Here is a 72,089-nt window from a genome sequence, read left to right as displayed (position 1 = left end):
TATTCACCCGTGGGGTTGTTCAATGAATGGAGGGGCGGGGAGCACAAGTGAACAATAATGTAGTACTACTAGTAGTAAGTAGGAGTCGTACAGTAGTCACCTTAAATAGAGAGTTTCTTTTCTTTAATGCCACGTACACAAATTGAAACACTTGTTGTGGAGAGAAAAAAGATAATCACTCCACTATATATGGACGCAGGGGCCTGAGCGCTTGCTTTACTAGGGTTGCTCTCTTCATTCTCTCATCCTCTCTAGATATAAACAAGACAACGGTAGCGACATTTTCTCTCTGCTCACTGCTGGTCACAGATCCGGCCGGATCCCTTCGGCCGGTGTGTGTAGAGGACTGTCGGTGTCAAAACTGGCGGATCTCGGGTAGGGGGTCCCGAACTATGCGTCTAAGGCGGATGGTAATAGGAGGCAGGGGACACGATGTTTTACCCAGGTTCAGGCCCTCTTGATGGAGGTAAAACCCTACGTCCTGCTTGATTATTCTTGATAATATGAGTAGTACAAGAGTTGATCTACCATGAGATCAGAGAGGCTAAACCCTAGAAGCTAGCCTATGGTATGATTGTATGTTGTCCTACGGACTAAAACCCTCCAGTTTATATAGACACCGGAGGGGGCTAGGGTTACACAAGGTCGGTTACAAAGGAGGAGATATACGTATCCGTATTGCCTAGCTTGCCTTCCATGCCAAGTAGAGTCCCATCCGGACACGGGACGAAGTCTTCAATCTTATATCTTCATAGTCCTATAGTCCGGCTGTCCGGAGACCCCCTAATCCAGGACTCCCTCAGTAGCCCCTGAACCAGGCTTCAACGACGATGAGTCCGGCGCGTAGTGTTGTCTGCGGCATTGCAAGGCGGGTTCCTCCTCCGAATACACCATAGAAGAGTTTGAATACAAGGATAGTGTCCGACCCTGCAAAATAAGTTCCACATACCACCGTAGAGAGAATAATATTTCCACAAATCTAATCTGCTGACACGTTTTGGTAGCATGACATCACGCCATGGCCCAGTAATTATTCGAATCGTTTTTCTTTAACCAGCCCCGCACATAACACGAGGCGGTTTCTTGACACGTCTTGTCAAAGCAAAAATCGTGTTCCCCTTATTATGGGATTCTCATCAATACAAACGTGGGTAACCCAACCATGCCTGTTGGTATGACTCCTAGATCTTAGGTGAGTCTCGAACGGCCACGAGGAGGATGCCCGATATTCATCCCCTTTATAAAGGGACAAGGCTTTTACTTTTTTCCCTCCCGTGCTCAATCGAATCCTTCCCCCGCTTCAAGTTCTAACACCCAAAGCCCAGGTCAGGTGCTTTGGACCTTCAATCATGTCCGGATCCAGCCTTCAAGGCCGGTGGATGCCTTCCTCCGTCACGGAGGAGGACATCAAGAAGTTGAGGGAGGCCAGATATCTGACCGCTGAAATTTCGCATAGGCTGCCTGCCGGAGGGCAGGTCGTCCCTACTCCCGAATCCAGCGAGAGCGTTGTGCTCGTCTCCCACTTCCTCCGAGGACTAGGCCTCGCTCTGGATCCCTTTGTTAGGGGTCTTATGTTCTATTACGGGCTAGATTTTCACGATCTGGCCCCGGATTCCCTTCTTCACATCTCGTCATTTATTGTCGTTTGTGAGGCCTTCCTCCGCATTACCCCTCACTTCGGCATGTGGCTCAAGACCTTCGATGTGAAGCCGAAGATGGTCGAGGGGCAGCATGCAGCGTGCAAAGGTGCTTTAATAAGCAAAATTGTTGACGCTCCATGGCCAAAGGGTTCCTTTCCAGAGGTGTCCGTATTGTGGCAACGGGAGTGGTTTTACGTCACAACTCCCTGAAGTGCCAAGTGGGTAGCCGCCCCCACCTTTCGCTCGGGCCCTCCACCACAACTGATGTCATGGATCAGCAGAGGGCTGAGCCGGGTCCGGCCAAGGACGTGCCAATACTGCAGAGCCGTATCCGAGATCTCTTCGAGGGAGATTTCAGTCTGGTTATGGTAATGCAAGTTATGCTGGTTCGTCCAGTCCAGCCTTGCAAACGCCGGCCCCTCCGCATGTGGGAATTCAACCCGGAAGGACCGCGCACTATTCAGAATTTCCTCGGGATGACGCACAAGGAGATGTACAAATCGTTCTTCGGACCCCAAATAGAGTGTCCGGACACTACCGAGGACGCGGGCTTGAGCTGCAACCGCCCTGCTGCCCAAGTAAGTAATCCCATGGCCGAACACACTATCCCTTTATTAATCATGACATCATTCTGAAGAGTCATTCTTTGACCAGGACTGGATAACAAAGGTGAAGATGATCCGGTGTTCGGCCCCCTTCCTGAAGGCTTGGATAATCCGGTGCTGGAAAAGATGCTCGAGCCAGCACCTTGTCTAGTGCCCTCGAAGGAAGATGAAGGGGGAATAAATAGGGCGAAAGTGGGCCTCCATCACTACCTATTCCAATCGAGGGAATGAGCGCCTCCGCGAGGGAGGATAACCAAGGGGAAGAATCTGACATTCTCTCTCCCCGGGGAAGGAAGAGGACTACCTCTGAAGATTCGGAAACTAAGGTTTCCAAACGGGAGAAGAAGTCTCCGCCAGAGGGTCCTGCCTCTGAGGGTATTCTTGCCGCACAATGTTCATGCGCGGATCAGCCCTCTACCGAGCAGTAAGTAATCAAAAAGTACTTAATAGTGAAGATATCCTACCTTACTTCCGAGGAAAATAACCGAAGCATTTATCTTGCAGTTCGGATCTTATCCCTTCTCAGCAGAGCTCGTCTACAGGGGATCTTCTTCCAGAGATGATGGAGAGCGAAACGCCTCCCCCTGCCACACCGCCTCATGAGGCGGGCGACCCCAAGGTGTCGTCGCAGAGGGTTTCTCCTGATCCGGCAAGGCCAGAAGGTAATCCTATGGCCACCCGAAGTCCTCAGTATCCGGCTCTTGAAGAGAGCAATCAAAAGAGTTCAACACCGTCTGGTATGCGGTCGGACATACCGAGGAATCTGCTAGGGCGAGGGACTATCTCGGAAGAGCACCGTACATTGATGGGTACGGTGATTGAAAGGATTTCGTCCGCCGAAAGTGGGTTGCATGAAGCCTTTATAAGTCTATTGACAGGTTTTGAGGTACGTGAAATGATGTACATTTTTGATAGTACCGCACATTTTTAGATGTGCCCTGTGTAGATAGTAACCCCTGAGACTCTGGTTGTCCTCGAAAACGGTTGAAAACAGAGGATCATAGTCCCAGGTAATAACCAGACCTCTTTTATGTGCAGGTGGTTGAAGCTCCGGTGGCTAGCCGGACTGATGGGTTTGCCGAACTGAAGCGGCAACTGGATGCAGCAGATGCCAACATTGTGCTTGTTAACAAGCGGCTTGACGAGGCACAGGGTAGATGATTTTTCTGGTGAATTTCACATAGTAAGAGCAGCATGATGCCAGTATCTTTAATATGTTGTGACTACAGATGGAGCTGCCACCATGGAGACCCTTCGGGCGGAGCTTGCCCGAGCCAAGGAGCAAGCAAGGAGTAGTAATGCAGCCGCTTTAAAGGCAGCCAAAGAGTTAAGGGCCGAACAGGCCGCACATCGCGGGAGCAAAGAAAAAATTGCCAAGATGGTCGTGGAGTTAAAAGATGCTGCTGACCGTTACCGGCTTCTTGAAGAAGAAAACTGGGTGAAGGCGATGGACCTGGAGAAGGCCTGGGTGGCTGCCAAGGAAGCCCGCTCCAAAATTAGAGCGACGAAGGAGGAGCTGAATCAAGCTGCGGATATCATTTCTGGGAAGCCCTTCTTGTTGCGGACTAAGTTCGGAGATCCAAAATATGCTCCTCTGGACCGACTATGGAGTTCTGCGGATGAGTACATGGACTTGGTTGCAAGTGTTGCGGATGCGACCGAGTACTTCAAGGATCAGAAAGGTCCTGAAGTGGAGAAGCTGTTCTGGTCAGTTTCACGCTCCAGTCCGTCCGCTGTTGCTGAATGAGCGATTAACCGGTTGGGCCGAGCTCCATAGATTATCCGGACTGGCCATGAGGTCCGTTGTGGATTTTTTTGTGGCCAGGAAGGCCAAGGCCGAATAGCTACTTTAGCTTAGTGCAACAATTCCTTGGCGCTGTGCCACGCATTGATGCTGTAAAGAGGTCGGCGTGCATAGAAGGCTCGCGGATGGCCCTTGCCCGTGTCAAAACATACTAGGCGGAGATGGATGCCGCCGCTGTTGCGGCACAGGGTTCGACCATAGGCCAAGTGGCTGTCGAGCACTACTTTGAAGAAGGCCTTGAAGGCGCTCGTTCGATAGAGGCTCAGTGCTCGAAGAATATTATGTTTGAGTGACATGTATTCCCATTGTAAAAACAATGTTTTATTGAGTTTATCAAGGCTGTATTTATACATTTTCCCGAAAGTACTATGATTCCTCCTGTGCGGCTGTTTATGTATATATGTATATAACCTGAAAGATGGCAGTCGTCGGCTTCATCCCCCACGCATATAATGCGGGGTTGTTCGCAGAAGACGCATGTTCACACTTGATCCAACGTCTTGGTCCATTAAGGAGGTGATAGCACAGCGAACTAGGCAATCGGACTATAATGCTTTAACACTTTCACTTAGTGAGAGGAGTTTGACAGTGGGGATACTATATAGCCCCTGGTGGCTCCGCACTCATCCGAATTTGGGGTGCGTACATGCCTGGCTGGGAAATGGCCCATCGTTAAGGTGGAGGAATCCCGAAGATTCCGCTAGGTGATCGAGTGGTTGACCAGTCTCACGCTATATCATGGCAGTCAGTTTTCGGCTTTCTCTACTGAGGTGCTCGTCCGGATGAACCAGGGCACAATCGCAGTAGTTCTCCTGGTGCCGCCTTTGCCGATAGAGCGGAACGTAAGGCAGCAAAACACAGGAGCCGGGCAAACCCAACATTTGACCAAAGACATGATTCGGAGCTGATGCATATAAGGCCAAACTCGCGAAGCCAAACACTCCCTAAGGTGTTCGGTCTTTATGGTGGAAACCGGGCTTAAGCAGTGCCCTTTGTAATAAGCCCCTGGTGTCCAGGTACGTGCAATATTCTGACGTGACCACATGCCAATACGTCAGCATCCTTCTCAATTGTACTGAGAATCCGGGGGATGTGTATCAACAAGAGGCAGTAAAAAAGGTTTACACAGGGTCTTAATCTAAAAAGAATCCTTGGAATGGGTCCCTGCTACACGTCTGCGCTTGTGTCTCCGTTGTGCCGTATCCTGGATGGGTGTAGCACGGTGGTCATCTGTAAAAGAGAGGAACTTAGTTGAAAGGTTGTCGTGCAAAAAGGTAGGTTATTCTAAAGAAACCATGTACAGTTCAAGATGAGTAAGGTTGAGCCTGATTGCCACTTTGTTTGCGCGCGTTGAGCCCCTTGTATTGTAATAGGGGTATAGCCATCAAACCTATATCAATTACATATAGCTGTACCGGACTCATCTAACCGCATCCGTGGTCTTAACAACCTGTCAGATGCTTTAGTTGGTGAGGCCGTTTAGTGTGCGGCTGCCAAGGCAGCCGTACGGTCTTCCGCGCCCAAGGAGCGCTCAATATTTCCATTTACTGTAATGATGCCGCGTGGAACGGGCATCTTAAGCATGAGAGAAGCGTAATGTGGTATTGCGTTAAAGTGAGCGAAAGCTTCGCGTCCGAGTAGTGCTTGAAAGCCACTTTGGAACGGAGCGATGTGGAAGTTTAACTTTTCGCTGCGGAAGTTATCGGGAAAGCCGAATATAACCTCTAGTAGCAGGGAGCCCATGCAATGGGCTTCTGGGCCTGGCATTACTCCTTTAAAGGTAGTATTGATGTGGCTAATTTTTGTTGGGTCTATCCCCATTGTGTGGACTGTGTCCCGATATATCAGGTTTAGACTGCTGCCGTCGTCCATCAGGACTCGTGTGAAGTGGTATCCGTCAATTATTGGGTCTAATACCAAGGCAGCCCATCCTGCATGCCGGATACTTGCCGGGTAATCCCGATGGTCGAAGGTGATCGGTTGGGACGACCAGTGGCAGAACTCTGCGGTGATAGGCCCTGGGGCATGTGTCTCTAGGAGTGCCGCTTTGTTTCTCCCCTTTGTCACATGTAATACGTTTACTGTTTTGACTTCTGGTGGGAATTTCTTCTGTTCCCCAAGTGCTTTGCTTGCGAGGCTCGTCCTCGTCTTCGCTTGGTGTATCCTGCCCCTTATGTTCGGCGTTGAGCTTGCCGGACTGCTTGAAGACCCAACATTCTCGGGTATGATTTGCAGGTGTGGGAGTCCTGGATTAGGGGGTCTCCGGACAGCCGGACTATCTCCATTAGCCGGACTGTTAGACTATGAAGATACAGGATTGAAGAGTTCGTCTTGTGTCCGGATGGGACTCTACTTGGCGTGGAAGGCAAGCTAGGCAATACGGATATGTGTATCTCCTCCTTTGTAACCGACCTTGTGTAACCCTAACCCTCTCCGGTGTCTATATAAACCGGAGGGTTTTAGTCCGTAGGACACAACAACTACAACATACAATCATACCATAGGCTAGCTTCTAGGGTTTAGCCTCTCCAATCTCATGGTAGATCTACTCTTGTACTACCCATATCATCAATATTAATCCAGCAGGACGTAGGGTTTTACCTCCATCAAGAGGGCCCAAACCTGGGTAAAACATTGTGTCCCCTGCCTCCTGTTACCATTCTCCTTAGACGCACAGTTCGGGACCCCCTACCCAAGATCCGATGGTTTTGACACCGACATTGGTGCTTTCATTGAGAGTTCCTCTGTGTCGTTGCCGCTAGGCTTGATGGCTCCTACTATCATCGATAGCGATGTAGTCCAGGGTGAGACTTTTCTCCCCGGACAGATCTTCGTGTTCGGCGGCTTTGCACTACGGGCCAATTCGCTTGGCCATCTGGAGCAGATTGAAAGTTACGCCCCTGGCCACCAGGTCAGGTTTGGAAGCTTAAACTACACGGCCGATATCCGTGGAGACTTGATCTTCGACGGATTCGAGCCTCTACCTTGTGTGTCACCCGGTCACGATGAGTATGATTTAGCTCTACCATCGGACAGTGTTCAGGAGATCGCACAGGTAGTCGCTCCGACCCTTAATTCGGAGCCAGTTGCGCCGTCCATGGATGGGTGGATGGACCCCGCCACGGAGGCCTTACCCTCAGCGGCGATCGAGCCAAACATCGACCTTACCTTGCACCAGAGCTGTGTTGTTAAACTGCCGGATCCTTCTCTAGCCACGGACTCCGAGCCGCCTGCGCCCGTTCCTATCGAATCCGATTGGGCGCAGATCATGGAGTTTACCTCCGCGGATATTTTTCAGCACTCGCCCTTTGGTGACATACTGAACTCATTAAGGTCTCTCTCCTTGTCAGGAGGATCCTGGCCGAACTATGTCCGGCGGGATTGGGATGCGAACGACGAAGAAATTCGCGGCCCACCCACCACCCACTTAGTAGCCACTCTCGATGACTTAACCGACATGCTCGACTTCGACTCCGAAGACATCGACGGTATGGACGACGATGCGGGAGACGAAGAGGAACCACTGCCCACAGGGCACTGGACAGCCACCTCATCATACGATATATATACATGGTGGATACACCCAAAGAAGGCAATGGCGATGAGATAGCGGAGGATGACCCCTCCAAGAAGCAACCTAAGCACCGACGTCAGCGGCGCCGCTCTAAGTCCCGCCAAAGCAAAAGTGGTGATACCGGCACAGGAGATAATAACACTCCGGATAGTGCTGAAGACAACAACAATCCCCTCCAGCAAGATTTGGAGCAGGAGGATGGAGGAGCCAGCCTTCCTGAGAAAGCGGCAAATGGAGAGATGGAGGATGATAATTACATGCCCCCCTCTGAAGACGAGGCAAGCCTCGGCGACGACGAACTCGCCGTACCAGAGGATCCCGTCAAACAAGAGCGCTTCAAACGCCGACTCATAGCCACGGCAAATAGCCTTAAGAAAAAGCAGCAACAGCTTCAAGCTGATCAAGATTTGCTAGCTGACAGATGGACTGAAGTCCTCGCGGCCGAGGAATATAAACTCGAGCGCCCCTCCAAGAGTTACCCAAAATGTAGGTTGCTACCCCGACTGGAGGAAGAAGCATATGATGCGGCTGATCGGCCAGCTCGTGGCCGCGATAGAGAGGCATTCCAGCCAAAAACTCAGCCTGCACCCTGACGCCATTCAAATAAAAAGGCATGGGGAGATACGCCAAACCTGTGAGACATATTGGAGGACAAAGCAAAGCATGCAAGATCGATCTACGGATCACGGGGGGGCGCCACTATGCGAGACGATAAATGTCACGCTGGATACAGTAAAAGTAAATCCGGCTGGGCCAAAGACAGCGGGCAAGACCCATTCGAGCTGCGTCGCGATATAGCCCAATACAGAGGCGCCGCACACCCCTTATGCTTCACAGACGAAGTAATGGATCATCAAATCCCAGAAGGTTTCAAACCTGTACATATTGAATCATACGACGGCACAACATATCCCGCGGTATGGATCGAGGATTTCCTCCTCCACATCCACATGGCCCGTGGTGATGACTTACAGGCCATCAAATACCTCCCACTAAAGCTCAAGGGACCAGCGCAGCATTGGCTTAATAGCTTGCCAGCAGAGTCCATTAGCTGTTGGGAAGATCTAGAAGCCGCATTCCTCGATAACTTTCAGGGCACTTATGTGCGGCCACTAGATGGAGATGACTTGAGCCACATAATTCAGCAGCCAGAAGAATCGGCCAGGCAATTCTGGACTCGGTTCCTAACAAAGAAAAATCAAATCATCGACTGTCCGGATGCAGAGGCCCTAGCGGCTTTTAAACACAACATCCGCGACGAATGGCTAGCCCGGCACCTTGGTCAGGAAAAGCCGAAATCTATGGCAGCCCTCACGACACTCATGACCCGCTTTTGTGCGGGAGAAGACAGCTGGCTGGCTCGCAGTAATAACATATCAAAGAACCATGGTACTTCGGATACCAAGGACGGCAATAGCAGGTCACGTCGCAACAAACATAAGCGCCGCATTAACAGCGATAATACCGAGGATACAACAGTCAATGCCGGATTCAAAGGCTCTAAACCCGGTCAGCGGAAAAAGCCATTCAAACAAAGTACGCCGGGTCCGTCCAGCTTGGACCGTATACTCGATCGCTCGTGTCAAATACACGGCACCCCAGAAAAGCCAACCAATCACACCAACAGGGATTGTTGGGTGTTCAAGCAGGCCGGCAAGTTAATTGCTGAAAACAAGGACAAGGGGCCACATAGAGACGACGAGGAGGAGCCCCGACAGCCACACACCGGAGGACAGAAAAGGTTTCCCCCACAAGTGCAGACGGTGAACATGATATACGCAACCCACATCCCTAAGAGGGAGCGGAAGCATGCGCTCAGGGACGTATATGCATTGGAGCCAGTCGCCCCAAAGTTCAACCCATGGTCCTCCTATCCGATCACTTTCGATCGCAGGGACCATCCCACTAGTATCTGTCATGGCGGATTCGCCGCACTGGTCCTGGACCCAATCATTGACAGATTTCACCTCACTCGAGTCCTTATGGATGGCGGCAGCAGCCTGAACCTGCTTTATCAGGACACAGTGCAAAAAATGGGTATAGACCCCTCAAGGATCAAACCCACAAAAACGACCTTTAAGGGCATCATTCCAGGCGTAAAGGCCCATTGCACAGGCTCAATTACACTGGAAGTGGTCTTCGGATCCCTGTTTAACTTCCAAAGCAAAGAGTTAATCTTCGATATAGTCCCGTTCCACAGTGGTTATCATGCATTGCTCGGGCGAACTGCATTTGCGAGATTCAATGCGGTACCGCATTATGCATACCTCAAGCTCAAGATGCCAGGACCTCGCAGGGTTATTACAGTCAATGGAAACACAGAGCGCTCCCTCCGAATGGAGGAGCACACCGCAGCCCTCGCAGCAGAAGCGCAAAGCAGCCTCTCAAGGCAATCCACCAGTTCGGCGTTTCAAGACCCGGACACCTTCAAGCGCGCTCAGAGCAATCAACAACTAGACCGCCTGGCGCGATCTGAGCTCGCGTAGCAATGCGGCCCCCACCCCAGTCCCAGCCAAACGGCGAAACTCGTGCCACGCGTACATAATTACGCATTAAAAATACCATGGGCACAGGTGGGGAGGGGGGCACACTGCGGCACGTCCCAAGACGCGGCTTAAACCGCACTAGGGGCTTCCCGTTTGGTTATTTTTCTCTTTTTCAGGACCTTAATCTCTGGAAACCCTGTCCGGCAGCACTATCGCCGAACATATGATGCAGCAACCAAGGAGGTAGAAAGCTACGTCACGCCACGAAATTCCCAGGTGGATTACAATAACGATCGAAATATTTGATTTAATACTATTCCTCAGCTTGCCCTTGGAAGGGACATAGTCCTACTCTTTGCTTATCGCACCATCTGTATCATTCTGCTTTAAACGCACCTTTTTGAATAAACAATGCATAACATTACGACTATTATTGCATTCTTGTTATACATATATGTGTTCATTAATGACGCCTTGCAACCGTACACTTTGGTACGGCCAATACACTAGGGGCTTACGTACCCCACAATATGGTGTGAAAAGTCCGAACACTTTCACAAGTGCGGCACCCCGAACTTATAGCATTATATGCATCAGCTCCGAATCATGTCTTTGCTCAAATGTTGGGTTTGCCCGTCTCCTATGTTTTGGTACCTTAAGTTCCTCTCTATCGGCTAAGGTAGCGCTAGGAGAACTACTGTGATTGTGCCCCGGTTCTGCTGGGCTGAGCACCTCAGTAGAGAAAGCTAAAAATGACTGTCATGATAAGGCGAGAGACTGGTCGCTGTTCGGTGAGGTTTTCGAGTCCCTAAAGACTTATGCCACTTAGAGCGAGGGGCCGGCCATGTCCGGCTTAAAGGCGTGTATCACGCCCCGAATTCGGCCTTCCGAATACTAGGGGCTTCGCCAAAATTTAAAATTATAGAATTCTATGGCTAAATGAGAGTGATAAAGCATTATTAGTCCGGTTGCCTTGTTCGTTGTGCTGAGCACCTCCCTCGAAGGACCCAAACATGGGAACACGAGTGCTCAGGTTTATCCCGAACACCCCAGAACTCATGGCATGGGGGCAGAAGCCAAGGACTAGCCATCTCTCAGATTGGATAAATAGCCAAACAGAAGGTAATATTTTAAATTCACACAAGCGTTGCATAGCGCATATGAAACAAGTTTTCATCATACAGGATCACACGAGCAAGTTTACTCAAATATTACATCCTTTGAACATTCGTCTCCTACAAGACGGGCACCCTTCAGGACACCCTCATAATAAATTTCGGGGGTGCGATGCTCCTTGCCCTGCGGCGGTCCTTCCTTGATCAGCTTCACAGCGTCTAGCTTGGCCCACTACACCTTCACACGGGCGAAAGCCCGGCGTGCACCTTCGATGCAGACGGACCGCTTGACGACCTCCAGCCGTGGGCAGGCATCCACAAGCCGCCTCACCAGGCCAAAGTAGCTGTTCGGAAGGGCGTCGCCAGGCGACAGCCGGACTATAAGGCCCTTCATGGCCTGTTCGGCCACCTTGTGCAGCTCGACCAGCTGCTTTAGCTGGTCGCTCAGAGGCATCAGGTGATCGGTCTCAGTATACTGAGACTAGAACAGCTTCTCCGTTGAGCTTCCCTCCTCGGCCTGGTAAAACTGTGCGGAATCCGACACGCTGCGGGGCAAATCTGCGAATGCTCCTGGAGAGCTCCGAATTCAGGTAAGTAATCGGTAATTTACTTTTACATGCTTGCTTTGCATATAGAATGCCTTACCCGCCGCTATTTTCTTCATCGCATCAATCTCCTGGAGGGCCTTTTGGGCTTCGGCCTTGGGACTTTTTGCGCTCTCGAGGGCCGCGGCAAGCTTAGACTCTCGTGTCTTCGAGTCAAGCTCCAACGCCTCGTGCTTCGTCACGAGAGCCTGGAGCTCTTGCTGTACCTCACCCACACGAGCCTCTTGCTTTTACCGCTCGATGTGCTCCTTGGCCGCTTTGTCTTCGGCCTTGGTTAGCGCTTGCTTCAGGGTTGCCACCTCGGTTGTGGCCCCTGGCAAATATACGACGATCCTGTCATTTTGCAACCGCGTCTTCTTATATATATACATATCTATAGACAGGATATTACTTACCCTTGTTCTCCTTGAGCTGCCTCTTGGCAAGGCCGAGCTCCTTCTTGGACCCCTTGAGGTCCTACTTCAGTACGGCGACCTCCGCAGTCAGTGCGGCGGACGCCAGCAGCGAAGCCTGCATACGCATATTGACATACTCATATTAGACTCCTGCAATATTGTTTGATCCTCTGTTCGGCTTTTCTTTGTGAACACCGAACAGAGCATCAGGGGCTACTGTCTATGCGGTAATATTTTCCTATATTTCAAACACTTACCTCAAAGCCTATTAGAAGGCTGGCACAGGCTTCAGTCATTCCGCTCTTGGTGGACTAAACCTTCCAGACCACCGCACTCATAATAGTACGGTGCTCCTCGTCGATGGAAGCGCTGTGAAGCGCTTCCAGCAGATTGTCTGGCGCCTTTGGATGGGCAGAGGTCACCGGCACAGGCGTCTTGCCCCTCTTAGAAGGAGGCCGCCTGCCCGAGTCCGGAACCGTTGGAGGTTCCGGCGCGGTGTTTGGCTGAGGGCCAAACTTGGGGCCCTCATGGGCCTTGTCCCCTCGGCTCCCGGAGTCCGGGAGGCCGCCTTGAGGCGCCTCCGGGACCATCTCCCCTCGACCCGGTGCCTCGTGAGACAGCACCTCTGCGTCGTCCGCAGGGCAAGGGGAGGTGGCGGTCGGAAGTGGATCACTATCCATATCCGACGAGCCCAGGGAGCCGTCCGATGATACATCGATACTGGCTCGTGGCGGCCTGCATAATCATGTTCGACATTAGGGAAGCAGTGCGACAAAGGAATGCTATGAGTTACTCTGGTATCCGAATACTTACGATCTCCCCAGGGGCTTGGCCCTGGGCAACCACTCGTCTTCGCCTTCGTCGGCGGCGGTGGAACTGTCCGGAAGGAGAGTCCTTCCCTTCTTGGACCCTTCACCCCCCCAGTTGGGGCGGCCTTCCTTTTCTTATCTCCCCAAACTGGAGGGGGAGCATCTTCTTCTTCTTCCTCGTCTTCAGGGGAGGAGTGCGCCGCAGAGTCATCGAACGGTGAGTCTGACGCCGCCTGGTGTCGGGAACTCTTTCGGGTTCCCTTGGCCTTCTTGGTCTTCTCCGGCACCTTGTAAGGAGCCTCAGTCAGCATCTCCGTCAGGAGAGCGCCCGCAGTGTCTTCGGGCAAAGGGGCCGGACAGTTAATCTGCCCCGACGTCTCCACCTAGTCCTGTCAAAGGCATGGAGATTAGACCCCGCACATGATTAAGCTAGGGGAAATAAATGTCCTACGGGACGTATTGAACTCACCGAACGCGCTAGGCGCTTTGCGCTTAGTCCGCGGTCCTCGGCGAGAGAAGGAGGGACCTCAGCGCCCTTGAACAGCACCTTCCAGACGTCCTTGTGCGTCGTATCGAAGAGCTCGCTCAGAGTCTGGTGCTGGGCCGGGTCGAACTCCCACAAGTTAAAATCCCGTTGTTGACATGGGAGGATTCGGCGGATGAGCATAACCTGGACTATGTTGACAAGCTTGAGCTTCTTGCTTTCCATACTCCGGATACATTTCTGGAGTCTATCCAGCTCCACCAATGAACCCCACGACAAGCCCTTCTCTTTGCAAGAAGTGAGCCGTGTTGGGAATCCGGATCGAAACTCGGGGGCCGCCGCCCATTTGGCATCGCGTGGCTCGGTGATGTAGAACCACGCCGATTGCCATCCCTTTATTGTCTCCACAAACGAGCCTTCAAGCCATATAACGTTGGGCATCTTGCCCACCATGGCTCCGCCGCATTCTGCTTGTTGGCCTCCTACCACCTTCGGCTTGATATTGAAGGTCTTTAACCACAGGCCAAAATGGGGCCGGATGCGGAGGAAAGCCTCACACACGACGATGAACGCCAAAATGTTGAGGACGAAGTTCGGGGCCAGATCATGAAAGTCCAGCCCGTAGTAGAACATGAGACCACGAACGAATGGATAGAGGGGAAACCCCAGTCCGCGGAGGAACTGGTGGAGGAAAACTACCCTCTCGTGAGGTTCCAGGGTAGGGACGATCTGTCCCATAGCGGGCAGCCGATGAGCAATATTCGCGGCTAAGTATCCGGCTCCGCGCAGCTTCTTGATATGTCCCTCCGTAATGGAGGAAGCCATCCATTTGCCTCCCGCTCCGGGCATGTTTGGAGAAGGTTGAGGGAAGGGATGTGGACTTGGGTGTTGGAGCTCGAGTGTGCGAAAGCAGATGAGCAAAGGAGGAAGAAGGCATGGATGAAAAGGTGAATCCTTATCCATTTATATGGGCGGACAACACTAAGCGTCCCCACTAGCCTGGTAAAACTCGCTTATCCCCCAAACGCCGTAATCGATGGCGCGGTTGGGTTGCCCACGCCCGTATTGATGAGAATCCCGTGATAAGGGGACATGTTTTCTGCTTTGACAAGACGTGTCAAAAAACTGCCTCGCGCTATGTGCGGGGCTAGTTAAAGGAAACGGTTCGAATAATCACCGGGCCATGACGTAATGTCGTGTTGCCAAAACAAGTCAGAAAATTTGATTTGTGGAAATATTATTCTCTCTACGGTGGTATGTGGAACTTATTTTGCAGGGTCGGACACTATCCTTATATTCAAATTCTTCTGTGGTATATTCGGAGGAGGAACCCGCCTTGCAATGCCGAAGACAATACTGCGCGCCGGACTCATCGTCATTGAAAGCCTGGTTCAGGGGCTACTGTGGGAGTCCTGGATTAGGGGGTCTCCGGACAGCCGGACTTTCTCCACTGGCCGGACTGTTAGACTATGAAGATACAGGATTGAAGACTTCGTCTCGTGTCCGAATGGGACTCTACTTGGCGTGGAAGGCAAGCTAGGCAATACAGATATGTGTATCTCCTCCTTTGTAACCGACCTTGTGTAACCCTAACCCTCTCCGATGTCTATATAAACCGGAGGGTTTTAGTCCGTAGGACACAACAACTACAACATACAATCATACCATAGGCTAGCTTCTAGGGTTTAGCCTCTCCGATCTCGTGGTAGATCTACTCTTGTACTACCCATATCATCAATATTAATCAAGCAGGACATAGGGTTTTACCTCCATCAAGAGGGCCCGAACCTGGGTAAAACATTGTGTCCACTGCCTCCTGTCACCATCCGCCTTAGACGCACAGTTCGGGACCACCTACCCGAGATCCGCCGGTTTTGACACCGACAGCAGGTTTATCGGGGGTGCTATGGATCTGACATATTTGGTCCATAATCTTTGTTTAGGCTGGACAGTTCGTCTCTGTTGCCTTTGGAGGGCAACTTTTGCTGACGTGGCCGAGAGCTTCTGAATCCGGCATTTACCGCCGTGCTCTTCGGGTTGTCTTCTTTATTCCGGCGCTTGTTTTTACTGCGTCGTGATTTCCCATTTCTGTCCCTGACTTCTGATGTACTTGGGTCGCTGGTGCTGCATCGGGCTAACCAGCTGTCCTCGCCCGCGCAAAAGCGGGTCATTAGGCTTGTTAATGTTGCCATTGTTCTCGGCTTTTCTTGGCTGAGGTGTCTTGCGAGCCATTCGTCTCGAACGCTATGCTTAAAAGCTGCTAAGGCTTCGGCATCCGGACAGTCGACTATTTGGTTCTTTTTAGTGAGGAGCCTGTTCCAAAGCTTTCGGGCTGACTCTCCGGGCTGTTGAGTTATATGACTTAAATCGTCTGCATCCGGTGGTCGGACATAGGTCCCTTGAAAATTTGCCCGAAAGGCGTCTTCGAGCTCTTCCCAGCTTCCAATGGAGTTTTCGGGGAGGCTTTTAAGCCAGTGCCGAGCTGGCCCTTTGAGCTTGAGGGGTAAGTACTTGATGGCGTGGAGATCGTCTCCTCAAGCCATATGGATATGGAGGACGTAGTCCTCAATCCAGACCCCAGGGTCTGTCGTTCCGTCGTACGCCTCTATGTTTACGGGTTTGAATCCCTCTGGAAATTAATGGTCCAGCACCTCATCGGTGAAACATAGGGGGTGTGCGGCACCCCTGTATTTGGGTGTACCGTGGTATTGGGATGTTTGTTGTGTTGCATTGCATGCTAGAACGCGCTTGCGTGGCCCGTAGATGGATCTGGTTGCGCCGTCCTTTTGATGTGAGCCCTCACGTGGATCGCGTACTGGCTTATGTGCGGCGTCGTTTGCCGCTCTATGTTGGCCACAAGGTCGTCTATCCGACCAGATGGCCGTTTTTTTTTGGTTGCGGGGGATCTAGGGCCTCCTCATCGAATTCAGGTAGCAACTTTCGCTTCGGGTAGCTCTTGGTGTGGCGATTACCGCCGTACTTCGCTGCAGTGTTGAGTACTTCACTCCATCTGATTCTGAGTGTGTCTTGTGGAGCCCTGAGCCTTTGCTTCTGCTTTTTTAGACTCCTCGCAGTGGCAACAAGCCTTTGATGGGCATTCTGTTGCTCCGGGTGCCTGTCCGATGTGATGTCGTCCGGACTGTTATCTTCGACGGAGTCGGGTTGTTCGGTTTGATTCTCCATGTTGTCGTGGTCGGGCGATGGTTCACCCTGCTCTATCGCTGGGTCTATATGATCGATGTTTCTGTCGAGGCAGGATTTGGAGCGGCGCTTACGCCGCCGTTTTGACTGCTTCTCAAGGGAACAACCTTTCGATGTGTCCTTCCATTCCTTGTCGTCGTTTTCTTTGGGTGTGTCCACCATGCATACATCATATGATGAAGTGGGCGTCCAGTGCCATGTGGGCAGTGGTTCCTGTTCGTCTCCTGCATCGTCGTCCATACCGTCGATGTCTTCGGAGTCAAAGTCGAGCATGTCGGTCAAATCGTCGACAGTGGCTACTAAGTGGGTGGTGGGTGGGCGGTGAATTTCTTCATCATCCGCATCCCAATCCTGCCGAACATAGTTCGGCCAGGACTCTCCTGACAAGGAGAGAGACCTTAATGAGCTCAGTATGTCGCCGAAGGGCGAGTGCTGAAAGATATCCGCGGAGGTGAACTCCATGATCGGCGCCTAGTTGGATCCGATAGGCACGTGCGCAGGCGGTTCGGAGTCCGTGGCCGGGGAAGAATCCGGTAGTTCGATGTCACGGCTCTCATGAAGGGTAAGGTCGATATTCAGCTCGATTGCTGATGAAAATGCGGCCTCCGTGGAGGGGTCTATCCACCCGTCCCTGGATGGTGCGATTGGCTCCGAATTGAGGGTCAGAGCGGTCGCTGGTGCGATCTCCCGAACACTGTCCGATGGTAGAGCTAAATCATGCTCATCATGACCGTGCGGCGCACTCGGCAAGGGCTCGAATCCATCGAAGATCAAGTCTGCATGGATGTCGGCTGTGTAGTTTAAGTTTCCAAATCTGACCTGATAGCCAGGGGCGTAGCTCTCGATCTGCTCTAGATGGCCAAGCGAGTTGGCCCGCAGTGCAGAGCCGCTGAATACATAGATCTGTCCGGGGAGAAAAGTCTCACCCTGGACTGCATCGTTATCGATGATTTAAGGAGCCATCAAGCCTAATGATGATGACACAGAGGAACTCTCAATGAAAGCACCAATGTTGGTGTCAAAACCGGCGGATCTCGGGTAGGGGGTCCCGAACTATGCGTCTAAGTCGGATGGTAACAGGAGGCAGGGGACACGATGTTTTACCCAGGTTCGGGCCCTCTTGATGGAGGTAAAACCCTATGTCCTGCTTGATTATTCTTGATAATATGAGTAGTACAAGAGTTGATCTACCACGAGATAAGAGAGGCTAAACCCTACAAGCTAGCCTATGGTATGATTGTATGTTGTCCTACGGACTAAAACCCTCCGGTTTATATAGACACCGGAGGGGGCTAGGGTTACACAAGGTCGGTTACAAAGCAGGAGATATACGTATCCGTATTGCCTAGCTTGCCTTCCACGCCAAGTAGAGTCCCATCCGGACACGGGACGAAGTCTTCAATCTTATATCTTCATAGTCCTATAGTTCGGCCAAAGGATATAGTTCGGCTGTCCAGAGACCCCTAATCCAGGACTCCCTCAAGGACTAAAAGGTGCATCGTTCACGCGGTCATCGCCGCTGAGGGAGGAAACCCACAGCTGCCGGAGGGGCCCGATCCTCTGCCCGCGCCGTTCTCTCCGACACATGGCCGGCTCGGGAGGTCCTCCGACCCTTCTTCCTCCCTACCGTATTGTCTGCAGATCCGACCTGCCTCCGCCGACATCCCGGCGACCCTCAGGTATAAGTTCTTCGAAAGCGGACTTACTCTACTGCCCCAGCTCCCCACGTGTCTGCATGTGCATCTTTTTCTACTCCCATCAGCTCTTCCAAAGCCACCTAAATTTTTAGTATTATTAGAGGTAAAGCTACTTCATGCATTCGAATCTAGGGCTTTGTTCAAACAATGAAGAAAGGGGGGAAAGTTGTAGCATGAATCTAGGACTTGATTCAAAGAGGAAATAATATGGTGAAAGTAGTAGAGACCGGATACCCAACCGGTCTCTTGGTTGAAAAGGGAAATAATGGGAAAACGCCGTACAAACTGGATAAGGAACATATCTATTATTGGTTGAAAAAAGGATAGAAAGTGGCGGCTGGTGGACAAGTCGACAGAGTATGTCTAGGATTAGATTTGCTGCCATCACATAGTAAAAGGTCTCCAGGATTAGATTTGCTGCCCTCACATAGTAAAAGGTCTCAGGATTAGATTTGCTGCCCTCACATAGTAAAAGGTCTCCAAGATTAGATTTGCTGCCCTCACATAGTAAAAGGTCTCCAGGATTAGATTTGCTGCCCTCACATAGTACAAGGTCTCCAGGATTAGATTTGGTGCCCTCACATAGTACAATGGCACTCCTGCTGTTTTCCCTAGTATGAAAGTAAGTTGCTCCTTTACGTTGCTGAGTGTCCTGGTGTCCCCACAGTCCCATGCCCTTAAACCAACTCTTTAGCTGCTGTTGATTTACTATGTCTGGTAAACAAGCAATGCCACCATTAAAGTAATCCCATATTTGAGGAATCTCATTGTTGATCGTAATGCTTCTGGTAACATGAAGCATTGCTGACGTTTTAAAATTTCTACTATCCTTGCATGATTGCCATGAACATAATTAAGATGCTTCTTTTCATTTTGTATATGTTTCGTATATTCTTATTGACCAGCAACTGTTTACTTTCTATATTTTTGTGCAGATAGGGATATCCATTTCACCTTGTTGCTATTGTGACCTTTTGGTGAACTGCACAAAACACTTTTTTTTGGAATGAGTGTCTTGTGCAGTTCAACTAAAATGTCACATGGGAAACATCTCTCAATTTTGGTGGAACTGCACAAAATGGTGATTGGGGTTTCCAAAATCTCCGTCAAGTTCTGCTGGTAATCTCGTGCAACATTTTATTAGCCTTTGCAAGATGGAGCCATCACTGTCACCACAATGGCACTTTATTTTAGTGGAACTGCACAAAAGGATAAGAAAATTATAGTTGCACCTTACATGAGCCGGACAACCAACCTTAATGTTCCTCAATTTTAGTGCAACTACTAAAGAAGAACCTACCAGCTCACAAGAGCAAGTACTTCTTGCTAGTTGAATGATGCAATCTTTGCTTCATTTCAGATGAACTGCAGAAAAAGGCGCATGAATTGAATCATGGAACTCTAGGCAGACCTCATCCAAGTAGAGCTAGAGGTTGAGTTCAAGGAGGCCGCTATTAAAGCGAAATCATGCTCTCATGTCTCCTTGTTTGTGCTGTGCAAACAGGAATACTCAACTACAGATGTTGTGACAGTCAAGAGCATTCACCAAGTTCTTTGATTGTATGACATGGCTAGCCAAGATGGATTTAATCCCGATATTCACTTTATCAAAAGGCTCTAATGGGTTGGTTCTGAATCTTGCAAGCTGGGAATCAGTGAGATGTGTAGGCATCTTTGTTGTACTTATTATTTGGATCTTATTTGTTGGTTCTGAATCTTGCAAGCTGGGAATCAATGAGATGTGTAGGCATCTTTGTTGTACTTATTATTTGGATCTTATTTGTTGGTTCTGAATCTTGCAAGCTGGGAATCAATGAGATGTGTAGGCATCTTTGTTGTACTTATTATTTGGATCTTATTTGTTGGTTCTGAATCTTGCAAGCTGGGAAACACGGCATGATGATGCAGAGGACAACAACCATAACAAACAATTCAAACTCGGTAGTATTATCTTTTGTGAAAGTGCGACAAATGTGATGATCGTGTGTGTCCTGAGAATAATAATTCTAATTGTTGTGCATGTTGATCCTGTGGCACTGATAGAACGAGCAAATGCATTGCTTGTTTTAAGTACAAATTTCTATTAAAGCTAATTAAATTTAAGTAAAGTGACCACTATCTCCTGTTATTACAGTACCAATACAGACCCGCTCGTGAACCGATGTGTGGCCGAGGGTGCATCTTCTGCCGGGCGTGTAGCGGACGAGGGAGGGGTAGTAACTGTTGTCGCCTGTACACACTCAGCTTACTATTGTCGCCTGCTGGATATGGACTTCAGCAAGGAGTTCCCCTTTGAGTTCACCGTTCAGTCCTATGGCTGCACCAAGTTGAATGTGATGTACACCAACGATACAGACTCGGTGAAGCTCTGCCTCGCCTCAGTCATATGGCCGCACCAGGTTCTGGAGCATTCGCCCGTTTCATCGGCAGCGCCGACTGCACCTTCGCTACGGTGGAGAGACGGAAGAACGTGACGATTCGGCCATCTGGTGCAACTAGTTTGTCGACATCCAGAAGCAATACAAGATCATCAGCAACGGGCAGGAGAAGGACTCCGTGGTTGACCTCGCTGAGACCATCATCGACCCCTGATACGCCAACATGAAAGAAGACGACCTGAACACGTGGGAGGTACCTCTAAATCTAGCCTACATAACCTACGCGGCCAAGGACGCATACGCATGCTACGACATGTACATGCAGATCTTGGACATGAGGGCGTGTCTGCTTCCCGTAACCGACGAGTACACGGACAGCCGCAGCGTCATGATCAAGCGTGCCAGGCAGGTCTAGATGTTGTACTTTATCTGTTTATAAGCACCTTTATCATGTGAGTGTTTCATGCATTAGCCTATGTGTCGTAATTATCTGTTTTGTCCGAAATATTTCTTTTAAGAACCCATTAACCTGATTGCTTTTTTTAGTGGCAATTTGCTTATGTATGTAAACTAGTTCACTTGTCCTTAAAAACACTAGTTCACTCGGCTGCCGTGCTTTGAATCTCCTTCCTCCCAACATATTCCCCTCCTCAGGTGGACCCAGCAGGTCTCTGAATTTTCTCCCACTTTCTTTTTCGATGTAAACTGAGTTTTCTCCCAGTACTTTCCCCTAGAACCAACTCAACTGTCCCACGTCTAGCCTAAAAAATAATAATACCCCACGTACTATTAGCTCATCAAATTAAAATGATATTTTATTTCGTAAGTTGAAAGTTCTTACAAAATAATAATAATAATAATTGTTTATATATAACTTGGTAAGTTAACTCCTAGTGATTGCGTACATAAGCTTGCAAAGATTTTACTGACGTGCAATCATGTGTTTATGTTTTTATAACATTTCTCTGTCTAGCCCAACATGATATTTTCACCCAGCCCAGCAAGTCCGCAGCTTTCGAGAAAAATGCAAATGGGATTTAAATGGGCTGCATAGATGCTACATCATTGTTTCACCCAGCCCACCAAATGGACTAAAAAACAAATGGACTGACAGCTGGGTCCATGGCCACAACCCATTTTTTTGTGATTTGCCAAGTAAGTCGCTTTGTCAGGCCTGTTGGGCTGCAAATCTTTCAAGATGAGGAGAGCTTCATTCAACTGGCCGAGAAAATGGCCTATCAGTAATGAGAAATGGGTTGTACATTTTTAAAACACATCAAACCGGCAATTAGTTTCAAATATCTTTTTTTCATTTCGAGATTTTAAATTACATTAATTTTTATGCATGGAGAATTTGTTGGATTTTATATTGATATACATTTATTTTTAAAATCAGTTTGAATGTGAGTCGAAATTTTGGGATTAAAAACATTTCGGACCGCACCGAAATATGCAAAATTCCGTATAATTTTTTAACCGTGGCCACAATATGGGCTGTAATGCTAACAAAAAGAATATGGGCTCCAAAAAACCTTAAGAATTAGCAAATGGGCTATAAATTATTAGAAATAATGGCAGATGGGCTGTATGCTGTTTTCCACAGATTCGAGGCTTTCCTAAATAAAAAGGTTGACGCACAAGCAGTGACTGTTGGATGGCCATCCAACGGCCGTCGTGCTTCTTCAATCTCTGCTCTTCCTGCTCCAGCCACTAAAACAAGCGCCGGCGGGACTGCCTGCTTCCTCCTCCCCGCGGCCGGCTCTGCTGCCGCGCAGGCCTCACCACCCCACCGTACTCCCATCGCTGGCCTAGCCATCCCTCTACTCACCCACACCTGCTGTTATTCTCCGGCGACGGAAGACGAACTAGTAAACTCTCGTACAATCGTACTCCCCTCCACGTGGGAAACAACTGCCGAGTCTTCCCTGCCTCCGTGTCGTTCCCTTCCTAGGCCTCGCCGCCGTCCACCGCCCTGGTGCTCTCGGTGCGGTCTGGTCAACGTGGTCAACGACCGACATGCATCTGAAGTGGACTGTACATGGAGAGGTCGACAGCTGGGTCCATGGCCGCACACAAGGAAATGCCTCCTTATTACGCGCAAAATAATGATTCCTCCACCTGACATCAGGGACCCACCGAAAGGGCCTCTGTATTTCGTGAAAAAAACGTTACCGCCGCTGACAGCTCAGACCCACCAGCTATATCTTCGCATGCAAGGAAGTGCCTCCTTTTTACGCACAAAAACATGAATACTCCCCCTGTTAGCTGGGACCCAGTATAGTGGCAGGCTGACTTGTGGGCCTACTAAGTTGACGGGGACGGAGGGCTTTGTCAACTTAGTCAATATGCATGATTCTAGCTCCAGCGACCGTACGATGTCCATCCAACGGCCGTAGTGCTTCTTCAACCTCTGGTCTTCTTGCTCCAGCCGCCCAAACCAGCGCCGGTCGTGCCTCGTGCTCCTGCCTCCCGTGGCTGGCTATGATGCGGCGGAGGCCTCACTGCCCCCTACTACTCCCACCGCTGGCCAGGCCATCCCTCTACTCACCCACACCCCTGTTATTCTGCGGCAACGGCAGCCTCACACTGCAGCGAACCAGTGAACCCTCGTACTCCTCTACGCGTGGGCATCCACTGCCGCGTCTTCCCCGGCTCCGCGTCGTCCCCTTCCTAGGCCTCGCCATCGTCCACCGCCCTGGTGCTCTCGGCGCGGCATGGTCAACGTGGTCAAGGAATGGCTTCCATCGGACGTGGACTGTACGTGGAGAGGCTGACAGCTGGGTCTACGGCCGCAGCAAGGAAGTGCCTCCTTATTACGTGCAAAATAATTTTTCCTCCACCTGACAGCGGGGACCCATCGGACGGGCCACCGTATTTCACGAAAAAATGTTTGCCCCTGACTGCTGGGACCCACCAGCTACATCTTCGCACGCAAGGAAGTGCGTCCGGGCAAAAAAATAGATTCGCCCCCTGACTACTGGGACCCACCAGCTACATCTTCGCAGGCAAGGAAGTGCCTGACAGTCGGGACCGACCTAGTCGAAGCGTACGTAGCGTTGTCATTCTGGTCGCGAACGTGTACGTACATATATACTGGTCGATGTAGAGGCGCGCGCGTGTCGTAGTAGAGGCACGTACGTGTCGTAGTAGAGGCGCGCACGTGTCGTAGTAGAGGCACGCACGTAGCATGTACACGTACGTACAGCGGCCAGGGTGCAAGAAAGAAAATATGGCCACGTATGTGTACACACGGGCGGGGTCTCGAACGCCTACTCGGGCATACGTACGGCCAGGGCTCGTGTACATGGCTGGTCGGAACAGAGAAACAACGTCGTCGTCGTGTTCATGGGGAGGCAACAGAATGCGTCGTGTTCATGGGGAGGCAACGGAATGTGTCGTGTTCATCGGGAGGCAACGGAACGCGTGGGAGCCAACCGGCTGGGTCTGAACAGAATGCGTGGTCGTGTTCATCGAGAGGGCTTGGACGGAACAGGCGATGGAAACGAGGCCTGGCGTACCGCACAACGGATAAAACAGACCTCCTACATTCGAAACGGGGTCCTGTTGATCGGGAGGGGTCTGGCGTACCACAAAACGGAGGAAACAGACCTCCTACGGTCGAAACGGGGGTCCTGTTGATCGGGAGGGGTGTGGCGTACCGCAAAACGGAGGAAACGGACCTCCTACGGTCGAAACTGGGGTCCTGTTAATCGGGAGGGGTGTGGCGTACCGCAAAACGGAGGAAACGGACCTCCTACGGTCGAAACGGGGGTCCTGTTCATCGGGAGGGGTGTGGCGTACCGCAAAACGGGACTCCACGTGATACTGTTCATCTCCACCGTCGACCTCCTCCAGCCTCCACGGGCTACCGTCGACCTCCTCCTGCCTCCACGGGCTCCTGTGCATCCAGCCTCCACCGCGCGCTACTCCACCGACTACTGTTCAACCACCCCTCCACCTTCTACTGTTCATGCAGCCCTCCACACCACGGGGGCCTGTTCAAGCACCCCTCCACGGGCACCCCTCCATCGTCTACTGTTCATCCAGCCCTCCACCACACCACGGGGTCCTGTTCATCCAGAGGTAATGCCACCGCTCACTGTTCATCCACCCCCCCCCCCACACAACGCTCACTGTTCATCCCAGAGGCAGCATCGATCGGCTTCAGTTAGCAGCAGCAGCGAAGGAATTGCTCGATCGGGTTCAATTAACAGCCATCGATCGATCGCTCGGGTTTAGTAACGCGTAGCCTGCAGTGCAATCGCTCGGGTTCAGTTAGAGCCCAACGCCTCGCTCGGGTTTAGTTAGAGCCAACGCCTCGCACACACGCACGTACGTGTACGAGAGAAACGCACATCGCTCGGCCCCCGACCTCCCACCATAACCGGGAACTCCCCGAAATTTTCCTCCCCCTCGCTTCTACCATGATTTTTTCCGTCATGGACGGCCCAAAGAATTTCATGCAGCTGCGTCTCCAGCCCGCCCAGGACGAAAAGTCCATTTTCTGTCATGATTTTTTGTCATAGAAGTAGGAGCCCACAACATCTATGATGATACCGGGTTTTGTCACAATTATCATCATAGAAGTGTCATATGTATGACAAAAAATTTCGTTCGGCCCAAAATGTCACGGATGTGTCTTTTTTTGTAGTGGTAGTTCTTAGTCTTATGAACATAGCGGTTTGATGATCCACGTTCATATTCATAAGTTTGAGTATGATTTTCCTGCAAAACATTGGTGTTAGGGTGACTCGGGTGAGTCCTATGTCTGTATGAAGCCTTTGGACCATATGAAGCCTTTGGTCTAGGGTTTGTCTTCTTCCCTTGTGGTGTCATGATGACATTCACATGAAGATTCTCCAGACACCTTTTGGGCACCCAGATTTTCTTCATAGGTGGCCCATTCCTGCAGTTAGTACCAATATACCTGGCAAACACTTCACCATTCTGATTCTTAAACATTTTATAGTTTGCATCAAAGGATTCATCAATGATAATAGGGTTAGCACAAGTGAAGCCAGATAGGGTGGATGGATCCACTGAAGGTTCCTTTGCAACAACCCATGTGGTTTTGGGGTACTGCTCAGGCTTCCAGTAAGAACCATCAACATTCATTTTCCTCTCGAACCCAACACCCTCTTTCCTAGGGTTTCGGTTCAGAATCTGCTTTTTGAGGACATCACATAGTGTCTGATGCCCTTTGAGACTTTTGTACATCCCTGTCTCAAGCAATGTCTTCAACCTAGCATTTTCATCAGCAATAGCAGAGGAGTTAGTTACCACATCAAAAGTTGAAGATATTTCAACAGTAGCAGCAGTAGAACATTCAGCAACAGAAGTAGCGTTATCACGCTCAAGGCATTTTAGACATGGTGGTTCAAATCCTTCCTGAGCGGGACTGATGTGTTGAGCGCAAAGTGACTCATTTTCTTTTTGAAGATCTTCATGAACTGCTCTCAATTTGTCAAGTTCTTGCTTCCTTTGAAGATAATCATAGGAAAGCTTTTCATGAGTTGTTGAGAGCGTTTCATGACGACTTTCAAGTTCCTCATACTTAACATGAAGATTTTTTATGTCTTCAATTAAGGACTGAGATCGAGTCATTTCCACGTCCAACAAGTCATCGCTTTTGTCTAACAGTTTTTGAATATGTTCCATGGCTTTCTGTTGTTCATTTGCAATTTCAGCATGTGTTTTGTAGCTGGGTTTGGATTCATGATCAGAGTCATCTTCACTTGATGTTTGAAAGTAAGCATCGCGTGAGTTTACCTTGCCACCACGTGCCATGAAGCAGTAGGTGGGAGCAGAGTCATCCTTGTCATTAGCATCAGCGTAGGTGACAGAGCCATTGTCTTCAGTGTTGAAGATGGACTTGGCAACGTAGGCTATAGCTAGGGCCAGACTTGCAACGCCAGAGTCTGACTCCTCCTCAGACTCCACCTCCGCCTCCTCGGAAGCAGACTCCTCCTCTGAATCCATCTCCTTGCCAACAAAAGCACGAGCCTTGCTAGATGAGCTCTTCTTGTGTGATGAAGACTTTGATGAAGACTTGGAAGAATACTTTGAGGATTTCTTCTTCTTCTTGTCATCACAATCATATTCCTTGCTCTTCTTCTTCTTCTTCTTCTTCTTCTTCTTCTTCTTCTTCTTCTTCTTCTTTTCATTGTCCCACCGCGGACACTCAGAGATGTAGTGACCAGGTTTCTTGCACTTGTGGCATGTTCTCTTCCTGTGGTCATGAGTAGAGGCTTCATCATTTCTTGAGTTGGATTGTGAAGACTTTATGAAGCCTTTCTTCCTGGTGAATTTCTGGAACTTCTTCACAAGCATAGCGAGCTCCTTTCCAATGTCTTCAGGATCACCAGAACTGCAGTCAGATTCTTCTTCAGATGAGGAAGCAGCTTTTGCCTTCAAAGCGTGAGTTCGGCCATAGTTGGGACCATAGATACCTCTTTTATCAGATAGCTGAAACTCATGTGTGTTGAGCCTCTCAAGTATGTCAGACGGATCGAGTGTCTTGAAGTCAGGGCGTTCTTGAATCATTAGGGCTAGGGTGTCAAACGAGCTGTCAAGTGATCTCAGGAGTGTCTTGACGATTTCATGCTTGGTGATCTTAGTGGCGCCGAGAGCATGAAGCTCATTTGTGATGTCAGTGAGGTGATCAAATGTGAGCTAAACATTCTCATTGTCGTTTCTCTTCAAGTGGTTGAAGAGGTTGCGAAGGACACTAATCCTTTGATCTCTCTGGGTTGAGACGCCTTCGTTGACCTTGGAGAGCCAGTCCCAGACTAGCTTCGACGTTTCCAGAGCACTCACACGGCCATACTGTCCTTTGGTCAGATGACCACAGATGATGTTCTTGGCAGTAGAATCCAGTTGAACAAACTTCTTGACATCAGCAGGGGTGACACCTTCACCAGTCTTGGGAACGCCGTTCTTGACGACATACCATAGATCGACATCAATGGCTTCAAGATGCATGTGCATCTTATTCTTCCAATAGGGGTAATCAGTGCCATCGAAGACAGGGCACGCAGCGGTGACTTTGATTATCCCTGCAGTTGACATAGCTAAAACTCCAGGTGGTTAAACCGAATCACACAGAACAAGGGAGTACCTTGCTCTGATACCAATTGAAAGTGCTAGTTATTGACTAGAGGGGGGTGAATAGGCGATTTTTATGAAAGTCTTCAAACCATCGAAGTTTCGAAGACAAACGATAGAAATGAACCTATTAACATGCATCGAAAGGTAGACTACACTAGGCAAGCCATAGTCAAGTATTCAATGAAGTGAAAGCACGAAGACTATTAGCAGGTAGGCAGTATGGATCAGGATGGAGGATAGTATGAAGCCAATCAGAACAAGTAGTCACACAGTGAAGTCAAACAGATAATGCAAGCAGGCTATGACTTCACGAAGACAAAATGTAAGTAAAGAGAAGGTAAGGATAGAACCAGTTGCTTGGTGAGGACAAGTATTTGTTGGACCAGTTCCAGTTGCTATGACAACTGTATGTCTGGTTAGGGAGGCTGAGATTCAACTCAGAAGACCGCGTCTTCACCTTATTCCCCTTGAGCTAAGGACACACAGTCCTCGCCCAATCACTCTAGTAAGTCTTCAAGGTAGACTTCCAAACCTTCACAGACTTTGTTCACCGGCGATCCACAATGACTCTTGGATGCTTAGAACGCGACGCCTAACCGGCTGGAGGATTCACAGTCCTCAAGTGTAACAAGTCTTGAGATCACGCAGACAGAAAGACTTCAGTGATGCCTAACACTCTTTGGCTCTGGGTGTTTAGGGCTTTGTCCTCGCAAGGATTTCTCTCTCAAAGGCTTCGAGGTGGGTTGCTCTCAAACGACAAAAGCCGTGCACTAACTCTGAGCAGCCACCAATTTATGGTGTAGGGGGTGGGCTATTTATAGCCACTAGGCAACCTGACCTGATTTGTCCGAAATGACCCTGAGTCACTAAGGAACTGACACGTGTTCCAATGGTCAGATTTCAAACACACGCGGTAGCTTGACTTGGGCTACAAGTAAAGCTGACTCATCCAGCTCTGGATAAGATTTGCTCTCATTGTCTTCGCTCGAAGACTTAGGATTTGGTTGAGCATCACTTCAGTCACTCTGACTTTGTTCACTTGGACCCCACTTAACAGTACGGTGGTTCCTATGACTCAACAAAGAAGAAAAGGAAATTACGAAACAACTATGTCTTCGCAATCCATAGTCTTCATACGATGTCTTCTCATGTCATAGTCTTCAATGTGAAACTCTTCACAGACCACCATTGTCTTCAATGTCTTCACACATTTTTAGGGGTCATCTCCTGTAGGTAAACCGAATCAATGAGGGACTACTACCTGTTTTATCCTGCAATTCTCACAAACACATTAGTCCCTCAACTAGGTTTATCATCAATACTCCAAAACCAACTAGGGGTGGCACTAGATGCACTTACAGCACCCGTTGATACGGTTAGCCATGGAAAGTGAAAGTTATGGTGGAAAAAGGAATAAACTTTATTTTTTGTTTGGGAACTACCTATGATATATCTATGCATGCAAAGTATTGGGAACTCTAAGTCGTTTTCGTTGGTGGGATGGATACACCTCCCAAATTGTTTTATCTCAAATTTTTCGCTTTGAGCTCTGGCACCTCTACAAATCCCTACTTCCCTCTGCGAAGGGTCTATGTTTTACTATATGCAATTTTTATTTTGAAATTTGAGTCTCCATCTTCTCTCATAAAAAACACCAACTAGGAGGCAATATGATCGTGCTCAAGTATTGGGTGTAGTTAATATTCGAGTCTGTCTCATGAATGGATCAATGTTTGAGCATGATGGGCTAGGGATAACTTATTTTAGCATTGATATTTTGAAAGACATGGTTGCTTGTTGATATGCTTGAGTATCTAAATTATTATGTCAAAACTAGACTATTGCTTTGAATCACATAAAAGTCCAAATGTCCATGCTATAAAGAAAAGAATATGAGATGACTTGATGAACAACACTCCACATCAAAAATTCTGTTTTTATCACTTCCCTACTCGAGGACGAATAGGAGTTAAGCTTGGGGATGCTGATACGTCTCCAATGTATCTATAATTTTTGATTGTTCCATGCTGTTTTATTATCAATCTTGGATGTTTATAATCATTTTATAGTCATTTTATATCATTTTTTGGTACTAACCTATTGACATAGTGCCCAATGTCAGTTCCTGTTTTTTCCATGTTTTTTACATCATAGGAAATCAATATCAAACGGAGTCCAAATAGCACGAAACTTTATGATGATTTTTTATGGGCCAAAAGGAAGCAGATGGGCTCTGGTTGCACCTGGGGGGTGCCCCGAGGGGGGCACAACCCATCGGGGCGCGCCAGGAGGCCCTGGCGCGCCCTGGTGGGTTATGGCCACCTTGGGTGCCCCCAGACCGCCTCTTTACTCTACAAATACCCAAATATTCCCAAAATCCTAGGGGAGTCGATGAAATATTCATCCAGCCGCCGTAGAGTCCAGAAACACCAGATCCAATCTAAACACCATCACGGAGGGGTTCACCACTTACATTGGTGCCTCTCTGATGATGCGTGAGTAGTTCTTTGTAGACCTTCGGGTCCGTAGTTAGTAGCTAGATGGCTTCATCTCTCTCTCTTGATCCTCAATACAATGGTCTCTTGGAGATCCATATGATGTAACTCTTTTCGGTGTGTTTGTTGGGATCGATGAACTTCGAGTTTATGATCAGATCTATGTTTTTATATCCATGAAAGTATTTGAGTTTCTTTGATCTCTTTTATGTGTGATCTCTTATAGCCTCGTATTTCTTCTCCGATATTTGGGTTTTGTCTGGCCAACTCGATCTATTTATCTTGCAATGGGAAGAGGTGCCCCGTAGTGGGTTCGATCTTACGGTGCTTGATCCCAGTGACAGAAAGGGAACCGACACGTATGTATCGTTGGTACTAAGGATAAAAAGACGAGATCTATATCTACCGCCATATAGATAAACGGATCTTGTCTACATCATGTCATCGTTCTTATTGCATTACTCCATTTTTCCATGAACTTAATACACTAGATGCATGCTGGATAGCGGTCGATGTGTGGAGTAATAGTAGTAGATGCAGGCAGGAGTCGGTCTACTAATCTTGGACGTGATGCCTATGTAATGGTCATTGCCTGGATATCGTCATAATTATTTGAAGTTCTATCAATTGCCCAACAGTAATTTGTTTACCCACCATTTGCTATTTTTCTCGAGAGAAGCCACTAGTGAAACCTACAGCCCATGGGTCTTATTTTTCATATATTTGCCTTTGCGATCTACTTTTTCCTTGCTTTTATTTTCAGATCTATTAAACCAAAAAATCCAAAAATACTTTGCTTCACTTTATTTTATTTGTGATCTATTTATCCAATCTATTACAACCTTTTTACTGTCACACGCAATTTCTGGCGCCGTACCCCGAAAGGGATTGACAACCCCTTTAACACGTTGGGTTGCGAAGTGTTGTTATTTGTGTGCAGGGGCTATTTACATTGTGTTGCTTGGTTCTCCTACTGGTCCGATAACCTTGGTTTAATAATTGAGGGAAATACCTACCGCCGCTGTGCTGCATCATCCCTCCCTCTCCGGGGAAATACCAACGTAGTTCCAGCTGCCATCAGTAATCATCATAGATAGCAACTTCGTTCTCATAATCAATTGGAATATCTTTCAAAATAGTGGATTCGTCAGTAAATAAAGTGTTGGGGATGTAACAACTGGGTATGACCCGCCAGGAGGGGCCGGGTCATGCCACTGGCGGCTTAAAGATGAAGAGGCCAGATAAGGTCCAAGAAAATATGAAGATGACGGTTCATAGAGCAAGCCAATTGAAGGCCCAAGACCCAGAGACGACTTGAGGCCCACAGGTGTGAGCTGCCATATGTTTAGCTTGTTCTGTAAGCTTAGTTAGAAACTGAGTCGGCGATGTCTGTGTGAGCCAGTCGGGACTCTGTAAGCCGCCAGGCATCCACCTGTATATAAAGGGGTGACCCGGCAGCGGGTTAACTCAAGTAACAATAAGCCGAGAACTAGGTCAAGCATATTCACTCCCTGGTAATCGAAACCCAAGCAATACAACCTAAAGCAGGAGTAGGCTTTACCTCATTGAGAGGGGCCGAACCTGGGTAAACTCTCTGTGCCCCTTGTCCCATTTAACCCCTTCAATCTAACCTAGTCGCGATGGCTCCACACCTAAGTCCTTTTTCTAGGGCATCCGCCGTGTTAAGTCAATGACAGTTGGCGCCCACCGTGGGGCCAGCACACAGTGGTTTTGAGTTCTTGAAGGGCAACTTCGCAGGGATCAAGGGATACGTTGTAGGCCGGATGACCAAGAGCCGCCGCGGCAAACTCTACATCGACGACGTTGGCTGGGGCCCCGAGGCTGACTTAATTGAGTACGGGTACTAGGTCCCCTTTGACGGAATCCACATCGTCATCGGCAAGATCAGCGAGTCGGAGCCTGAGCCAGACACTTGCACCAACATCGTTGAGACGGATCAGCGTGCACGACCCGCCAAGGTTCAAGCCGCCGTGAAACACGCCTTTGTTGGTTTTATCCACAAGGCGGATCTTGAGGAAGGATCTGTATCCGGTGAAGAGACGACCATACTCTGATCATGATTCTTCAACTGGTGAGACCAATTCGATGTATCAATTGCAAGACGGCGGGCTTGGGGCTATTCCGATGGCAACAGTATTCCGGACCCCTATGAGCCGCTGAACAGGTTCGCGATCTTCATGGCCAGCACACAACCAGTGTTCAATTCGTCAACAGCTCCGGCTATGACTTCTAGCTCAACAACTGCGGTGACAGTCGGGGCGAGCGGCTCTGTGCGCCCGCTGGCTCAAGTCTTATCCGAGCTTTTGGATGCTTTGGCAACCTGGTTAGCTACAAAGGTAACCCCGGTGACTTAGGCACAACATAAGGTGGACGTCGCGAAACTGCGAGATGAGATAGCTCAGGCCAAGGAGGAGCTTAATGCTGAGAACATTAGGATGGCAACAAAATGAGCCACCCTGGGCGCCGCGTCACAACGGATTCAAGCAGAAAATTTCCGATTAAGCTTGGATCAGAATGCATCAAACGCCATTTTGCGAAGGAGGCACCAGACTCGTTTACCTTTGAAGCACGATGCGAGGAATCTTTTCAACACTCCTGGGGCTGGGCCAAGTAATCTGCTCGAGATTAACCAGGCTGTCGAGGCACCCGTGATCGGGGCGATGGCTCAACCACATCTTGCAGACCCGCCATGTTTGAATTTAACCCCACCTCAGCAAGTGCCGACGCCACCGGGTCATTATTCTAGCCCTTTGGACAACATGATCATTGCGGCATCGCGGCTGCGGCTCTTCCTCTTGAAGGTGAGTCTCCTACGGTGATGGAGATACGAAGGGTAGGGAAGCTTCTTCAAACAACAGTAGCTCAGAAGGCAGCTTACTCATATAGCCATGATCGAACTCATTCAACTCCATGACCCAGTCATAGTTACAGCCGGCATATTGAGTCGCCGGCGGTTTCAAGCAGTGAGCAGCGTCGTAACCAGCCTCGTGGGCTGACCCGCCACATGCGGATAACCATTCTTAAATTTTGGTAGACCAAGCCAGGGCCCGTCAGGAGGCTGAGTTGGCAGCTCAATTGGCGGTTCATCAGCAATTGCAGCTTAACCCGTTGGTGTCTATGGAAGATGGGATGACATCTAGAACCCTTGGTGTATAGTGCCTGGTGTCAGCTTTGCGTAATGAGCGCCTGCCCAAGGATTTTAAGGGCCCCCGCAAAGTGCCTAATTACACAACGGATCAACCCCCAGAGGCTTGGATTGAGAGCTATGAGCTAGCCATGGAGATGTTGGACGTAAACGATGTTGTGTGCGCTAAGTATTTCACCATGATGTTGGATGGTCCGGCTCGCACCTGGTTAAAGGGGCTGCCCCCTAACTCCATCAGATCATGGACTAAATTGAAGACGCACTTTATTCAGAATTTCAAGGACACATGCAAGCAGCCTATGTCGATTCTTTATTTAGACACTTGTATCCACGATGAGGGCGAGTCAACCGCCCATTGGGTGCGCTAGATTTCGGCTATTATCCACTCATCGGATAGCATCAACGCCGGCTCAGCCGTCCTGATTTTGGAGAAATTTTTTCGATTCCTTCCCGTCAAACAGAAGCTGGGGCGGTTTAAGCGCCACTTCAATGATATGGGAGAGCTCATGGTGGCTCTTATCAAATACACTAACTCTGATAACACCAAGGACCCTGAGTCTGATGAGGAGAAGACTGGCAAGGGGAAGAAGAACGGAAATACAAAGGGACAACATCATAATACGGCGGGTCAAGGTAATAATGGTAAGCGTAAGCAGACTGACGATGGTTCAGACTTTGTAGACAATACCAATACGCAGAGTAACAATCAATGTCGTAAGGGGAAATCATCAACGCCCCGGTTTGGCGGGCCAAAGTTCAACCTTGAGGCGATAATGAATCAGCCTTGCCCAAAACACGGCTCTCAAGAGAAGCCGCCCAATCATCTATGGAAAGGTTGCTTCATCGTGAGGGAGTATAGAAATTCCTTTTTTCTAGGACAATCATGGCCCGCATGGTGGGTCAGGATCCTGCTCTCACGGGCCTGGTTTTGGAGGTGGCGGCTCGAACTCTGGTTTTCAGGGTCAAGGCAATCAAGGCAGTTTTAATCAGCAATCTAATCAAGGGAATCAACATCAACAGTCCGGCTATCAGAGTAAACCAAAGTAGCTGAATAGTGGTCAATATCATGTGTCTACCATGAGCTTATGCAAGCGAGACCATAAGATTCATAAACGAGCGGTGAGCACGGTTGAGCCGGCAATCCCTTGATACTTGCGTTGGTCGGAGCAGCCCATTTTATGGAGCCATGAGGATCACCCGCCTCGGGTTGATAACCCGGGTCAGCTGGCCTTGGTGGTTGCGCTGCAGGTTGGAGGATACAAGTTCACGAAGGTGCTTATGGATGGAGGCAGTAGTATTAATATCCTTTATTATGATACTTGTCGTCGTATGAATTTAACTAACAAAGATCTTAAGCCGTCTTCGACTGTATTCCATGGGGTGGTGCCTAGTAAGTCGGCTTATCTAGTGGGTAAGATAGCCTTTGAGGTGGCTTTTGGCAATGAGCATGAATACTGGGCCGAAACATGGACTTTTGAAGTGGTCAAGATCAAGAGCCCTTATCACGCCTTGTTTGGACGGCCGGCTTATGCTAAGTTTATGGCACGACCTTGTTATGTTTATCTGTAGCTTAAAATGCTGGGTCTTCAGGGGACCATCACAGTGCATGGTGACAGGAAGATAGCTTTGGAGTGTGAAAAGGGCGATGCTACTTACGTTGAGTCTGTTTGTGCAACAGAGGAGTTGAAGTTCTACAAGGATAATGTTGACCCGGCAGATATGACCCCCTTGAAGAAGCCAACCACAGAGCATGACCCTTTGTTGAATTTTAAGTCGGCAGATGATACCAAGCAGGTTGATTTTGTTCCTGGCGACTCATCCAAATAGTTCAGTATCAGTGCCAATATGGATCCAAAAGAGGAGAGCGCGCTCATCGAGTTCATCCATGAGAACCGGGATATCCTTGCATGGAAGCCTTCAGACATGCCAGGTGTACCGAGGGAACTCGCTGAGCACACTCTCAATGTTGATCCAAAGTTTAAGCCGGTCAAGCAATTCCTTTGTCATTTTAATGAAGAATGGCGCAAGGCCATTGGTGAAGAAGTGGCACGGCTCTTGGCGACCGGGTTTATTATAGAAGTTCATCATCCTGAATGGTTGGCTAACGCAGTGCTAGTACTTCAGAATAATGGCACCTGGTGCATGTGCGTGGATTACACATACCTTAATAAGGCATGTCCGGATGACCCTTTTGCTCTCCCTCGTATTGATCAGATCATTGATGCTACGGCGGGTTGTGAGCGTTTGAGTTTTTTGAATGCTTATTCCGGTTATCATCAGATCAAAATGGCAGTTAAGGACCAGGAGAAGACGGCCTTTATCACTCCTTTTGGGGCCTTCTGCTACATATCTATGCCTTTTGGGCCCAAGAGTGCCCAGGCGACTTATCAGCATTGTGTTCAGAATTGCCTCCACAGTCAGATTGGACGCAACGTTCATGCTTATGTGGATGATATCATTGCAAAATCCAGGTAGAAGGAGACCTTGTTAGACGATTTGAAGGAGACCTTTGGCAATCCCTGGGTCTACAAAATGATGCTTAACCCAGCCAAGTGTGTCTTTGGTGTACCAGCTGCCAAGCTGTTGGGTTTTTTGGTTTCTGAGAGAGGCATTGAAGCTAACCTGGAGAAAATCAAGGCTATCACTTCTTTGGCTAAGCCGACATGTATCAATGACGTCCAGTGTTTGGCGGGTCATATTGCGGCTTTGAGCCAGTTTATAAGCCACCTGGGAGAAAATGCTATCCCTCTGTACCAGATGATGAAGAAAACAGATCACTTTGTCTGGAGTGATGCTGCCAATCAGGCGTTTGAGGTGCTTAAAAAGAAGTTGGCTGAGCCGCCGGTTCTTGCAGCCCCTATTGATAAAGAGCCCTTGCTGTTATATGTAGCTGCTAACAACAGAGCAATTGTAATGGAAAGAAAGGAATCAGGCAAGGAGTTTCTGGTTCAAAGGCCAATCTACTATGTCGGTGATGTATTAATTGAATCTAAGCAAAGATACCCACATTGGCAGAAGTTGGTTTTATGGAGTGTTCATGGCTAATCAAAAGTTGAAGTAGTATTTTCTTGGTCATCCCATAACTCTGGTCAATTCTGCTCCTTTAGGGGATATTATTCAAAACAGAGAAGCTACAGGCCGGGTGGCCAAGTGGGCCATTGAACTTGGACCCCATGGTTTGAAGTATATGCCTTGGACAACTATTAAGTCTCAAGCACTTGTGGATTTTATCAATGATTGGACGGAATTGCATATGCCTGAGGAAAAGTCTGATAACACATATTGGATTATTCATTTTGATGGGTCCAGGCAGTTGGAAGGCTCGGGCCTAGAGTTATCTTAACTTCCCCATGAGGTGATAAGTTTTGTTATGTCTTAAGGCTGATGTTTCCTTGTACTAACAATGCAGCTGAATATGAGGCATTACTCCATGGTCTTCGGATGGCCAAAGAGATGAACCTGAGCTGGGTCAGGTGTTTCGGCGTTTCAGATTTGGTGGCTCAACAAGTCTTGGGAACTTGGGATTCCAAGGACCCTCTCATGGCGGCTTATCGCCGGGCGGTTGATGCTATTGCTGGTCATTTCAAAGGTTATCAAGTGGAGCGTGTTGATCGCAGGAAAAATGAGGCGGTTGATGCTTTAAGTCAGCTGGGGTCCCAACGTAAGTCGGTACCACCTAATGTTTTCCTTGATATTTTGAATAACCCTTCAGTTAAATTGCCTATGGAGCAGGATCTTGCTATCCCTGACCCGGAGGCACAGTTGGTGGCGGCTCTTCATGCTATTCCTGATTAGACAGTTCCATACTTGGATTATATGACCCGGGGTGAGTTACCTGAAGATGAAACTTTGGTCAGGCAAATAAGCCGGCGGTCTAAGTTAATGACCATTGTCAATGGCGAGTTGCACTGATGCAGTGTCACAGGGGTGTTTCAGCATTGTATTTCTCCTGAGGAGGGTCGTGAGATTCTATGAGAGATTCATGAAGGAGATTGTGGCCATCATGCCGACTCTAAATCTCTCGTGGCTAAGGATTTTCGTCATGGTTTTTATTGGGTGACGGATCATGCTGATGCAGAGGATTTGGTTAGCAAGTGTGACGGTTGTCAGAAATTTTCCAGACGAGCTCACGTGCCGGCTCAAGAATTGAGGATGATTCGAATTACTTGGCTATTTGTAGTCTGGGGGATGGATATGGTTGGAACTTTTAAAAGATCCAAGGACAAAAAGACTCACCTCTTGGTGGCAGTTGACAAGTTTACAAAGTGGGTTGAGGCAGAGCCGGTCAGCAAGTGTGACGCGGCAATGGTGGTTCAATTCATTAAAAAGGTGATTTTCCGTTTTGGTTACCCTCATAGTATCATCACTGATAATGGCACTAACCTGTCCAAAGGTGCTATGAAAGAATTCTGTCAATGAGAACATATTCATCTTGATGTCTCATCGGTGTCTCTCCCTAGTCCAATGGTCAAGCTGAAAGAGCCAACCAAGAAATCTTGAGAGGTATTAAGCCCCGGCTTATTTTCCCTTTGCAAAGGACACGGGTTGTTGGGTTGAGGAGTTTCCCTTAGTGCTTTGGAGTATAAATACCACCCCCAACAAGTCCACGGGTTATACGCCTTTCTTTATGGTTTACGGAGCAGAGGCAGTTCTTCCCAGTGACATCCTCATGACTCGCCCCGAGTGGCGGCTTATGTTGAAGCTGATAATGAAAAGGCGTGTTAGGATGACCTTGACCTCCTAGATGAGGAGCGTGACCTTGCGACGGCTCGGTCAGCAATCTACCAACAAGATCTGTGTCGTTATCATAGTCGCCGGGTTAAAAGTCGGACCTTTCAAGAAGGTGACTTGGTGCTCCGGATTATCCAGGATCAAACAGATATGCACAAATTATCCCCACCCTTGGAAGGGACTTTTGTGGTCAGCAAAAATCTGAACAATGGGTCATACTACCCCACTGGTGTTCGAGACCACAAGGACTCATGCACGTCGGAGGAGGAGACCTGTTGTCTGTGGAACATTGCTCATCTTCGGCCTTACTACACTTGAGCCACCGGCTCTTGTGTTGTACATATTTTCATCAATGTCTATATTATGATTAGTATAATAAAGCTAGCATCCCTGATAATTCAGGGCCTCCGTCGTTTCATTTATGAGTATCTGAGTCTTTATTGTCAATTCATAAGATCACTCGGGGGCTTCCTGCTCATTGAGCACAGCTGTGATTACCCTCTTGATCTGGTTTGCACACCTTGTTACAAATTGCATGGGGGCTTCCTACTCATTGAGAATAGCTATGACTACCCTTTTTGATGCAGCTTATATGCCTTGTTGCAAATTACTTGGGATTTCCTGCCCAAAGTTAAAAGATTACCAAAGAGAACTTGCTGCAATGTGCAGCTCAAACATAGGTATCCTGCCTTGATGGCTTGTTATAGGTTACTTGGGGGCTTCTTGTTCAAAGAACAAAGCTTTATTTACCCTCATGATCAGCTTGGATGCCAGGTGTATTCACCAAAATTCCGGGTTATCCTGCCTTGTGTGTCTGCCACTCCGCCCAGGTAATCCTAGAATGACCCGCCGTACTCTTGACAGTCAATCTTATAAAGACCCTGAACTTGTCAAAGTTAAAACGGCGGTTTGTCATGTGAGGCCCGGCTTACAGGTTTAAATGAAGGATTAACTCAGTGGTTGTGCGGCCAAAGAATAGCACTTGATATTGAGGCTTGGCAGCCTATGAAAGCCTTATTTTGCCTGATTTGTTATTTTCTAAACATTGTTTGGGTTCATATCCTTGTACCATGTTGACATATGGTTTAAAACGATTCAGGCCATGTAGCCTTAATCTCTATGACTCATATTTTAGCATATTTTTGGGTTTTGATAACCCATTCTGGCTTTGGACATTAAGTCACCAGGATACTTTGATTGCGCACTTGAAGTTTTGCGCTCTACTTTATTGGGCTGTCATCCTTGTTGGATACGGTGATGTAAGCCGACAGTGTGAACCAATTTCACATGTATGTTTTGACTTGTTATATGAGTATGTGAGGTTTGATAGCCCGCCCTAGTTATGGACTATATAGTCACCAGAAACTTTTATATGGGACATCATGACCCGCCCTGGTGTAAACCATCAGGGCACATGTTATTTGCTTGTGTGCAGGAAATATAATAAGATGACCTACATGCTTGGTAATGTTATGAGCATAAACAGCAGATCTTCCAACATCAGATTGGCAGTTTAAAGTATTATGCAGATAAACATGCACGATGGCATGGCCGATCATTGTTTCCAACTAGCCTATTACAAGGCATCTCATATGGCCCAAAAGAATAAGTGTTTTTCTGCGCACAAATTCTATGTGGCAGTCTCTGAGCCGCCTTGTGGTTCAGTGGCCTTGGTCTTGATGGGTTGAAGCTCCCGGTTAATCCAGCGCCAGTTCTTCCTCTTCCTCCACTGGCTGGAAATCAGGTGATGTCCAATTGACGACATTTATGGCTTTGAATACAGCCTCATCATCTATGAGCGTGGATGGATCTATATCGGGAGCAAAAGTGTGCTTACATGTTGGTGGAATAAGATCCATGACCGGATAAACCAGCGCTTTCACTTTTGCGTTTTCAACAGTATAAGCCGCCTGATACTTGGCGAGGTCGGTCTCCTCCGCCAGCTTGCTTGCCAAAGGACGCATTTCCCTTACAATTTTGGTGAAGTCATCTGAACTAAAGGGAGACCCATCTTCTTTTAAGCTGTGACAGCCAGTGGCCAACTCCTCCGGGTCAAGCTCTGCCTGCCATGCCTTGGCTCGGCTCAGAGCGGTGATGGCACCAACTCTGGCGGCTGACCGCTTTATCTCCTCCACCCTTTGGGGTACGATTGACAGTTTGTCTAGTGTTTCTATGATAAGGGAAGGTGGCTGTTTGGTATGAGAGATGGCAGCTATAGCTTGTTGAGCGTGGGTGTATAACTGCTCCACAAGGGTGTATGCAACTTTAAGCTTCACGCGCATGTCTGGTCCAAGGTTGCAGATTCTGGAGCCTGCATTAGCAAAGATATTATAAAACCGGCTAATGATGATTATACATTGGTGGTGAAAGATTGAAATATAACATTACTTACCAAAGATAGCGGCGGTCATGCTATTGATTTGATGCTTCAAGCCGGATAACTCATCAGTCACCGGCTTAAGAGCAGCCTCAGCATCTTCCGCTCTTTTTAACAGAGCCGCCTTTTCAGTGCCCCAGCTGGTTCTCTCGGCACTAAAATCCTTCTTCAGCTTCTCAATGTCTTCCAAAGTGGTTTTCAGTTCTGATTTGGCATTGGAAGTTTCAGATTGCTGTGTTTGGATGTTCTGCCGCAGATCCACTACTTGGGATTCTTTCATATTTAATTCAGCCTGCAAAATGAGGAGATTAAGCAACAGTATGTGGTTATCATCTTATTTAAAGTCCCAAGAATAATAGAAGTATTTTACTTGGCACTTGGGGGCTAATGGACATTGCTCTTTTTGAAGACAAATTTTTAATGACGTGGCTAAGTTTCTTTACCTACAGCCGGCTCATGGGGGCTACATATTTGGATTTGTTCATAAATATGGTGGTAAGTCCCAGCTTAGCTATGTAGCTTAAGCCATCCCTTGGGGGCTATATATGTGGATTTTAGTACTACAACTTGAAGTCCCAGCTTAACTTTCCAGTTTAAGCCGGCCCTTGGGGACTACTCGTTTTGATTCAGCAGTTACAAAATTCTAGGGCATAGCTACAAGATCAAAGAGGCTATCTAAGTCTACATCATATTCAATTCATTCATATTCAGTAGACTTGGCGGCTGATATATATATATATATATATATATATATATATATATATATTTATGAGAAGGTTTTATTAGTGCTTACCTCAAAGCGCTCCTTCATGAGGTTAACCAGGCCGACTTCAAAATCACGGCTGGTATGAAGGCGGTTTAGATAACCCGCAGGAATCTCATGAGCATTGAACTAGGCATAACTCTCCAAATCCAATTTCCACTTGCCCTTGTCACCAGCTGAGAATTCTTCTTTGGCGATGTGTTTGGATAAGACGGTGGGGTTGCCTGGTGCTGTATAAGCTGTCCCAGTAACTATTACGTCTTCAGCTTCTTGAGTCGGCTGGGCGGGACTGGACGGCTTAGCATGAGCCGGGTTAACATCCATGGAGTCCATGGTGATATGGTGCTCTTCTGGCAGTGGATCATCTCAATGGCTGCTTCAGAGGTTTGATGCAAAGATTTGGATATTGTTTGCTTCTTCGGGTCAGCAGCTTTGGGATCTTCAACCGGTTTATTCACTTTCAGCTTCTTACTGGGCTTGGATATAGCACTGAAAATAAGACACATGATGGGATTAATATATCAATTGAGTAAGTGTTAAAGCAAACAAGCTTAATGTTCTCACCCGGGTACAGTTTTGAAAAGAGGAATGTGAGTTCCAATTGAGTCGCTAGAAGAAGAGTGAGAAGTTCCCTGATAGTTTGAATCAAAAGGGTTAAGGGGTTGTCGAATAAGGCCCGCCTTTGGAAAAGCTAAGTCAGAAATCTGTGAAACCTCTGCTTGGTGATTGCGAGGAGTCGGTGTGTTGGGTAAACCGAAGGATAGAATCACACGCCACTGTTACGGGTTGTGCGGCAAACTTCATGCTGTTGTTTCTTCACAATAAAGTTGGGATCCAAGTAAGCTAAAGGGTGAGAAAACCTTACTTTCCGGCTCGCTTGATGAACTTTCTGTCTTAGCAGAGGTTCTGAGTCAGAGGAAAGGATAGTTACCTCTTCACCATCTGCATGGCTGGCTTCTGCGTCATCCTGATAGTAATCAATGTCAATAAGATGAACAAAGAAAGAGATAAGGGAGTCAAGTTCTACCTCCGACTCATCATTCAGAGTAAATGGATCAATTGCATCTGCCTTCTTCTTGGCAGGTTTCTTGGTCACCTTGGTCTTGTTCCTGGTCTTCTTGGCCAGTTTATCCTGAAGCTTCTTGCTCCAGAAGGGGGAATCAACCTGCAGAAAGTTCAAGTAATAATGAGAAGTCAGATTGACAAATAATGAGTTAGTGAAAGTTGCTTGAAAATACTTACAGCTGGCGGCTTATTGAGGGTGCATAAGGGGTTTAGCCCCACTTTACTGCAAGTTTCTAAGCTCTCGTTGAGTAGAGTCTTGGTCATATCGTTGACCTGTTTATCTTCTAGACGGATTGGAGAGTAACGCAGTGGATCTTTGACATCGCCAATATACTCACACATTAAGTCGGATCGGCGTCTTAAGGGCAAGATCCTCCATGCAACCCATCAACGAACCATATCGACTCCAGTCAGACCGTTGGCCATCAAGGCTCGGATCTTTGAAAATATGGGCATATATGTGGCCCGTTCTTCTGTGCTGATATGCTCTGGGAGAGGATGTCTGTTGCTAAGCCGGCTTTCACGGTAACCCGGCAGAGGATTTTCGCCTTCTGGAGAGGTGTCTTTGCAATAGAACCAAGTATGGTTCCAGTCCTTAGGATGGCTGGGAGGTGCAGCAGCAGGAAATGTGGCTTCTTTCCGCCTCTGAATTGAAATGCCCCCTAGTTCTAAGCTGGGCCCATCCGTGAACTCGGTCTGGCCGTTCAGGTAGCAGAATTCCCTAAACAATTTGACAGTGGGCTCCTATTGAAGATACACTTGGCAAAAGACTTGGAAGTTGCAGATGTTTGAAACAGAGTTGGGCCCGATATCTTGCAGATGGAGTTGGAAGAAGTGCAACACATCACAAAAGAATTTTGAGCCGGGTGGAGTGAACCCTTGGAGCATGTGATCAGTAAAGACTACAACTTCGCCTTCTTTTGGGTCGGGGGTGGTCTCAGTTCCTGGGACTCTCCAGTGAATAACGTTCTTTGCGGCTAAGATGCCCACCTGAACATGCTCGTTCAGCGTCTGCTCGGTAACTCGGGAGGCGACCCAGTCGGATGAGGTAACATTTTTGGTTATTTTGTTGATGAAAGCCTAAAAAGGAAAAAATGTTGGATTAAGATTATGCTATTAAGCCGGCCAGTGATCACAAAGTAAGTGCATTATGCAAGGCCAATTTATATGCTGAAGAATGAGTGCTATAAAGGTCAGCATGGTTAAACCGGAAGACGATGCCGGGTTATAAAGATTTTGAACATATACTGGCAGCTTAAAAAGGGGACTAATGTTATATGGCAGGTTACGGCCTATTGTATAAACCACCCACACGGCTGCAGTGCTACAGATCTATAAGTGAAGTTTTGCTAAGTGATGGACAAACAGGTTCCACATATCAGTTCTATGATTTTGGATTTACAACAGTTCAGAAAAGAAAATAAATTTTAAACCTAAGGTCATGGCAGTGGAAGAACTCGTGTGCTTGGATGGAATCTTATACAGAAAAAGTATCTTCTATGATTGGAAAGGGATGCTAAACTACTACCGTGAGGCTTCAGTAGCATGTTCAGATCAAACTACGCGATATAGAGAGGAAAAATGAGGAACGATGAAGAACACCGACAAACGGTGAAAACCCTAAAGCAGATCTGCTACGGGAAAAATGCATACTTACTGGCGCTGATGAACACCGGAGATGCGCCACGGTTCTCTAGTCTATTCAGGTCGATGCAGCGGCCGGAGTTGAGGATGCTGGAGGAAGATGGCGGCGACGGAGCTCGGGTTTGCTAAGGAGTCGCGAGGAGGAAGACGAAGACAAGGGGGTAGGGTAAAAGTGAAAAGAAGGACCCCCTGTCCATATTTATAAGTAAGTGGATAGATGGCATGCGCAGGAGTCGAGGAGGCCGAAAAAATGATTACGTGGCTATGTGGGCGCCTTGATTTTCGGGAGATCCATTAAGATAAAGATCAGTTGAGATGTTCTGGGCTTTGTGTGAAGTTAATGTGCAATGATGTCATGGCGGGTTAACACAATTCTGAGATATGACGTCATGACGGGTTACAATGAATTGGTAAAAAAATGATAAAGGAGGATTCTGCTAAATCAAGTGGTGAAGATTGGTGTGAACTAGTTCAAATCAACCTGGGGCCTAATGTTGGGGATGTAACTACTGGGTATGGCCCACCCAGGAGGGGTCAGGTCATGCCACTGGCGGCTTAAAGATGAAGATGCTAGATAAGGTCCAAGAAAATATGAAGATGGCGGTTCATAGAGCAAGCCAATTGAAGGCCCAAGACCTGGAGACGACTTGAGGCCCACGGGTGTGAGTTGCCATATGTTTATCATGTTTTGTAAGGCAAGCTTAGTTAGAAACCCAGCCGGTCACGTTTGTGTGAGCCGAACGGGACTCTATAAGCCGCCAGGCATCCAACTGTAAAAAACTCAAGAATTTATTGCGTTCCAGCAGACCAGATCAATTTTGTTACTGGGTGCAAAAGTTTCCGTTTTCTCACAGAATCAAATCAACTATCATCCACACTATCCCAAAGGCTTTACTTGGCACTTTATTGAAACAAAAGCTATAAAACATGATTACTACATTAGGTTAATCATGTGAACACACAAAAACAGTAGGGGTAAATGTTGGGTTGTCTCCCAACAAGCGCTTTTCTTTAATGCCTTTTTAGCTAGGCATGATGATTTCAATGTTGCTCACATAGAAGATAAGAATTGAAACATAATGGGAGCATCATGAAGATAATGACTAGCACAATTAAGTCTAACCCATTTCCTATGCATAGGGATTTTGTGAGCAAACAACTTATGGGAACAAGAATCAACTTGCATAGGAAGGCAAAGCAAGCAAAACTTCAAGATTTTCAACATGTAGAGATGAAACTTGATATTATTGAGATACGTAGAAGCATATGTTCCTCTCTCATAATATTTTTCAGTAGCATCATGAATGAATTCAATAATATAACCATCACATAAAAGCATTCTCTTCATGATTCATAAGCATAGAAATTTTATTACTCTTCACATAATCAAAATTCTTCCCATTCATAGTAGTGGGAGCAAACTCAATAAAATAACTATCATGTGAGGCATAATCCAATTAAAAATTAAAATCATGATGACAAGTTTCATGGCAATCATTATTCTTTATAGCATACATGTCATCACAATAATCATCATAGATAGCAACTTCGTTCTCATAATCAATTGGAACCTCTTTCGAAATAGTGGATTCATCAATAAATAAAGTGTTGGGGATGTAACTACTGGGTATGACCTGCCTAGGAGGGGCCGGGTCATGCCACTAGCATCTTAAATATGAATAGACCAGATAACGTCCAAGAAAATATGAAGATGGCAGTTTATAGAGCAAGCCAATTGAAGGCCCAGGACCCGGAGACGACTTGAGGCCCACATGTGTGAGCCGCCATATGTTTAGATTGTTTTGTGAGGCCAGCTTAGTTAGAAACCAAGCCAGTCATGTTTGTGTGAGCCGGCCGGGACTCTGTAAGCCACTGGGCGTCCACCTGTATATAAAGGGGTGACCCGGCGGCGGGTTAACTCAAGTAACAATCAACCGAGAACAAGGTCAAGCATATTCGCTCCCTGGTAATCAAAACCGAAGCAATACAACCTAAAGAAGGAGTAGGCTTTTACCTCGTTGAGAGGGGCCGAACCTGGGTAAACTCTCTGTGCCCCTTGTCCCGTTTAACCCCTTCAAGCTAACCTAGTCGTGATGGCTCCACATCTAAGTCCTTTTGCTAGGGCATCTGCCGTGTTAAGTCAACGACATAAAGTCATGACCTCTCCAAATCCACTTTCATAATTATCACAATAAGATTCAACACCCTCCAAATAGTGGGATCATTACTTCCTAAAGTTGACATTCTTCCAAATGCACTTTCATCAATAAAATCATCATAAATAGGAGGCATGCTATCATCATAATAAATTTTCTCATCAAAACTTGGTGGACAAAAAACCTCATCTTCATCAAACGTAGCATCCCCAAGCTTGAAGCTTTGCATATCATTAGCATCATGTATATTCAAAGAATTCATACTAACAACATTGCAATCATGACCATCCTTGAAAAATTTAGTGCCAAACATTTTATAGACTTCTTCTTCTAACACTTGAGCACAATTTTCATTTCCATCATTTTCATGAAAGACATTAAAAAGATGAAGCATATGAGGCAACCTCAATTCCATTTTTTGTAGTTTTCTTTTATAAACTACACTAGTGATAAAACAAGAAACTAAAATATTCAATTGCAAGATCTAGAGATATACCTTCAAGCACTCACCTCCCTGGAAACGACGCCAGAAAAGCGCTTGATGTCTACTACGCAACCTTCTTCTTGTAGACTCGTGTTGGGCCTCCAAGCGCAGAGTTTTGTAGGACAATAGCAAATTTCCCTCAAGTGGATGAGCTAAGGTTTATCAATCCATGGGAGGCGTAGGATGAAGATGGTCTCTCTCAAACAACCCTGCAACCAAATAACAAAGAGTCTCTTGTGTCCCCAACACATCCAATATAATGGTAAATTGTATAGGTGCACTAGTTCGGCGAAGAGATGGTGATACAAGTGCAATATGGATGGTAGATATAGGTTTTTGTAATCTGAAAATATAAAAAACAGAAATGTAACTAGTAACAAAAGTGAGCGAAAATGGTATTGCAATGCTTGGAAACAAGGCCTAGGGTTCATACTTTCACTAGTGCAAGTTCTCTCAACAATGATAACATAATTGAATCATATGGAAATCCCTCAACGTGCAAAAAAAGTCACTCCAAAGTTCCTATCGCGGAAAACATAAGATGAAATTGCTTGTAGGGTACGAAACCACCTCAAAGTTATTCTTTTCGATCAATCCATTAAGCTATTCCTATAAGTGTCACAAACAGCCTTAGAGTTCATAGTAAAATAACATCATATGACACACATCAATCAACCCTAATGTCACCTAGATACTCCAATGTCACCACAAGTATCCATGGGTTAATTATACGATATGCATCAAACAACTTCAGATTCATAATATTCAATCCAACACAAAGAACCTCAAAGAGTGCCCCAAGATTCCTACCGGAGAAACAAGGACGAATACGTGCATCAACCTCTATGCATAGATTACCCCAATGTCACCTCGGGAATCCGTGAGTTGAATGCCAAAACATACATCAAGTGAATCAATAGAATACCCCATTGTCACCACGGGTATCCCACGCAAGACATACATTAAGTGTTCTCAAATCCATAAAAGTATTCAATCCGATAATAGTGAAACCTCAAAGGTAAAACTCAATTCATCACAAGAAGGTAGAGGGGGAGAAACACTATATGATCCAACTATAGTAACAACGCTCGCGGTACATCAAGATCATGCCATATCAAGAACACGAGAGAGAGAGAGAGATTAAACACATAGCTACTGGTACATACCCTCAGCACCGAGAGTGAACTACTCCCTCCTTGTCATGGAGAGTGCCGAGATGATGAAGATGGGCACCGGTGATGGTTTCCCCCTCCAGCAGGGTGCTGGAATGGGCTCCCGATTGGTTTTTCCTGGCTACAGAGGCTTGTGGCGGCGGAACTCCTAATCTAGGTTTATTTCTAGGTGTTTCTATATTTATAGGAATTTTTGGCATCGAGAACAAGTCAGGGGGGTCCACGAGGAGCCCACAAGACCAGGGGGCGCCCCCAGGGGGTAGAGAGCACCCTCCACCCTTGTGGAGGCCTCGTGGCTCTTTTGGCCCAACTCTTTTGCTTCGGGGGCTTCCTCTGGTCCATAAAAAAATCATCGTAAATGTTCAGCTCTATTGGACTCCGTTTGATATTCCTTTTCTGCGAAACTCAAAACGAGAAAAAAACAGAAACTGACACTGGGCTCTAGATTAATAGGTGAGTCCCAAAAATCATATAAAATAGCATATAAATACATATAAAACATCCAAGATGGATAATATAACAGCATGGAGCAATAAAAAATTATAGATACGTTGGAGACGTATCACCTGCTCATGTCATTCCATAAAGGTTAAAAAACATATATTTAGTATTGAAAATTCCATAAAAGGATCGCATATAATTATTTCTTACTATAAATTTTATTCCTATGCATGACTGCAAATTCCCGCAGCAACGCGCGGGGTATCATCTAGTGATTAAAGTACGTCTACCAGAAGGTTTAATTGTAAATGTTTAAAAATCAAGGGAAAAGTAGCTCATCTCTCCTGGGGGTGTCGTGCTCCTGGTCTCCGAACTAGTCATTAATGATCATGTCGACATAAATGCCTTTTTTAGGTGGGAAATTTATTTTTTATGTCTATTTTTTTAATAAAACAAGAAAATATCAAATGTTAAGAAAATCTGATTATGGTAAGCATATAAATGCATGAGTTATTTGTGCATTTGTAAAATTTAGTGCACAAAAGATGAATTGTGCACCCTGTGCTGGAAAGGGTGACCTTGTTCCTCTCTAATACTCCGCCGGGAGGGGGCATTCGTAGTAGTAGTATCTCCTCTCTCCATGTGTCGTCAATACAAATATCGCATGAGTTCCCGAACATGATTGTGATCATATGATGTAATTCCTACGGTCAATCTTTTTGTGATGTGATGAATAATTACTTTATGATCATATTGTCTATGTTATTTGGATTGTTTAATATGTGCATTGTTCCCCGGTTCATCGGTCCAATTATAGCTAGTTTAATTTAAAGGTCAATAGAGAGAGTAGTTTGCAGTAGATTTGGTAGGTTCCTATTTGTGAAGTAATTGTGGTGACAGTAAGTGAGGGGGGACTTAAACGAATTTGCCTCATGAAGGACAAAAGAGTTTGTATAACTTGTTATCATGTGTATCGCGGCTAGTGAGAGAAAGTACTTTCAATTATATGTCATCATACCTATTGCAATTGTATTACTTCAAACTTGGAGTGACTTAACTAGGGTTTCAGGCACCTTAGGGGGGAATATCAGTTATTGGATGAGATGTGTAGATGGACTTGTTTCTACTAGATTGAGGAGAGCAAATAGTATCACTATAAAAATGCTATTTTTTTCCTTTAGTAACCATTCTAGATAAATTGGAATATTCAAAGATGATAAAACTTCTATTGGGCAAACATGTAGTATTTTTTTAATTATGTCCGTTTGTAAAATCATGTGCGATTGTTCTTCCGCTTATACAAAAAACATGGATGTGAGGATATGTCATGCAGAAATTTAAATAAGTGAATATTGGAGGAAATGTTAAGCATTCCTTAGTAAGAGTAGAGTTTCTAATGTAGGAAATGTGTGATCACATATTAAGTGTGTATTTTCTTCAAGAAGCGCATATTACTGGGATTTCTATTTCCCTGTACTCGATTGCTTAGTACTCTTTTTGCCCCATCCAACTAACTTCCCTCACTTTTCCCCTTCACCACTCAGCCTACAAACAAATATGCCCAAAACGGAACGTTTTCATCGAGCCAATGTAGTCGACCGTCACCTGGCGCATATACTGATGTGTGGGACACCTAGGACCCACCTTTCAGTGTATAGTATATTAGAAAAAAATAGTGGAATATACTGACACTTGGGACACCGCAGGACCCAGATGTTAGTGTCTAATTTATTTGCAAAACGAAGGGTGGAACATAATGCCGCTCGTGGGGGTCGAACTCGGGACCAACGCTTGATTACGCATCGTGCGAGCAATAGTTATGTGCGTATATTTGCTTATGGGCAGAGCCGGAGATATTTGACCTAATATTTTCTAGGGATAATTAATTTTGTGGCCTTAGTTGTGTTCCTCTTGGCAGGTTTACCCCTAGTTTCCGAAAACACTCGTTCCTGCCCAAACCACTTTGCTTGTCTTATGATTTTGTCCTTTGACCGTTTGACCGTAACTTTGAAAAATCATAACAATTTCATACTAACTCAGAAAAATGTGAATAAGATATCAAAATGTTTAGAAAAACATCACCTATATGTGCATGTCATTTGCATTCATGACAAAGGTGTTAGAAGGTCCCCACATTAGTTTCAGCTCATTTGATCTCTACATGAATAGTAAAATCCAACAAATTTGAAAAACAATCTAAAAATTCTAAAAAATATTTGTGGCAAACATTGACCAATGTTTTGAGATCTCAAGTCTCATAAGGGAATGACATTCGTGGAAGTCGTGGCCATTGGAGCATCGGTTTAGGTTTTTTGCCATGACTTCCACGAATGTCATTCCCTGATGAAATTTGGCAAGTACTCAAAACATTGGCCAATGTTTGCCACCAATTTTTTTAATAATTTTTTGAGTTTTTAATTAAGATTTTACTATTCCTGTTGAGATCATATGACCTCAAACTGAGTTGGTGACTTTCCAACACTTTTTCATGAATGCAAATCACATGCACATATAGGTGATGTTTTTCTTAACATTTTGATATCTCATTCACATTTTTATGAGTTATGCTATGAATTTTTCAAAATGACGGTCAAAGGGAAAAAACTTAAGACGATCAAAGTGGTTTGGGCAGGAACAAGTATTTTTGAAAACTAGGGGTAAACATGTTAAGTATGACCAAACTAGGGGCATAATATCAATTATCCCTATTTTCTACGTTATAGAAGAGCGCATGAATTAGTGACACTGGAAAGATATAACGCCGTGATGCAAAACACAACAGATTCAGATATTCGGATAATCTTAACAACCACGTTCTTAGATTTATTCAACACTTAACAAAGAGAACTGACTTAGTGACATTACACTAATACGACATTTTAACAGGGACGACATAAGATGGCCGGCCGGCGACGATAGTGACAACAAATGGATGGCTACTTGTCTTCATCATACGAAAGGACGATGGTGCCATCGTCGTTGTTGTGGTCTTTATCGTCGGAGGAGGATAGGACAACGACGTCCAGTCCCTCGCCTTCTGCCTTGATGGCGGCCGCTGCACGTAGAGTCATCGCCCTCCTCTACTCTCAAGCTGCGGCCTCTTCTTCAGCCACCCGGCGCCTGACAGCCTCCGCCTGCACTGTGGACATAGACGTGGCTATTACCACCTGGTCAAGCTGCTATTGCGTCGCACGCAGGGCCTCCTCGGCCTGGGAAGTGAGCACGCCAGCATCGTACACAGGAGCCGGAACGTCTTCCTCAGCCTCATCCTCCACGTCATGGATGTCGAGGTGCTCCTGCATCGCCTCGAAAGCCAACTCCTCCTCGGCGTCTGAGGGAGTCCTGGATTATGGGGTCCTCGGGTGTCCGGGCTGTGTAGCATGGGCCGGACTGATGGGCCATGAAGATACAAGATAGAAGGCCTGCCCCTGTGTCCGGGTGGGACTCTCCTTTGCGTGGATGCCAAGCTTAATGTCCGGATGTGTAGTTTCATTTCTCTATAAATCGACTCTATACAAACCCTAGGTCCCTTCGGTGTCTATATAAACCGGAGGGTTTAGTCCGTAGAGGCTATCACAAATCATATAGGCTAGACATCTAGGGTTTAGCCATTACGATCTCGAGGTAGATCAACTCTTGTAACCCCTATACTCATCAAATACAAATCAAGTAGGACGTAGGGTTTTACCTCCATTAAGAGGGCCCGGACCTGGGTAAACATCATGTCCCCCTTGTCTCCTGTTACCTTCGATCCTCAGACGCACAGTTCGGGACCCCCTACCCAAGATCGACCGGTTTTGACACCGATATTCGTGCTTTCATTCAGAGTTCCATTGTGTCATCGATGGCGGGATCGATGGTTCACCTTTCCATTAACGATAACATTACCTCTGGAGAGACCCTAGCTTCGGGACAGCTCCTCCAGCTCGGCGGTTTCACCATGGGCTCCCGTGCGGCCTTTAAGCCAAGGGCAGCCCTCGAGATCGCTAAACATCGTCTTCGCGTCAGCCTTGAACACCCTGAAAGGATGGATCCAACAGATGTCTCGTCCTTAAATGAGCTACTTGATCGCATCGCCGCCCTGGGAGTTGCAACAGACTATGATCGGATTGCGCTTAAACCCGATCGGAGATCAGGTCCCCACCGATCACCCATCTAGTAGCAGTCGTAGAGGAACAAGCCAATAATACTTCTCCCCCTAAGTTAAGAACAACCTATGTTCGGATTTCCGAGTCCTGTGAGCCGGATACCCTCTTCGGGAAGAGACCTCATGTCCTCCGAACATAGAACCGGGCGTTGAGCCCGAAGACCACCAGGACACTCCGGACCCTGGGTCGGTGACCTCGCAAATTCTTCAAACTCCGGATGTAATGATGGGTCAGGGTTCCGATTTTAGTCCGCCCACCCACCACAAGCAATATTCCCCAAGCAATTCAGGTCCTCCAGACGTATGCGACCTAATGTATGTACGGCAACAACCTGAGGACAGTCCACCACTTTTGGGCCAGGTTCCTCCTTGTTAAAAACAACATCAAGGATTTCTGCGACGACAACGCGGTTTCAATATTTTCCCGCAATTGTATGGATGAGGGAATCCTCAATGCCCTCAACCGCCGCCACATACTGCACTTTGCAGATCTGGCACACATCGTAGAGAAGTACAGTGCAATGGAAAGCTCCTGGAAGGCCCAAACAGCTCGGTGGGAACCTCCTGCCTTCAAGCAGCCCATCGGATGGACAAAAAGGATGTACCCTTATGGGGCACCTGATCATCATCCCATGGACAAAAAAGTGAAGCCCTTTACGGGACACAGAACTGTCCTTGACGACCTGCTCGATAATCCCTGTCAGATACATACAACGCCGAATATCGAACCAACACATAGGCTTCGGGCATGTTGGGTACTCCGGCAGGTGGCTAAGAGCAGTGAGGCCATCCTCACCAGCATTCCTTCAGAGAGGTGCTCTTTGAAAGATGCCGATCTCAACGTTTTTACGGTCTTCAAGACCTTTTCTTCCAACAACCGGTGAAAAAGGGCATTACGCAACCTCGCCAAAGTGAACCAGGTAGCCGCAAAAAATCATTGGCATGACATGGCGATAACCTTCACCGTCGATGACGAGCCAAGGGCCAGATCAGTCCGAGCACCAGCCGCTTTGATCTTGAACCCAATAGTAGATGGCTTTCATCTCAGCAAAGTGCTCATGGACAGCGACAGTGGACCTCATCTACGAAGATACGCTCCAAGAAATGCAGATGGACAAAAATCACATTGAGCAAAGCGGCACCACTTTCTGAGGCATCATCCCCAGTCGAGAAGCAATAAGCTCGGGGAGGATCAAACTCGATGTCATATTCGGCATGCCGGAGAACTATAGGTCTGAAGAGTTGCTCTTCCACGTGGCACCTTTCCACAACGGATATCATGCCCTGTTAGGGCGAGAAGCATTCATACGCTTTCAAGCCATACCCCATTACGGGTACATGAAGCTCAAAATGCCAGGGCCCAACAGATTTATCACTATCACTAGTGATCCGGATATAGCACTCCGTGCAGAAAACAAAACTGCATCCCTAGCCCTCGAGGCGCTATCCGAGGCCCTTGTGGCCAAGGAATTAACCACTCCGTGCTCTACAGTGGACAAGGACGATGTAATCCTCGACAAGAGGCCCAAATCCACTTCCTTTAAGTCAGCAGAAGAAATAGTCAAATTTCAAGTACACCCAACGGATCCTAATAAAACAGCAGCCATTGGGGCACAACTGGATCCAACGATCGACGCCACTTTAAGAGCGTTTCTGCGCGAAAATTGGGACATCTTTGCCTGGCATCCTTCAGATATGCCAGGAATCCCATGCTGACTGGCCGAACACGGCCTCAATATAATAAAAGGCTTGAAACTAGTCAAGCAAACGCTGCGGCAATTTTCCGAACCCAAGAGACAAGCCATGGGGGAGGAGCTAGCCAAATTACTTGAAGCCGGGTTCATCAGAGAGATCAAACACCTGGACTGGCTAGCAAACCTGGTCATGGTGCCAAAGAAGGACACATCCTGGTGCCTTTGTGTCGATTTCAAAGACCTCAACAAAGCCTGCCCTAAGGACCCCTTCCCACTGCCCCGCATCGACCAAATCATTGATGCAACTGCAGGACACGATTCACTGTGCTTCCTTGATGCATACTCCGGATACCATCAAATTAAGATGAGGGGATCCGATCAGGCCGCAATGGCATTCATCACTCCGTATGGGCCTTTCTACTTCAACACTATGCCTTCCAGACTCAAAAACACCGGCGCCACCTACCAATGCATGATTCAAACATGCCTGGAAAAACAAATTGGCAAGATGGTGGAGGCATATGTAGATGATGTAGTCCTCAAAACTAAACATGTCGAGTCATTGGTGGACAACTTGCGCCTCACATTCGACAACCTCCAAACATATGACATACGACTCAATTCGGAAAAATGCATTTTCGGCGTCCCGGCCGAAAAGATGCTTGGGTTCATTGTTTCCAATAGAGGAATCGAAGCAAATCCAGCTAAAATTCAAGCCTTGTCACAATTGGCAACACCAACAGACCTAAAGCAGGTCCAAAAACTAGCTGGGTGCGCGGCAGCCCTGAGCCGTTTTATCTCTAGATTGGGAGAAAAGGCACTACCGCTTTATCGCCTACTCCGACGTACCAATCACTTCGAGTGAACGGATGCGGCAACGGCCGGGTTGGAAGAAATAAAAACTTTGTTAGAAAACAACCCAATCCTTGCCGCACCAAACGTCGGCGAACCTATGCTACTGTACATATCAGCAACTCACCAGGTAGTGAGCGCTGTGCTCGTTGTCGAACGAGAGGAAGAGGGACACAGATTCCCACTCCAAAAACCAGTATACTATGTATCGGTGGTCCTTACACCATGCAAATCCTGATACCCGCACTATCAAAAGATAGCATATGCGATCTTCATGGCATCTCGAAAGCCGCGGCACTACTTTCAAGAGTGCTCGATCATGGTGGCCTCCGAAGTGCCACTCAACGACATCATAAACAATTGAGACGCCACTAGCCGCATTGCCAAATGGGCTATCGAGCTCCTACCATTTGAAATAACATACAAGCCACGCTGAGATATTAAATCTCAGGTGTTGGCCGACTTTGTCGCCGAATGGACAGAAGCCGTACTCCCTAAAGAGTACAACACATACTCCAACTGGGTGATGTACTTCGACGGCTCCAAAATGTTAGCCAGATTGGGGGCTGGTGTCATCCTAACATCCCCTACAGGGAACACAGTCTGTTATGTATTACAAATCATGTATACGGACTCCAATAACACAACCGAATATGAAGCGCTCCTGCATGGACTCCGGATGGCCGTTTCTATGGGCATATAATGCCTTGAGGTGCGTGGGGATTCGAACCTTGCGATATCTCAAATAAATGGAGAATTTGACGCAAAAGATCCAAAGATGGTGGCCTACCGCAATGCTGTACTAAGAATATCAGCTCGGTTTAAGGGGCTCGAGTTTCATCATGTAGCTCGAGACAGTAATCAAGCAACGGACATCCTTGCTCGAATGGGCGCTAAACACGACCCCGTCCCTCCTAACACCTTTTTGGAAAGGCTTTTTAAGCCATCTGTGGTATGGAAAGACGAGAGCGGAAATATCAGTCCGGCACCGATCACACCCCCGGACACCGAACACGATTCAGATATCATCGGCGGCCCGGGCACTGAACCAACGCCTTCCGCTCATGTAATCATGGCGGTTATTGCTCCATGGACCGAACCCTTCTTGGCCTACCTTAATAGGCAGGAGCTCCCTGATGATCAGAACGAGGCCTGTCGCATAGTTCGACACTCCAAAGCCTACAAAGTTCATGAAGGAGAGCTCTACAAGAAAAGCACTACCGGAGTTCTTCAAAGATGTATCTCCGAAGAGGAGGGGCAACAGCTCTTGGTCGAAATACACACTGGCCTCGGTGGCCATCACGCCGCAGCTTGGGCCCTTGTAAGCAAAGCCTTCCGTACAGGCTTCTTCTGGCCCACGGCCCGAGCAGACGCACAGGCCCTTGTACAACGTTGTGTAGGATGCCAGCTCTTTGCCAATCAAAGCCATATGCCGCCCACTGCCCTAAGAACTATCCCCATTACCTGGCCTTTTGCGGTCTGGGGGCTAGACATGGTCGGGCCCCTTAAAGGGGGAAGCCATAAGAAGAAATATTTACTGGTCATGGTGGATAAATTCACTAAGTGCATAGAGGCCAAACCAGTAAAAACAGCTAAAGCCAGAGCAGTGGTAGATTTCATATCCAGTGTTGTACACTATTATGGTGTCCCGCACAACATTATTACTGACAACGGCTCTAACTGCATAGCCGATGAGGTAAAAAATTGGTGTGCTAACCTGGGCATCAAGCTCGATTATGCCTCCGTATATCACCCTCAAACAAATTGCCAAGTCGAGCGGGCCAATGGGTTGATATTGAGCGGCATCAAACCTAGACTAGTGTGATCCCTAAAGGAGTCGGATAAACACTGGGTCAAGGAACTCGATTATGTACTCTAGGGGATGCGGACCACGCCCAACCACACGATCGGATACACACTGTTCTTCATGGTGTACGGTGCAGAGGCTGCCTTGCCCTGCGACATCATTCATGATTCACCTCGAGTGCACATGTATGAAGAGAGGCCGAGCTCGATCGGTAGGATGACTGTAACAACCTGGTTTTTGGCCCTTTTCTTTTTCTTTTTGATTTATTGGTTTTTGCTCTGTTTTTCTTTTTGGAGTGGTTCTGTGGCCTTGTCACCTGGGAAATCATCATCATTTATTCTCCCAAGTGACTCATCATCCTCAAAACTTTCCCAAGATCATGTCTCTTCACTGCTTGACCAAACCCAAAATTCTTTTTCTCAGGAATATTCCTTTTCTATTAAAGGAATAACCCTGTCTGCCCTAGGTTGTGGAGCAACCTATATTTCTATCACTTCCAAAATTCCCAAATAATTCTCATAATTCCTTTGGGTCATATCTTGCTCAAATATGCCCAAAATTTCCTGTCCTATCCCAAGAATAATTCCCCTATAATTATTCTTCATTTCTGTCCAGTGTGGCTTTCTGTGAAGGAAGTTCCACCTATCCAATCTGGTTTGCTTCCAAACTTTTTGGGCATGATATATCATAAAAATCATTGCCTCATGCCAAAATTCAACTCTATTTGCCTAGCCAATCTTCCTCAGCAATTTTTCAAACTTTCCGTCAGACAGAAAGCATTGTGAAGGAAGTACTAGCTAGGGTTATCCAAATGAGTTGAAATTTTGCACACCTATTAATGTGCTCATATTATCACACTCCTCCAAATGTCAGATCCATCCATTGATCTATGTGAGCACAGGATCAAATCTTTGTTTCTGTTCAGATTTTCAGTTAGTGAATCAAGTATATTTTATATTTGATACGTCTCCAATGTATCTATAATTTATGAAGTATTCATGCCAATATATTATCATTCTTGGATATTTTACAACCATTTTATAGCAACTTTATATCATTTTTTGGGACTAACCTATTGACCCAGTGCCCAGTGTCAGTTGCTGTTTTTGCTTGTTTTTTACATTGCAGAAAATCAATATTAAACGGAGTCCAAACACTGCGAAATTTTTGGAGATGTTTTTTGGATCAGAAGGAACCCAATGGGCCAAAGCTGCACTTGGGGGGTGACCCGAGGGGGGCACAACCCACCAGGGCGCCAGGGCCCCCTGGCGCGCGCAGGTGGGTTGTTCCCACCTCGGTGGCCTCCCGCACCCCTTCTTTGCACTATAAATTCCCAAATATTCCAAAACCCTTCGGGGTTAACCTAAATCAGAAGTTCCACCGCCGCAGGGCCCCGTAGCCACCGAAAACCAATCTAGACCCGTTCCGGCACCCTGCCGAAGGGGGGAATCATCTCCGGTGGCCATCTTCATCATCCCGTCGGCCACCACGATGAGGGAGTAGTCCACCCTCGAGGCTGAGGGTTTGTGCCATTAGCTATGTGTTTAACCTCTCTCTCTCTCTCTCGTTATCTATATCATGGGCTTTGTTAATATAGTCGGATCATATGATGTTTCTCCCCTCTATACTCTTGTTGTGATGAATTGAATCTTTACCCTTTGAAGTTTTGTCATGTCGGATTGAATATTCAGAGATGAGAACTATTGGGGTATCTTATTGATTCACTTGATATATGTTACGGCATTTAACTCGCGGATTCCCGCGGTGATATTGGGGTAATCTATGAATAGGGGTTGATGCACGTTTTTCTTCGACGGAAACTTTGGGGTCTCTTTATAGTTTTTGTGTGGATTGAGTATTATGAATATGAATTTGCTTTGGTGTTATTCTAGTACGAACTCTAGGATAGATCGAACGGAAACAATAGCTTTGTGTTATTTTAGTACGAACTCTTGAATAGATCGATCGGAAAGAATAGCTTTGAGGTGACTTCACACCCTACAAACAATTCCTACCTTTTGTTCTCCACTAATAGGAACTCGGGAGTAATTCTTTGTTGTACTTTGAGGGATAATCATATGATACAACTATGTTAGCGTTGTTGAGAGATTGCACTAGCGAAAGTACGGACCCTATGCCTTATTTTTAAGCATTGCAACACTGTATTTATGCCTGTTTACTATTTGCTACCTTGCTGTTTTTTTTATTCAGATTATAAAAATACATTTCTACCATCAATATTACACTTTTATCACCATCTCTTCGCCGAACTAGTGCACCTATACAATTTTCCATTGTATTGGGTGTGTTGGGGACACAAGAGATTTCTTGTATTTGGTTGCAGGGTCGTTTGAGAGAGACCATCTTCATCCTACACCTCTCACGGATTGATAAACCTTAGGTCATCCACTTGAGGGAAGATTGCTACTGTCCTACAAAACTCTGCGCTTGGAAGCCCAACACATGTCTACAAGAATAAAGTTGCATAGTAGACATCAATATTGCTTCATTTAGGCTGAAAAGTTATCAGGGCATTCTCATGACCATAAAACCTCTCTCCACCAAATTGGGGACCAATTCTTCAAGCCAATATTTCTCTAGAATTATTTCTAGTTTCTAGACAGAGGGGATGTGTGTGAAACATGTACCATTTTGACTTGTCCATTTGGTATGAAATTTTTACAGCATATTCATATGTCTAAATCCTTAAGCCTTGCCAAATTTCATATCAAGAGGCTACTCCATGTGAGTGCACCTTTCTGATCAAGTTTCTGGACCCAAATGGCAGTTGCAAAGCAAGTAGGTTATTTTGTGGTCCAAATCCCCTCAAAACCTCCAGGATCATAATCCTTCCTAAGCTAATTCTCTGAGACAAGTCCATTGACCTCAATCAGTTCCCTGTTGATCAGCCTGCATGTCAAAGTTTGATGCAGCAAACTTTGCTCGATGCCTACCTCAGAGTTCCTTTTGCCGATCCATCACCTCCCTAAGGCTCATTGATGCAGGGTCTAATCACTAGACATGTCCATGCAGCCTCTCTTGTCCTCTTCATTACCGTGCATGTGGTGACTACCGTCCTAGCATGGCATTTCTTGTGCTCTGGCGGCATCCGGCGCGACTGGACTCGTCGGGCAGCTCTGCCTCGACGGTTTTCTCGCGTCCGAGCGTGCCGGCCTGACTCCCCTGCCTACACTCGTCGCCCTCGACCCTCTGCCCCCTCTCAAACCCTCCTCGCCAGAGCTAGCCGATGCGCGCCCATGAGCGCACTGTGCACCGCTTGACCCGGTCCTCGCTCCGTCCGTTTCCTATACTCCCTGGCGTCACATTCTTCTCCGTGACCCCTGCATCAATCCCTCGTCGTGTTCCCGTGCCCGCCCGTGCTCGCTGAGCGCGCGAGAGCGTTGGCCGAGCTCGAGCGGCGGCACATGACCTCGGCACCTCCCCCCCACCTATAAATGGCCCTCCCCGCGGCACTCCGAGCCCATCCGCGGCCTCCTCACCCTCCTCTGGCCCCGTCTAGCCACCCCCTCGAGCTCGAGCAGCTCCTTTGCCCCGCCATTGCCGCCATGGTCGCTTCTGGCCTCCTCCTAAATTCGTGACAACCGAGCCCTCCCCCTCCCTCCTGACCTCACAAGAGGACCTCCCGGACCCCATAGCTCCCCCCCCCCCCCCCCCACCTCTCCATTCATCATCGGAACCTCCATAGCCTCGTCTTCATCTCCGGCCGACGACCTCCTCCGCCGGCGTCAGTGCTGCTGCGGCCTCGTTCCTCATCGGCGGCCGTGACCTAACCCTTCGGATGCGGCTCTCCGTCCTGAGTCCATCCGTAGGCGGAGCGCCGCGGGAGGTGGCCTACAGCGCCGATGAGCCTCGCCGAAGTCGCGCCCTTGATCTGCCTTGTCGGGCACTGGAGCTTGGAGACGACGACGACGCCCCTCCCTGCCAGCTGGCCGCAGGCCCCGCGTGTCAGCTAGACTACGCCCGGCCCCGCACCCTGCTGACTGGATTAAGTAGAGGCGCAAAACCGTGAGTACGTTTTCGCTTCTAGAAAGCGTATTTCCCTCTCCTTCAGCCAAAGTACGTTTTCCTTTTCTGAAAGCGTATTTTCTCAAAACCCGCTTCTGCCTTATCCACTCAGGGACTTGTTTGTGATGATATTTTTGCAGAAAATTCCCTCATCTTCATCTCCTCATAACTTTTCAACCACAACTCTGATTGAGGTGATTCCAAGGCCCACTTCTTCGTCTCATCGAGCCCGTTCTGTTGGTGTCATTTTCACCATGTGTTAACATTCTCAAAATGACCATTTTGCCCTTGCACCTAATCATCCCCCTCCGAGAGGGAACGTTTTTCGGCGATTCTTTCCGCAAGCTTTCCACACTTCTTCCCGATGAATCCATCCATCCCAGGCAAGCCACACCCTCCATTTGCATGATTGCAATGCAGTGACATGGTTTAAATTATTTGAACTTGTTTAAATTTTTTTAGCTACTTGTGATTTGTTCATGGTATTTCTTGGAGTATTGTTTGATCTTGCTATTGCCATGATATTGCTTGGAGTTCTGAGACTAATATTTTGCAGCTTGTGTGGGTGACATGTTGCCATTGGATTTTTAGTGGCTTATGTTATGCTTACTTTCATGATGGTATCTGGTATGATATTTTGGAGTATTACTTTGGATGTCTTGTTGCCTTTGGGTTATTAGTGGCTAGTATTAATGTTGATGATAGTTATATTATGTTTTGGGAGTATGATTTCAGAGATGATGCTTTCATGTGGATCTTAGCTGGATAGCTTGTTCTTGCTATTGGAGTAGTAGTATTATCGTTCTTGGATTCATCATAGTAGTGTTATGCTATCCCCGGAGTATTTTGGTGTGACGCTAGTATGCTTTGGATTAGTTGTTGGATATTGCTGTGACTTGGATTACAGGTTGGTAGATGATATCGGAGTATCAGTTATCACTGTTATATCTTGGGGACAAATTCTGTCATTAAGTTGGTCAGGTGCCACCGAACCGAGCTTTTCCAATGCAACCACATTTGCCCGTTATGGGAAGGCCCTAATGCGGTCTATTGTCGTGCCTCTCGTTGGTGCCTCCAACAAGGGAAGGTTATGGGCGTGCGGTACCCTGTCCCGATAAGCCGACATAACCTTGTGTGCCCATGGTTGGTATTGAGATCTCTTTTCCCCGTTTGGGACCGTTTTTGTTTTGCCACGACGGTGGCTGTTGATGCCTTTGGTAGGCACAGGGCCACCCATGACTTAGCCCAAAGGGGAGTTGGTCGGAGTGGCCGGGAGAGTGCCATGGCAGTAGATCGGTTTTGTCGGAACGCCGTTGGTCCACCCGAATGGGAATGTGAGGCCATGGGTTCTGTGGTGCGGGTAAAGTGCGCTACCTTTGCAGAGTGTATGTTTAATCTATCGATAGTCACGTCCTCGGTCATGGGCATAAGTTCGTACTAGGTCACACCGTCCGATCAACGCTCACATGAAGGAATGACTTATAGGTGACTTATATGTTGATATTGTGAGCAGTAACAGTTTGGCAGAATGCAGATGATGATATGGAGATGATCTCGAGGATGATCATTTAGGTTGTGAGGTGATCATGTGGATGTTTTGATCACGAGGTGATCAGGTGGATCATGAGGTGATCGAGATGGTATATTGCTTGGCTGGTTAGCCAAGAGTGAGATGGTTGTTGAGATTGAGATATTGGATTATCAGTATTGTAGTAGTTTCATATCATGCTTATTAGTTGCTTTCGTATCATAGTAGTTGTGGATAATTTAATATGCTAATTCTATGTTGTTGTCTTGCCTTGATGCTCTTGGTTGTTGTGAGCTTGCAAGTACATTCAATGTACTGACCTGGCGTGTCATGCCAGATTGCAGGTGATGTCGTGATTGATTGTTTGTCATGGTTTCCATTCGTGCGAACTAGATCGTGTCCCAGCCAGAGTCCCTGCGGAGTGGAGTTCACCACCTTCGTCGTTGTTCCGTTGCTAGAAGTATTCCGCTGCTACGAGTTGTTCCGCTACTAGCATAGAGCAAGTGTAGTATCGCAGGCGTAGTGTCGCCGTGCTGATGTGACCTTTTGTAACATCAGACCCTTGTATTATTATCCTTTGTAATAAGAGCTGATTTGTTCTATGTCAAGCAGTGCCGTATTCCAGAAGACTTCTCCTTGATCTTTGGGCTGGAATATGGGGCGTTCCAGTTTCTCTGAGCCGGGGTGCCACAACAACTTAGATGGCCTGGAGGAGGAGCGCGATGTCGCAAAAGCCCATTCCGCATTCTATCAACAACAAGCTCGAAGATACCAGAGCAGATAAGTGCAGGCAAAGACTTATAATGCCGGTGAGCTCGTTTTACGCCTCCTAGAGAAGAAAAATGACAAACTCAAACCAAAATGGGAAGGTCCCTTCATTATAGATGAAGTTCTCATGGGAGGAGCCTACCGCCTTTGCAATGCATCAGATAATCGCTTAGAGCCGAACCCTTGGAACGCCGCCCGACTTCGAAGATTCTACGCATAAGTACGCTCATGCTTCTTATTCATCCTTTTGTCTCCTTTTCAAATTTTTCCCTTTTTTCGTTTTTATACGTTTCCCATGGTGTGTTCGGATAGGCCGAACACTCAAGGGGTACACATCTTAAATGTGCACACCCCGCGACGACTGGGGGCTTCTGTAAGTAGAAGCTTATTATTATACCAAGCCTAGAGCTCACAATATATGTGTCGTTTTCGGATATACATCCTTTTTGCCATTATATGCACCTCTATGACTTAAGTTCTTGCCAAGCTGGGTTGCCTCACTCCTATGCTTATGCCCTACGTTCCCGATTGTTCGGCTAGGGCATAAAGGGAGCACCTCTACGATTGTTACAACTGGGTCATCCGAACATGTACCTCAGACGGGTGAAGCCGAAAGCTAAGGTTCTTAAGGGAATAATTGGCCGACACTAAAATGACAGATTATTACCGTATTGCAACCATCTTTAAGCACTTCGAGACGGTTTTTCCATACTACGGACCACATGCCCCGGCACATGTAATCATAATATGCTGACCCAAGGAAAGAAACCTTTAACGGAACTATTTTCCTTGGAAAATGTTTCTTACATACGTAATATAACATACATCCCGAACTCGAATTTTTTGTCTGTTTGAGCACAATGGCTGGGCTGCCTGGTTTCCGGAAAGATACTTTCTTTTACCATAAGTATCCGGAAACACTCCACCATTTTTGCTCCGGAGGTTAAAGCCAAAAGCCTGCGATGACAAAATCATTTCACATGTTCGGATCAAGCCAAAGGTTGATCATAAATGTACATTGATACATTAAGTCAAAAACTATTCCTTCTCTATTCCATCTATAAGGCTGTCTAATCTACAGTCTTCCTGTGAATATTTTGCAGCGATCATTACTTGATCATTGACCAAATTTAAAGGGATTTCCTTCCCATCTGGTCCCTGTGGTCCTACTCGGGCCATATGATTCGGATCCGGTTTCGAGAAGCATGTCTTCACCATGGCCCAGGCTTCTCGTGCGCCTTCACGGCAGGCAGACGTCTTCCATAGCTCGAACCAGCGCCACGCACCTTTGAACAGGTTTGCCAGGCCCTCCATACTTTCTGGAGGGGTATCAGATGGCCATAACGCCTTCACCATACTGCTCATGGCTTTCCGGGCCTGGGCATGCACGGCGGACAACTCCTTTAGCACATCGCCTTGAAATCCGGACACTTCCTCCTCTGGTCGACCAGTTAATATACTTTCCGCTACAAATTCATGATATTCCGCATTATGGACTAAAACATGAGTACCTATGGTGGTCCTGAATAAGAGGGGAAGACATACCGAACATGACGCCCTTCATCTCTTCATTTTCCTTCTGAGCGGCTGATAGCTGATCCTTCAAGCTCTCTATCTATTCGGACTGTTTGTCCTTTTCCTCTTCAAGTTTTCTCTCCCTAGACGCGCCCATCACGGTCTCTTTCAATTCCGCTAGTTCGGCGGTGACTGCACTCAGTTGCATCTGGTTTGTGTTCAGCTCTTGAGCTAGCATAGTGTTCTTTTATTGTAGAACCTACAAAAATTATCGATCCTTAAATCGGTTTGCTTCACTGTTTCATGTCTCGGGGGCTACTGGCATATGACCATGCAAAATTGCGTCAAATTTTACCTGTATATTCTTTGAGAACAACTGAATAACTCTGACAAGGCCATCTCGAGTGGCTCAGACATATGCATCTGTCGCACTCAGTGCAGCGAATTCTTGTTCAAACAAGACCGGAGCATGCATAGCTTCCTTTAATCGATGGTGATTCATCACGCTCTCCACTTCAGAATTCGTGACCAACACATCATCCGAAACCTCTTGAGGAGGCGGAATGAGCGTGGCGTCGGCTTGCATCCTAGCTGACGAGTCCAGCACCGGCTTAGTGGACATTTGGCTAATCGGGCGTTTTCCCACCGTTTGCCGCCTACTCCTCCTAAAGATTAAAAGACAAAAAGGGGAGACTCTTAACAATCCAGACTCATGCCTAGGCATGCATTGAAGTATACATACCTCTTGGAAGACTATGAGGTCTCTACAGTACTCCCGGTCCCTTTTCGTTTAGAACGACGACCTTGTGTAGGGGCCACCCTCGAGGAGATACGGTCCCTGGAGCGCCGATCCTGTTAAAATCCGGATCAGTACAACAGGTAAGGATGCAGATGAGGATCTCTTCTTAGGAAGCCTCTAGATACTCACGATGCAGAACGGGTAAATGCGAGGATAGTCAGCACTGAAGGCCACCTCCGAATCATCAAAGCTCGCCTGATAGAATACCCCATCGTCAAATTATATATATATATCCGGATCCTCGCAAAATCTAGGATCTTCATCATGATTATGATCCTCCGGCTGGGGAGCAGGATAGTGGACGGCCTCGGTCATCGTCCTCCATGACTAGTTGGTGGCAACAAAAAGTAAATTCGATTAGTGTCTGCAATACAATAAAATAAGCACAGATGATCAAGATATTACCCATTCAATAGGGGTGTACATGGAATAAGCATCCCGGCAGTTTAACCGGAGAAAATCTTCTTTTTCACCCTCGTACAGATCGGCCAAAATTGAAGCCAGTTCGGCTGGGGTGTCCGGACCCTGCCATCTATAACGTGACGCGTCGTCTTCTCTGTTGTAACACCATAAGGGAGTTACTCTGGATTGGAGGGGCTCCACGCACCTCTTTATTGCAATCGCCATGACCTCAACTATCGACAGTTCAGAGTGGGCGAGCAGCCTGACCTTGCTGACCAACCTATTTACCTCCGCACTATCCTCTTCCTTGGGACTTCGGGGACGCCAGTTGAGGCGCTTCTTTAAAGAAGCACTAGAAAATTCAGGGAGGCCGCGCCTGACAGGATCCGGCAGCGGAACATCGTCCATATAGAACCACTCCAAAGACCACTACGGGTATGCTTCTTTAGGTGTTCCTACAGGGTATCCAGATCCAGCAATACGCCATACTTCGGCACCGCCCACTTCAAATATGGAACCCCCTTGGTGGCGGGGAACGAGGTAGAAGAATTTCCTCCATAATCCAAAATGGGCCTCGTGCCAAGGAATAGCTCGCAGAGGGCAACAAAGACTGAGATGTGCAGAATCGAACCTGGGGTCAGGTTGTGCGGTTGGATGCCGTAAAATTCCAATAACCCCCAGAGGAAGGGATAGATTGGAAATCTCAGGCCCCGCAACAGAAATGGGACGAAGCACACCCTCTCCTCCTTATCTGGATTGGGGGAGTTCTTAGCCATCGCGTCATTGCCTATTGAATATAATCCCGCTCGAACGGGAACTAGAACTGCGAGGGGGAGGTAGCCCTACATCTGGAGCTGGCTTAGTTGAAGATGAGGCATGGAGCAACTCTGCCAATCACCCTCTTGAGGGTCATGGGGGCACGAAGAGGAGCCTGGGGTGCCGGCCATGATGGAGGGCTTTGATTGTGGCTAGACTTGTCCGTTTTTCTTCTGCGCGGTGTGGGATGGCATTTGGAGATCCATATCTCCTTATATAGGTGCCATCTGAGCGTGGTGAAGGGCTTGTTTGAGAAAAAGCATGGACGTTTCGTATTTACCCGGCATGCGAAAATCAAAGCGTCGACAGGGGGAATCGTAAAAGACATCAAGGTTATCGCCGGATTGTCATTGGTCCAGATTATAATGAAGAACCTGCCTTGCAAAGACGAAGACATGGGCCGAATATTACATCGTCATTGAAGGCAAGTTCGGGGGCAACTAAGGGAGTCCTGGATTATGGGGTCCTCGGGTGTCCGGGCTGTGTAGCATGGGTCGGACTGATGGGCCATGAAGATACAAGATAGAAGGCCTTCCCCCGTGTCCGGGTGGGACTCTCCTTGGCGTGGATGGCAAGCTTAATGTCCGGATGTGTAGTTTCCTTTCTCTGTAAACCGACTCTATACAAACCCTAGGTCCCTCCGGTGTCTATATAAACAGGAGGGTTTAGTCCATATAGGCTATCACAAATCATATAGGCTAGACATCTAGGGTTTAGCCATTACGATCTCGAGGTAGATCAACTCTTGTAACCCCTATACTCATCAAATACAAATCAAGCAGGACATAGGGTTTTACCTCCATTAAGAGGGCCCGAACTTGGGTAAACATCGTGTCCCCCTTGTCTCCTATAACCTTCGATCCTCAAACGCACAGTTTGGGACCCCCTACCGAAGATCGGCTGGTTTTGACACCGACGGCATCCTCCTCCTTGGGCTCCCTGTGGTTACGAGATAGCTCGGGCAACGTGGGCTCGAGGTCTACGTAGTTGGAGTTGGAGCCCGAGCCCACCAAGGCAAAGACCGCGCCAGAGTTGGAGCCCGAGCCCACCAAGGCAAAGACCGCGCCAGAGTTGGAGCCTGCCCTGAAGTTGGAGCCCGTCGCTGCTCCGGAGTTGGAGCCGCCGCCGGTGCCGAGCACCTGCACCCTGGGGCAAAGACCTCCCGTGGAGATCCTTGTAGTCTATCGCTGCCTCACCATGGCGACTGAACCAGATTTGGATTGCGCGGCGTGCGGAAGAAATGGAGTGATGTGTCGGTGGAACGATGTCGGACGCCGGAATTTAATCAAGGGAGTGTAGGGAGTGAAGTGTCAGTGGCGGGAGATTGTTTTCACGACACCTAGAATTGGCGGGACTGCTCGGTGGCAGGAAGGGTGGCAATGGTGGCAATGGGGCACCGCCTCGTGGCTTTTCCCTCTTGATGGTAGGCGTACGGGTGGCGGCGGAGTAGAGAGAGCTGCAAATTTTGCAAAAGACCCCTTGTTGAATGAACAATACATAACAAGAGCGATAGACTGGTTACTTTTCAATAGCCCCCTCGTTGTTAAGTGATTGAAATAAGTTATAAAGCTGGGTCTTGCTATTTTTCATCCAAAGTAGACCACATTGGATGCACACTGCCCAAGTTTCATGAATTATCTAGTTTTATTTATATATTTCATCCATTTACTGAATTTTTAGAGATTTATCAAAACTTGCTCAAATCTGAACTACATGTGTCATGTATCTTAGTCTTGAAAATTGGCAAAATCATGTTTAGCTTTTGAATTGGTGGTGTAGGCATTGGGCACAACCAAAGTTGAAATTCCCAACCATGTGGTAGGATTGGTCAACCTTGCAAGTTTGACCACATTTTGAAAAAAATCAACAAAAATGAAAAAAGCCTCAAAAAATGAAATTCTTGTGCATGGAGCCCTTTTGTGTGAACTAGTTACTAGGAAAAATTATAGACTTTCAATACCAAAAGTTTGAAAAAATACCTTCACAAAATGGCCTATGTACTATGAACTTGTATTGATTTCAAGGCATATGTTACTACTTGAGAGCTATGTTGGGATTTCCTCGAAGATGAGAGGATGATGCAATACAATAGAGATAAGTATTTCCCTCAGTTAAGAACCAAGGTTATCAATCATGTAGGAGAATCACGCAAGACATCATGAATAGCACACCTACACACAAAAGAAGAAATACTTGTACCCAATGCGATCAAGGGGATTGTCAATCCCCTCGGCGGTTAACTGCAAGCATCAAGTTTGATGATGGTAGATGGATAAACAAATAACACAAATAAAATAACGGTAAATAAATTGTAGAAAGGTATTTTTGGATTTTAATATATGATAAAGATAGACTCGGGGGTCATGGTTTTCACTAGAGGCTTCTCTCTCGAACAAAAAGCATACAATGGGTACACAAATTGTTCTTGGGCAATTGATAGGAAAGCGCATAGTTATGACGATATCCAAGGCAATGATCATGTACATAGGCATCACGTTCGAGAAAGTACATCGGCTCCTGCCTACATCTACTACTATTACTCCACACATCGACTGCTATCCAACATACATCTAGAGTATTAAGTTCATAAAGAACAGAGTAACGCCTTTAGCAAGATGACATGATGCAGACAAAGTAAACTGATATGTCCATTTTGCATCATGTTTTATTACTATTATTTATGATGCTTTTATCCATAATAATGCTTTTTGGAGTAATTTGAATGCCTTTTCTCGCATAATTTGCAAGGTACACACCAAGAGGGAGAATTCTGGCAGCTGGAAATCTGGACCTAGAAAAGCTACGTCAGGCCACCTATTCTGCGCAACTCCAAACAAGCTGAAACTTCACGAAGATTTTTTATGGATTATTTAATAATTATTGGAGCAAATAACTACTAGAGGGGGCCCACCAGGTGGGCACAACCCACCTGGGCGCGCCAGGGAGCCCAGGCACGCCCTGGTGGGTTGTGCTCTCCTCGGCCCACCTCCGGTGCCCATGTTTTGGTATATAAGTCATTTTGACCTAGAAAGAAAATAAGGGGAGGACTTTCGGGACGGAGCCCCGCCGTCTCGAGGCGGGACTTGGGCAGGAGCACTTTTTCCCTCCGGCGGAGCGATTCCGCTGGGTGAACTTCCCTCCCAGAGGGGGAAATCATCGTCATCATCATCACCAACAACTCTCCCATCTTGGGGAGAGCAATATCCATCAAGATCTTCAATATCACCATCTCCTCTCAAACCCTAGTTCATCTCCTGTGTTCAATCTTGTTACCGGAACTACAGATTGGTGCTTGTGGGTGACTAGTAGTGTTGATTAGATCTTGTAGTTGATTACTATATGGTATGTTTGGTGGAAGATTATATGTTCAGATGCATTATGCTAATTAATACTCCTCTGATCATGAGCATGTTTATCATTTGTGAGTAGTTACCTTTGTTCTTGAGGTCACGGGAGAAATCATGTTGCAAGTAATCATGTGAATTTGATATGTGTTCGATATTTTGATAGTATGTGTGTTGTGATTCCCTTAGTGGTGTCATGTGAACGTCGACTACATGACACTTCACCATAATTGGGCCTAATGGAATGCATTGTGGAGTAGCAATTAGATGATGGGTTGCGAGAGTGACAGAAGCTTAAACCCCAGTTTATGCACTATCCCGTAAGGGACCGATTGGATCCAAAAGTTTAATGCTATGGTTATAATTTATTCTTAATACTTTTCTCGTAGTTGCGGATGCTTGCGGGAGGGTTAATTATAAGTAGGAGGTTTTTTCAAGTAAGAACAACACCTAAGCACCGGTCCACCCACTTATCAAATTATCAAAGTACTGAACACGAATTAAACCAACATGATGAAAGTGACTAGATGAAATTCCTGTGTACCCTCAAGAACGCTTTGCTTATCATAAGAGACCGTTTTGGCCCGTCCTTTGCCTCAAGAGGATTGGGCTACCTTGCTGCACTTTTTTTACTACTATCATTACTTGCTCGTTACAAATTATCTTGCTATCAAACTACTCTGCTACTTACAATTTCAGCACCTGCAAACATCACCTTGCTAAAAACCACTTGTCATTTCCTTCTGCTCCTCGTTGGTTTCGACACTCTTACTTATCGAAAAGAGCTACAATTGATCCCCTATACTTGTGGGTCATCAAGGCTATGTTCTTGCGCCGTTGTGGGGGAGTGAAGCGCCTTTGGTAAGTGGAATTTGGTAAGGAAACATTTATATAGTGTGCTGAAATTTATTGTCACTTGTTACTATGGAAAACAATCCTTTGAGGGGTTTGTTCGGGTATCTTCACCTAGACGAGAACCACAATTAGCTACCCCTCAACCGACTGCACCTACTAAAAATATTGAATATGAAATTCCTTCAGGTATGATAGAACAACTGCTAGCTAATCCTTATGCAGGAGATGGAACCGAACATCCTGATATGCACTTGATATATGTGGAACAAATTTGTGGATTGTTTAAGCTTGCAGGTTTACCCGGAGATAAAGTTATGAAAAAGGTTTTCCCTTTATCTTTGAAGGTAAAAGCATTGGCATGGTATAGGCTATGCGATGATATTGGATCTTGGAATTGGAATCGTTTGAAATTGGAGTTCCACCAAAAAATTTATCCTATGCATCTAGTTCATCGTGATCGGAATTATATATATATATAATTCCGATCACGATGAACTATATATATATAATTTTTGGCCTCATGAAGGAGAAAGTATCTCTAGCTTGGGGGAGGCTTAAGTCAATGTTATTTTCATGCCCCAATCATGAGCTCTTAAGAGAAATTATTATCCAGAACTTTTATGCTTGGCTTTCTCGTAATGATCAAACCATGCTTGATACTTCTTGTGCTGGTTCTTTTATGAAGAAGACTATTGAATTCCGGTGGGATCTTTTAGAAAGAATTAAACGAAACTCTGAAGATTGGGAACTCGACAAAGGTAAAGAGTCAGGTATTAAACTTAAGTTTGATTATGTTAAATATTTTATGGATACTGATGCTTTTCAAAAGTTTAGCACTAAATATGGACTTGAGTCTGAGATAGTAGCCTCCTTTTGTGATTCATTTGCTACTCATTTTGGACTCCCTAGAGAGAAGTGGTTTAAATATCACCCACCTATTAAAGAAGAAATTAAAGAACTGGTACTAGTTAAATAAGAAACTATACTTTATAATATTGATCGAGTTGTTCCTTCTGCTTATATTGAGGAACCACCTTTCCCTGTTACAATAAAGGAACATGTGAAAATTTCAACTATGGTTAACAAAAGCTATATTAGAACACCTAAAGCTGATGAACAAATTAAAGTAGTTCCCAGTGTTG

This window comes from Triticum urartu, chromosome 4 (genome assembly GCF_003073215.2).
Source record: "Triticum urartu cultivar G1812 chromosome 4, Tu2.1, whole genome shotgun sequence".
Lineage (NCBI taxonomy): Eukaryota > Viridiplantae > Streptophyta > Magnoliopsida > Poales > Poaceae > Triticum > Triticum urartu.
Note: the sequence above shows the minus strand (reverse complement) of the source record.